At 44.1% G+C, this 72,089-nt stretch overlaps 2 protein-coding genes and 2 long non-coding RNA genes across 4 annotated transcripts; 2 read left to right on the top strand and 2 right to left on the bottom strand.

Annotated features, from left to right (window-relative positions):
• Positions 1-18,634: 18,634 nt before the first annotated feature.
• On the bottom strand, positions 18,635-22,562 carry LOC100191726 (uncharacterized). Its single transcript, NM_001137155.2, has 3 exons — positions 21,615-22,562; positions 19,339-19,794; positions 18,635-19,220 (listed from the first exon to the last, which is right to left on the bottom strand). The coding sequence occupies exons 1-3, from the start codon at positions 21,996-21,998 to the stop codon at positions 18,954-18,956; spliced, it is 1,107 nt and encodes a 368-aa protein (NP_001130627.2). The 5' UTR covers positions 21,999-22,562; the 3' UTR covers positions 18,635-18,953.
• A 15,032-nt stretch (positions 22,563-37,594) lies between these two features.
• On the top strand, positions 37,595-39,582 carry LOC103649911 (uncharacterized). The gene is made up of 4 exons (XR_563796.3): positions 37,595-37,677; positions 38,120-38,241; positions 38,316-38,368; positions 39,249-39,582. It is a non-coding gene; the product is annotated as an uncharacterized lncRNA (long non-coding RNA).
• Positions 39,583-42,850: 3,268 nt separating this feature from the next.
• On the bottom strand, positions 42,851-44,544 carry LOC100277982 (uncharacterized). Its single transcript, XR_563795.4, has 2 exons — positions 44,380-44,544; positions 42,851-43,208 (listed from the first exon to the last, which is right to left on the bottom strand). It is a non-coding gene; the product is annotated as an uncharacterized lncRNA (long non-coding RNA).
• A 22,722-nt stretch (positions 44,545-67,266) lies between these two features.
• Positions 67,267-69,153, top strand: LOC100274601 (uncharacterized). Its single transcript, NM_001320129.1, is given in 2 exon segments — positions 67,267-67,380; positions 67,850-69,153. Coding segments are annotated over 2 exon segments (1,053 nt in total). The 5' UTR covers positions 67,267-67,354; the 3' UTR covers positions 68,877-69,153.
• The last annotated feature ends 2,936 nt before the right edge of the window (positions 69,154-72,089 follow it).

The following is a 72,089-nucleotide window of genomic DNA, read 5'->3' as shown; positions in this document are numbered from 1 at the left end:
GTCTAATGCCAAAGGACCCAAAACCATTTGGGTACCTAAAGTCAAGAACTAAACTTGTTTTGTAGGTTTATGCATCCGGGGGCTCAAATTGGATACTCGACAGCGGATGCACAAACCACATGACAGGGGAGAAAAGGATGTTCTCCTCATATGAGAAAAACCAAGATCCCCAACGAGCTATCACATTCGGGGACGGAAATCAAGGTTTGGTCAAAGGTCTTGGTAAAATTGCTATATCTCCTGACCATTCCATTTCAAATGTTTTTCTTGTTGATTCATTAGATTACAATTTGCTTTCCGTATCCCAATTGTGTCAAATGGGCTACAACTGTCTATTCACTGATGTAGGTGTCACTGTCTTTAGAAGAAGTGATGATTCAATAGCATTTAAGGGAGTGTTAGAGGGTCAGCTATACTTGGTAGATTTTGATAAAGCTGAACTCGACACTTGCTTAATTGCTAAGACTAACCTGGGTTGGCTCTGGCACCGCCGACTAGCCCATGTTGGAATGAAGAATCTTCATAAGCTTCTAAAGGGAGAACACATTTTAGGATTAACAAATGTTCATTTTGAGAAAGACAGGATTTGTAGCGTATGCCAGGCAGGGAAGCAAGTTGGAGCTCATCATCCACACAAGAACATCATGACGACCGACAGGCCGCTTGAGCTACTCCACATGGATCTATTCGGCCCGATTGCTTATATAAGCATCGGCGGGAGTAAGTATTGCCTTGTAATAGTGGATGATTATTCTCGCTTCACTTGGGTGTTCTTTTTACAGGAAAAATCTCAAACCCAAGAGACCTTAAAGGGATTCTTGAGACGGGCTCAAAATGAGTTCGGCTTAAGGATCAAGAAAATAAGAAGCGACAACGGGATGGAGTTCAAGAACTCTCAAATTGAAGGCTTCCTTGAGGAGGAGGGCATCAAGCATGAGTTCTCTTCTCCCTACACCCCACAACAAAATGGTGTAGTGGAGAGGAAGAATCGAACTCTATTGGACATGGCAAGAACCATGCTTGATGAATACAAGACTTCGGATCGGTTTTGGGCCGAGGCGGTCAACACCGCTTGCTACGCCATCAACCGGTTGTATCTACACCGAATCCTCAAGAAGACATCCTATGAACTCCTAACCGGTAAAAAGCCAAATATTTCATATTTTAGAGTTTTTGGTAGCAAATGTTTTATACTTGTTAAAAGAGGTAGAAAATCAAAATTTGCTCCTAAAACTGTAGAAGGCTTTTTACTAGGATATGACTCAAACACAAGGGCATATAGAGTCTTTAACAAGTCCTCAGGACTTGTTGAAGTTTCTTGTGACGTTGTGTTTGACGAGACTAATGGCTCTCAAGTAGAGCAAGTTGATCTTGATGAGATAGGTGAAGAACAGGCTCCATGCATAGCGCTAAGGAACATGTCCATTGGGGATGTATGTCCTAAGGAATCCGAAGAGCCTCCACATGCACAAGATCAACCATCCTCCACCACGCAAGCATCTCCACCAACTCAAAATGAGGATGAAGCTCAAGTTGATGAAGTAGAAGATCAAGCAAATGAGCCACCTCAAGATGACGGCACTGATCAAGGGGGAGATGCAAATGATCAAGAAAAGGAGGATGAGGAAGAACCAAGACCGCCACACCCAAGAGTCCACCAAGCAATCCAACGAGGTCACCCCGTCGACACCATCCTCGGCGACATTCATAAGGGGGTAACTACTAGATCTCGGGTTGCTCATTTTTGTGAACATTACTCTTTTGTTTCCTCTATTGAGCCACACAGGGTAGAGGAAGCTCTCCAAGATTTGGATTGGGTGGTGGCGATGCAAGAGGAGCTCAACAACTTCACTAGAAATGAGGTATGGCATTTGGTTCCACGTCCTAACCAAAATGTTGTAGGAACCAAATGGGTCTTCCGCAACAAGCAAGATGAGCATGGTGTGGTGACAAGGAACAAAGCACGACTTGTGGCCAAGGGATACTCCCAAGTCGAAGGTTTGGATTTCGGTGAAACCTATGCACCCGTAGCTAGGCTTGAGTCAATTCGCATATTATTGGCCTATGCTACTTACCATGGCTTTAAGCTTTATCAAATGGACGTGAAAAGTGCCTTCCTCAACGGACCAATCAAGGAAGAGGTCTATGTTGAGCAACCTCCCGGCTTTGAAGACAGTGAGTATCCTAACCATGTCTATAAGCTCTCTAAGGCGCTTTATGGGCTCAAGCAAGCCCCAAGAGCATGGTATGAATGCCTTAGAGATTTCCTTATTGCTAATGGCTTCAAAGTCGGCAAAGCCGATCCTACACTCTTCACTAAAACTCTTGACAATGATTTGTTTGTATGCCAAATTTATGTTGATGATATCATATTTGGGTCTACTAACGAATCTACGTGTGAGGAATTTAGTAGGATCATGACACAGAAATTCGAGATGTCTATGATGGGGGAGTTGAAGTATTTCTTAGGATTCCAAGTAAAGCAACTCCAAGAGGGCACCTTCATTAGCCAAACGAAGTACACTCAAGACATTCTAAACAAGTTTGGGATGAAGGATGCCAAGCCCATCAAGACACCCATGGGAACCAATGGGCATCTCGACCTCGACACGGGAGGTAAGTCCGTGGATCAAAAGGTATACCGGTCGATGATTGGTTCATTACTTTATTTATGTGCATCTCGACCGGACATTATGCTTTCCGTCTGCATGTGTGCAAGATTCCAATCCGACCCTAAGGAATCACACCTTACGGCCGTAAAACGAATCTTGAGATATTTGGCTTATTCACCTAAGTTTGGGCTTTGGTACCCTCGGGGATCCACATTTGATTTGATTGGTTATTCGGATGCCGATTGGGCAGGGTGCAAAATCAACAGAAAGAGCACATCGGGGACTTGCCAGTTCTTGGGAAGATCCTTGGTGTCTTGGGCTTCAAAGAAGCAAAATTCGGTCGCTCTTTCAACCGCCGAAGCCGAGTACATTGCCGCAGGACATTGTTGCGCGCAATTACTTTGGATGAGGCAAACCCTGCGGGACTACGGTTACAAATTAACCAAAGTCCCTTTGCTATGTGATAATGAGAGTGCAATCAAAATGGCCGACAATCCTGTCGAGCATAGCCGCACTAAACACATAGCCATCCGGTATCATTTTCTTAGGGATCACCAACAAAAGGGGGATATCGAGATTTCTTACATCAACACTAAAGATCAATTAGCCGATATCTTTACCAAGCCTCTTGATGAACAAACTTTTACCAAACTTAGGCATGAGCTCAATATTCTTGATTCACGCAACTTCTTTTGCTAGATTGCACACATAGCTCATTTATATACTTTTGATCATATCTCTTTTATTTGCTATGACTAATGTGTTTTCAAGTCTATTTCAAACCAAGTCATAGGTATATTGAAAGGGAATTGGAGTCTTCGGCGAAGACAAGGCTTCCACTCCACTCTACTACTCATCCTTCGCCATCGCTCCAAGAAAAGGACCGGACTTCGTCTTTGGTATAATCTTAACTCATTTACTTATGACCAAAGGGGAAGATAGTACTTAATGGGCTCTAATGATTCCGTTTTTGGCGATTCATGCCAAAGGGGGAGAAAGTATGAGCCCAAAGCAAAAGGACCGCACCACCACCAATTTCAAAAACTTAGTGCTTTCCAAGAGTATTTATCAATTGGTATCCTATTGTGTTCAAAAGGAGGAGAAAATTAGTTTTTCAAAAATGTATATCAAAACCCTCTTGAACACTAAGAGGTGGATCTCCTTTAGGGGGAGTTTTGTTAAGTCAAAGAAAAAGCATTTGAAACAGGGGAAGAAAATTTCAAATCTCGAAAATGCTTTGCAAATCCTATTCATTTACCTTTGACCATTTGCAAAAAGAACTTTGAAAAAGATTTACAAAAGAGTTTGCAAAAACAAAACATGTGGTGCAAGCGTGGTCCAAAATGTTATATAAGAAAGAAACAATCCATGCATATCTTGTAAGTATTTATATTGGCTCAATTCCAAGCAACCTTTACTCTTACATTATGCAAACTAGTTCAATTATGCACTTCTATATTTGCTTTGGTTTGTGTTGGCATCAATCACCAAAAAGGGGGAGATTGAAAGGGAATTAGTCTTACACCTAGTTCCTAAATAATTTTGGTGGTTGAATTGCCCAACACAAATCTTTGGACTAACTAGTTTGCTCTAGTGTATAAGTTATACAGGTGTCAAAGGTTCACACTTAGCCAATAAAAAGATCAAATTTTGGATTCAACAAAGGAGCAAAGGGCCAACCGAAGGCACCTCTGGTTTGGCGCACCTGGACTGTCCGGTGTGCCACCGGACAGTGTCCGGTGCACCACCGGACATGTCCGGTGCACCAGAGGACTCCAACACAAACTCGCCACCTTCGGGAATTTCCAGAGGCACTCGCGCTATAATTCACCGGACTGTCCGGTGTACACCGGACAGTGTCCGGTGCGCCATGGAGAAGCGGCCTCAGGAACTCGCCAGCTTCGGGAAACTCCAACGGCTAGTCCGCTAAAATTCACCGGACTGTCCGGTGTGCACCGGACTGTCCGGTGCAACTCCAGTGCAACGGCTACATCCGCGCCAACGGCTCTCTGCGGTGCAATAAATGCGCGCGCAGCGCGCGCAGATGGTAGGCGTGCCCATACTGGCACACCGGACAAAGAACAGTAGATGTCCGGTGTGCACCGGACACCCAGGCGGGCCCACAAGTCAGAAGCTCCAACGGTCAGAATCCAACGGCAGTGATGACGTGGCAGGGGGCACCGGACTGTCCGGTGCGCCATCGAGCAGACAACCTCCCAACGGCCACTTTTGGTGGTTGGGGCTATAAATACCCCAACCACCCCACCATTCATTGCATCCAAGTTTTCCACTTCCCAACTACTACAAGAGCTCTAGCATTCAATTCTAGACACACCAAAGAGATCAAATCCTCTCCAAACTCCACACAACGCCATAGTGATTAGAGAGAGTGATTTGCTTGTGTTCTTTCGAGCTCTTGCGCTTGGATTGCTTTCTTCTTTCTTGATCCTTTCTTTGCAATCAAACTCACTTGTAATTGAGGCAAGAGACACCAATCTTGTGGTGGTCCTTGCGGGAACTTTGTGTTCCAAGTGATTGAGAAGAGAAAGCTCACTCGATCCGTGGATCGTTTGAGAGAGGGAAGGGTTGAAAGAGACCCGGCCTTTGTGGCCTCCTCAACGGGGAGTAGGTTTGCAAGAACCGAACCTCGGTAAAACAAATCTCCGTGTCTCACTTGCTTATTCGCTTGGGATTTGTTTTGCGCCCTCTCTCGCGGACTCGTTTATATTTCTAACGCTAACCCGGCTTGTAGTTGTGTTTATATTTGTAAATTTCAGTTTCGCCCTATTCACCCCCCCCCCCCTCTAGGCGACTATCAGTAGGGGTATTCCATGTCAACAATATCAAACACAACATGTTTAGTCCTCGTATTGTGGACAAATCCGAAGGTCACTGGCATTGTGATTTTGCCAAGTGCTACAATCTGCCTTCCTCCGAAGCCACAAAGAGGGTGTGTAGCATCATGAATCTTGTCCTCTAGCTCTTGCATCTATCTGAAGGCCTTAGCAAATATGATGTCGGCTGCGCTGCTTGTATCAACCAAAACATTATGGACGAGAAATCCCTTGATGACGCAAGATATGACCATAGCATCATTATGAGGATAATCCTTGAGCTGAAGGTCCTCCTGAGAGAAGGTAATTGGGATGTGGGACCATTTTGACTTGATGAAGGGTCCATGCACCCCAACATGCTGCACCCTTCTCTAAGCCTCCTTCTTCTGCTTCTTGTTAGCTGGTTCTGAGCATGAACCACCTGTTATTGGGAGCATCAGCTTCGTAGCCGAAGCAGCTTCAGCTTGGATATTGGACGAAGCCATCAGCTCAATAGTGGAAGTGAGTTCACCGGAGGTGGGCGCCAATGTTGAGGACTTGTTCTCAAGTGCTATGAATTAAGAACAAGGCAACACAAAATGTTAAATGTTAAAGCCCTCCGTCCTTCGAAGCATTATCTCCCTTAGGATATAATGATCTTTAGACGAAGGTTATGAAGGACATACCTTCATCATCATAACACATTTGTATAAAAGACGAAGCATATGAAACATGAGAAACAACATGAATAATTATATGATATCATAATATATATATATATATATTTCTTATTACATAATCATGAATAAATATGTATAATATTGAATTACATTTATACCTTCGGCTTGACAGAAAGTGATAATACAAGCGTGCCACGAAAGCAAATGCCAAGTCAGCATGAACAGTACAAGGGTACTGTTCATCTATTTATAGGCACAGGGCGCAACCTGTAAGATATTACAATCATGCCCTTTACAAAAGATTACAATTATGACATAGACCCTCATGGACAAAACAGTCATCTCATCTTTAAGTCGGTTTCACCCTTCGTCTTGAGACATTTGATAATGCCGAAGCTTCATAAGTGGTAGCTTCGGTGTTGCTTTTAGGGGGATCTGCCGAAGGTGTTTCTTCTTACAGGATCTTCGGCGACGAAGCATGCCCCCAACAAAAACCAATCACAAAGAAGATGGACACAAGACACAGTGATTTATCCCATGGTTTGGCCAATGCCTACTCCACATTGTGGTGACCTCCTTCGGTCAAGAATTGCACTCAATCCCTCTCAAGTGATCCAAAGATCAACTTTGAGTACCACGGTTATCTTCCTCAGTAGTCTTTTCCCGTTTACGAGGAATCTCCACAAGTTAGAGCCTCTCGCCCTTACAATGTTTGATCACAAGAGAAACACAAGAGTATGGGAGGGAAAGCAACACATGCAAGACTCAAACGCAGCACACACACGCACACAAGCCAAGACTTGAGCTCAAAACACGGCGCAGGGAGTTCATAACTCAAATGGAGCTCAAATCACTAACACAACGATCCAAATGCGTGGAGGCGGAGTTTAGGTGTCTTAGGATGTTCAGGGAATGCTTGGTGTACTGCTCCATGCACCTAGGAATCCCTTTTATAGCCTCAAGGCAGCTAGGAGCCGTTGGAGATCAAATTGGAAGGCAATTCTTGCCTTATGTCGGGTGGCGCACCGGACAGTCCGGTGCACCACAGGACATGAACAGTAGTTGGCCGGTGCCCGATTTCCTTCCTTATCGGGCGCAGTCGACCGTTGGCCGTTCGGTCCCATTAGCGCACCGGACACTGTCAGGTGCACACCAGACAGTCCGGTGTGACCAACTGACCGTTGGCGCGGGCCACGCGTTGCCCGCTGACTGCGCTGCCAACCGTTGGCCGCGAGCGCCGTTGGCTCACCGGACGGTTCGGTGCACCACCGGACGGTTCGGTGATTTTTAGCCGCGGCGCCTGCGCTTTTTCCCGAGAGCGATGAGTTCGCTGCCGGGCTAGCCTGGGCACCGGACAGTCCGGTGTGCCACAAGCTGGTGCTGCTTTGGCTGATCACAGCCAATTCTCCTTCAACTCTTTTCCTCTTTTCTTGGCAATGTCTCTAGCACTTAGATAAACATGTTAGTACCCAAAAAACAATTTACTAAGTCTAGAAACATACCTTGTTCTTTGATGTGCACTTCTCACCTAATTACCACATGTGAGTTTAAAACAATGTGTTGGGCATCTAATCACTAAAACAATTATAGAAATGGACCAAGGGCACATTTCCCTTTCAATCTCCCCCTTTTTGGTGATTTATGCCAACACATTAAAAAGCAACAAAAGAATGCAAATTGAAGACCAAATTTTCTTCACTTAGTATTTGGTATATTTGGATCAATTTTGCCACCACTTGGTTTATTCTCGCAAAACAAACTCTTTTTCCTATTTCTAAGTCAAACACACTTGTTTGGGCAAATAGAGAGCTATTCCAAGAATCCAAGAGAAGAATTTATCAAGTGCCAAAAACTCCCCTTTTTCCCATAATCAAAATTTTCCCCATAAGAGACCAAATTTTGTAATAAGAGTCATTTGGGCAAAATACAAATTCTAACTCTACTATTTTTAAAATTCACAAGTGGTTGGTTGATCCATTTGCTTTGGTCCCTTAGTTTCTCCCCCTTTGGCATTAAGCACCAAAACGGGATAAGTTTTGGCCCATTTAACCTCATTGCCTCACCAAAATGTCAAATAAGAGGAAAAGGCAATGAGAGCATTAGTATGAACTTGGAATAAAATACACGTATACCAGAGTGCAGTGGAAGTCTTTTCGTCGTCCAAGTTCATTTTCCCTTTCAATGTTCCTTCTAGACTACTTCAAGTGTACTCAAACAAACAAGTTAGTCTCAACGGAGTCAAGTTGTAGCACATCTCCCCCTAAACATGTGCATCATTTGCATAAGAACTTGTGAGGTCCGGGGATGACTTGTACAACTTGAGCACCACAAATAAACAATAAATGATGTAAATGCTAAAAGTAACATGATCAAAGGCATAGAACACATGTATGCTATAGATCAATCCAAGTTACGTGAATCTAAGACATTTAGCTCACTACGCAACCTGTAGAACCTTTTCTCATCTAAAGGCTTGGTGAAGATATCGGCTAGCTAGTTCTCGTTGCTAATATGGTAAATATTGATATCTCCCCTTTGCTGGTGGTCTCTCAGGAAGTGATGTCGAATGTCTATGTGCTTAGTGCGGCTGTGTTCAACAGGATTATCCGTCAAGCGGATTGCACTCTCATTGTCACATAGGAGTGGGACTTTGCTCAGATTGTAGCCAAAGTCCCGGAGGGTTTTGCCTCATCCAAAGCAGTTGCGCGCAACACTATCCTGTGGCAATGTACTCGACCTCAGCGGTGGATAGGGCAACGGATGTTTGTTTCTTGGAGCTCTAGGACACTAGGGACCTTCCTAGAAACTGGCACGTCCCTGATGTACTCTTCCTATCAACCTTGCACCCGGCATAGTTGGAGTCTGAGTATCCGATTAGGTCAAAGGTAGACCCCTTTAGATACCAGATCCTAAAGCAAGGTGTATAAACTAAATATCTAAGAATTCATTTAACAGCCACAAGGTGACATTCCTTGGAGTCGGATTGAAATCTAGCACACATGCATACACTAAGCATAATATCCATTCTACTAGCATAAAGATAAAGTAATGAACCTATCATTGGCTGGTATGCCTTTTGATCAACGGACTTACCTCCTTTATTGAGGTCTAGATGTCCGTCGATTCCCATTGGTGTCTTCACGGGCTTGGCATCCTTTATCCCAAACCTCTTGAGAAGATCTTGAGTGTACTTCGTTTGGGAGATGAAAGTACCTTCCTTGAGTTGCTTCACTTGAAATCCAAGGAAGTAGTTCAACTCTCCCATCATCGACATCTCAAATTTTTGTATCATTACCCTGCTAAACTCCTTATAAGACTTTTAGTTAGTAGAACCAAATATAATGTCATCGACATATATTTGGCAAATGAAAAGATCTCCATCGCAAGTCTTTGTAAAAAGAGTGGGATCAGCTTTCCAACCTTGAAAGCATTAGCAATTAGAAAATCTCTAAGGCATTCATACCATGCTCTTGGGGCTTGCTTAAGTCCATAGAGCGCCTTAGAGAGCTTATACATGTGGTCAGGATACCTGTCATCCTCAAAGCTAGGGGTTGTTCCACGTATACCTCCTCCTTGATTGGCCCATTGAGGAAAGCGCTCTTCACGTCCATTTGGAACAGCTTAGAGGAATGGTGAGCAGCATAGGCTAATAAAATCCGAATTGATTCTAACCTAGCCATAGCAGCAAAAGTCTCCTCAAAATCCAAACCTGCGACTTGGGCATAACCTTTTTCCACAAGTTGAGCCTTGTTCCTTGTCACCACTCCGTGTTCGTCTTGCTTGTTGCGGAACACCCATTTGGTTCCCACAACGTTTTGCTTTGGACGTGGCACCAGGCTTCAGACTTCATTTTTTTGAAGTTGTTGAGCTCTTCCTACATGGCCAACACCCAGTCCGGATCCTGCAAGGCCTCTTCTACCCTGAAAGGCTCAATAGAAGAGACAAAAGAGTAATGCTCACAAAAATTAGCTAATCATGAGCGAGTAGTTACTCCCTTGCTGATGTCACCCAGAATCTGATCAACGAGGTGATTTCTTTGGATCGTCGTTCGGACTTGAGTTGGAGGGGCCTGTGATGCTTCTTCCTCCATAACCTGTTCTTCCTGTGCTCCCCCTTGATCCTGCCCCTCTTCTTGAGGTACCTGTTCATCATCTTGAGTTGGGGGATGCACCATTGTAGAGGAAGATGGTTGACCTTGTTCTTGTAGTTCCTGTGGTCGCACATCACCTATCGCCATAGTTCGCATTGCGGCGGTCAGAACCTCATCTTCATCTACATCATCAAGATCAACTTGCTCTCTTGGAGAGCCATTAGTCTCATCAAATACAACATCGCTAGAGACTTCAACTAATCCTGATGATTTGTTGAAGACTCTATACGCCTTTGTATTTGAGTCATATCCTAGTAAAAGCCCTTCTACTGCCTTGGGAGCAAATTTGGAATGTCTACATTTCTTCACCAGAATGTAGCATTTGCTCCCAAATACACGGAAATAAGAAACATTGGGTTTGTTACCAGTTAGGAGTTCGTTGGAGGTCTTCTTGAGGAGACGGTGCAGATAGAGCCGGTTTATGGCATGGCAAGCTGTGTTCACAGCTTCCGACCAAAACCGCTCAGGCGTCTTGTACTCTCCAAGCATCGTTCTCGCCATGTCGATTAGCGTCCTGTTCTTCCTCTCTACCACACCATTTTGCTGCGGTGTGTAGGGAGCAAAGAACTCGTGCTTGATGCCTTCTTCCTCAAGATACTCTTCAACTTGTAGATTCTTGAACTCGGACCCATTGTCGCTTCTTATCTTCTTCACTTTTAGCTCAAACTCATTTTGAGCTCTCCTTAAGAAGCGCTTTAGGGTTCCTTGGGTTTCAGATTTGTCCTGCAAAAAGAATACCAAAGTGAAGCGGGAAAAATCATCAACTATCACAAGACCATACTTACTTCCCCCGATGCTGAGATAGGCAACGGGGCCGAAGAGATCCATGTGAAGGAGTTCCAATGGTCTTGACATTGTCATCACATTCTTGTTGTGATGAGTGCTTCCCACCTGTTTCCCTGCTTGACACGCTGCACAAGGTCTGTCTTTCTTAGAACAGACATCGGTTAGTCCTAACACATGATCTCCCTTTAAAAGTTTATGAAGGTTCTTCATCCCAACATGTGCTAGATGGCGATGCCAAAGCTAGCCCATATTAGTCCTAGCGATTATGCATGCATCTAGATCAGCATTCTCCTTTGAGAAATCAACTAAATAGAGCGTGCCATCTAATACACCCTTAAAAGCTAATGAACCATCACTTCTTCTAAAGACAGATACAACAACATTTGTAAATAAACAATTGTAGCCCATATGACATAATTGACTTACAGACAGTAAATTGTACCCGAGCGACTCTACTAAAAACACATTTGAAATTGAGTACTCATTCATGATGGCTATCTTGCCTAAACCTTTGACCTTGCCTTGGTTCCCATCTTCAAAGATAATAGTATCATGGGAATCCATGTTCTTGACATAGGAGGTGAACATTTTATTCTCCCCCGTCATGTGGTTTGTGCATCCGCTGTCGATAATCCAGCTTGAGCCCCCGGATGCATAAACCTGCAAGGAATTTAAGCTTGGGTTTTAGGTACCCAACTCTTGTTGGGTCCTACAAGGTTAGTCACAACAATTTTTGGAACCCAAATGCAAATCTTGTCTCCCTTGCATTTAGATCCCAATTTTCTAGCAACCACTTTTGCATTTTTGCATGAGAGTACAAAAGAAGCATTACATGCATGATAAACAGTAGTAGGACTATTGCATGTTTTCCTAGGCGCATGAGACACAACATGATTACGCCTAGGCCTATTTCTACCAGAAGCATAAGTAGAGCTCGATGCAAACATAGCATGTGAATCATGATAAACAGGTAAAGCAGCATGATTATAACTCCTATCATGATGAGAAACTTTCTTGACATGAGCATAAAGATAAGCATGGTTCTTTTGATCATGTGAAGAATATGAACTACTAGCCATAGGAGCCTTCCCTTTCCCCTTTTTGAGATCGAAAGTTCTTTGTCTTGTTAAGTTCTTGGTTTCCTTTCGAAAACCAAGTCCATCCTTAATTGAGGGGTGTCTACCAATGGTGTAGGCATCCCTAGCAAATTTTAGTTTCTCATAATCATCTTTGCAAGTCTTAAGTTGATCATTAAGACTTGCAACATCATTATTTAGCTTAGCAATAGTAGCAGCATGTTCATCAAAATCAACATCTTCACATCGATTGCAAATAACCACATGCTCTACACATGAACTAGTTGCATTTACTTTCTCTAGCTTAATATTTAATTCATTATTTAAATTCTTTAAGCTAGAGATAGATTCATAACAAGTAGACAACTCAGAGGATAGCATTTCATTTCTCTTAATTTCTAGAGCAAGAGATTTTTGAACACTAATAAATTTATCATGCTCCTCATACAAAATATCTTCCTGCTTTTCTAGCAATCTATCCTTTTTGTTAATAGCATCAATTAATTCATTTATTTTATCTACCTTAGTTCTATCTAATCCCTTAAACAAATCAGTATAGTCTACTTCATCATCAGATGATTCTTCATCACTAGAAAAAATATATTTGGGAGTGTCCCGAATACATACCTTCTTCTCCTTAGCCATAAGGCATGTATGGCGTTCATTAGGGAAGAGCGAAGATTTGTCAAAGGCTGAGGTAGCCAGTCCTTCATCGTTGGAGTCGGATGAGGAATAGTTGGAGTCTCATTCCTTTCCAAGGTGTGCCTCGCCCTTTGCCTTCCTATAGTTCTTCTTTTTCTCCTTCTTCCCATGCTTTTCTTATGCCTGGTCATTCTCATTATTAGGACATTGAGCTATAAAATGACCAGTCTTACTGTATTTAAAGTAGGAGCATTTTCTCCTTGACTTGTTCTTGTTGGGTACTCCTTTTGTCCTTTTAGTGCGGTCTTGAAACGCTTGATGATGAGTGCCATCTCATCCTCGTTGAGCCCGGCAGCCTCCACTTGTGCTACCTTGCTGGGTAGCGCCTCCCTGCTGCTGGTTGCTTTGAGAGCAACGGGCTACAGCTCGTAGATGGGAAGTGGACCGTTCAAGACGTCATCCACGTATCATGCCTCCTTCACCATCATGCGCCCGGTCATGAATTTTTCGAGGATTTCCTCAGGCGTCATCTTGGTGTACCAAGGGTTCTCACGAATAATATTTACAAGATGGGGTCAATAACTGCAAATGACCTGAGCATGAGTCGGACGACGTCATGATCCGTCCATCTTGTACTTCTATAGCTTCGGATTTTATTGACCAGGGTCTTGAGCCTGTTGTAGGTTTGTGTTGGCTCCTCTCCCCTTATCATCGCGAACCTCCCCAGCTCACCTTCCACCAGTTCCATCTTGGTGATCATGGTGGCGTCATTACCCTCGTGAGATATTTTGAGGGTGTCCCAAATCTGTTTGGCGTTGTCCAAGCCGCTGACCTTGTTATATTCATCCCTGTATAGAGATGCTAACAAAACAGTAGTGGCTTGGGCATTTTTATGAATTTGTTCATTGATAAACACAGGATTATCAGTATTATCAAAATGCATCCCATTCTCTACAATTTTCCAAATACTTGGATGGAGGGAAATAGATGACTACGCATTTTATGGCTCCAAAATGAGTAATCCTCTCCATCGAAGTGTGGAGGTTTTCCAAGTGAAATAGAAAGTAAATGTGCATTTGAATTATACGGGATGTGAGAATAATCAAACGAGTAATTTTGGTTAACCGTTTTCCGTTTGGACGAGGAGTCTTCATCGTCGTCATCCCTTGGCGAAGAGGAGGAGGCATCACTGTCGTAGTAGACAATCTTCTTGATGTGTCTCTTCTTCTTCCCGTCCCTCTTCTTGTGACTCGAGCCTAAGTCAGTGGGTTTGTCGTCTCTTGGCTCGTTGAAGAGGGACTCCTTTTCCTTGTCGTTGATCACCATCCCCTTGCCCTTAGGATCCATCTCTTCGAGCGGTTAGTCCCTTAGATGAAGAGTATGGCTCTGATACCAATTGAGAGCACCTAGAGGGGTGAATAGGTGATCCTGTGAAATTCAACACTAAATAGCCAACACTTGGTTATGAAATGTTAATGCAATTAAAACCAAGTTGCTAAAGTGTGAACTTTAGAAGAAAACCAATCACAAAGAAGATGGACACAAGACACAATGATTTATCCCGTGGTTCGGCCAATGTCTATTCCACATTGTGGTGACCTCCTTTGGTCAAGGATTGCACTCAATCCCTCTCAAGTGATCCAAAGATCAACTTTGAGTACCATAGTTATCTTCCTCAGTAGTCTTTTCCCGTTTGCGAGGAATCTCCACAAGTTGGAGCCTCTCGCCCTTACAATGTTTGATCATAAGAGAAGCACAAGAGTAAGGGAGGGAAAGCAACACACACAAGACTCAAACGCAGCACACACACGCACATAAGCCAAGACTTGAGCTCAAAACACGGCGCAGAGAGTTCACAACTCAAACGGAGCTCAAATCACTAACACAACGATCCAAATGTGTGGAGGCAGAGTCTAGGTGTCTTAGGATGTTTAGAGAATGCTTGGTGTACTGCTCCATGCGTATAGGGGTTCCTTTTATAGCCCCAAGGCAACTAGGTGTCGTTGGAGATCAAATTGGTAGGCAATTCTTGCCTTCTGTCGGGTGGCGCACCAGACAGTCTGGTGCACCACCGGACATGAACAGTAGTTGTTCGGTGCCCGATCTCCTTCCTTATCGGGCGCAGTCAACTGTTGGCCATTCGGTCCCGTTGACGCACCGGACAGTCCGGTGTGACCAACCGACTGTTGGCGCGGGCCACGCATCGCTTGCTGATTGCGCTGTCGACCGTTGGCCGCGAGCGCCATTGGCTCACCGGACAGTCCGGTGCACCACCGGGCAGTCCGGTGATTTTTAGCCACGGCGCCTGTGCTTTTTTCCAAGAGCGGCAAGTTCGCCACCGGGCCAGCCTGGGCATCGGACACTGTCCGGTGCACCACCGGACAGTCTGGTGTGCCACAGGCTGGTGCTGGATCGGCTGATCACAGCCAATTCTCCTCCAACTCTTTTCCTCTTTTCTTGGCAATGTCTCTAGCACTTAGATAAACATGTTAGTACCCAAAAAACAATTTACTAAGTCTAGAAACATACCTTATTCTTTGATGTGCACTTCTCACCTAATTACCACATATGAGTTTAAAACAATATGTTGGACATCTAATCATCAAAACAATTATAGAAATGGCCCAAGGGCACATTTCCCTTTCAGCGGTCCTTTGGAAAAATGGGTAACACGACTTGTGGGTAAAGATGTGCAACCTCTGCAGAGTGTAAAACAGGTATATCAGTCGTGCTCACGGTCACGAGCGGCTCGGACCCTCACATGATTAAACTATGGAACTAAACTTAATTTGTCATATGCATTGCATTGTGGGTGTTATTATTAATTTTGATCTCTTACTTAATTGGGTTGGTATCTACTTACACTTAGTAACTGCTAATAAAACTTTGACTAACTTTAAAAGCAATGCTCAGCTTTAACCATCTCCTTTGGTAAGCCTTACACTTCACATGTGACACCACCAGTGAGCTCATGCATATTATTCCCCACAACTTGTAGAGCGATGAATGTATGTGAGCTCACCCTTGTTGTACTCTTATCCCCCAAGTCAAGGACAGGTACTACAAGATGAGGAGCATGAAGGATGTCGCGATGAGTTCGTGAGAGGTCTAGGCCGTCGTCCCCCAGTCAACTTTGGTTGCTGGATCGTTGTCTTCTATGATATAATTATTTAATTATTTTGTATAGAATTATGTTATATATTAATGATGTGATATTCGTTTCTGTGTGAGACTTGATCCTAGCAGCACACATTTGGTTTTTCGCGTCCGGGTTTGGTGCCCCCTTAAACCCGGGTGTGACACCCCACCATATTCACTATCGAGCTTCTGGCCAAAACGTCGCATGCCTCATTCCCTCCAGTACACAGTGGTGGCCACACCACAAACTCAGTTGGTGTGGTCTCGTAAAACTCTCATCCCACTCAGTACAATTACAACGACTCGCGTATGAACCTAGGGTTTTGATGGGTTTTCTAACCTTACTCAATCTACTAGGAACAACCTAGAGCAAATGTAATAACGGTCTAACTTACCTAAGAACTTTTCAAAGCACCCCCCGCTAATCACCGAGTGATTCTATTAAGCACTAGTATGTAGTAATGGATATGTGTATCAACTCAATATGAAGGTTGCTCAACTCTCCACTCTTGCAAATGGTCGTTTAGGGGGTATATATAGTGCCCAACCCCAAATGTAGTTGTTGCAGGAAGTAGCTCGGTCTGTGTTGCCCTCCACATCATCTAGCCATTGATCAGCCTGACAAGATTCTCTACAGTGGTGTAGAGGTCTGGTGCGCCACCAGATTAGTCTAGAGATCGACGTGTTAGATGACCGTTGGAAACTAGTCGTTGGACCAAGTCCGGTGTGCCACCGACGGGTCTGGGTCATAAGCTGGCCGAGAGCCAAAGGAAGTTCTCTCTGCACACGTGGTCTGGTGCGCGAGCCGACCGCCCACTTCTTGATTCTTCAATCTGTTTGCTTGGGCTCTTTTGGTCTTGTGTCTTGGACTTGTGCTGAATGCTTGTAAGTCTTCGTTAGGTCTTTTAATGCTTATTTGAGGTGTTGCATGTTCAATGCCTTTGTCCAAGCCACCTTGCATCCTGTGAAATACAAAACACAAATACTTGCAAACACATTAGTCCACAGGTTATATTGATCATCAAACACCAAAATCACTTAGTAAAATGGATCAGGGTCCATTTTTCTTACAGTTCTCACATAAGTTATGTTGCCTCTATATATGGGTAGGAGTAGGACATGAGTTCGAGAGTTTTATCGATCTGCGTGAGAATGTATTATTTAAAACATAATACTTGAGGGTTGTCTTATCCTCATATATCAAGTTTTTTGGGGGAAAAAACTAAAACCAGACTTATTAGCAATGTTATTGTCTTACTTGGATTGTTCAAGGGAAATTTCTTGGATCCTATTTATCTCCTACTATAAAGCTAAAGTTATACACAAGTGGATGTTGAATCATTGTTATTAACTCCAAACACATATTCACACCTATCTAGACAACAGAACATAAATATTTTTTTATAAACAACTACCTTAAACAAGAACTACCTATATGATACAGAAACAGCAGCGATACAGGGCTCCTAACTAGTCAACGTCAAAATCCCTATGTAGGTGTGTGGTGGCTAGGGATGGCAACGGGTTTAAAACCCATTGGTAAAGAATTTACAAATCCACATCTATGGGTTTAATATCAAACCCACCCCTGTACCCGTTACCCATGATGGGTTCAATATGCTTCCCATACCCGCTACCCACGGTACCGCAAAACCGTAGGTATACCCACAGGCACATAAATATTATATATATCATCTATGTATACATATATTTATACATACATATAAATATACATATACAAATATATATCCATTGTGTATGTGTGTGTCCATTGTGGGTACGCCATACGTGAGTTTGCGAATACGGGTACAACATTTTCATATCTGCAAGAAAAAAACTCATCCGATTGAGAATCAAATTCGCACTCTAATAGCCTATAGAGTTTTTAACCGTGGACACATGAGTAAAATGTGCCGGTTGCCATGGTGTGTTCGATGGTAATTTTGTGGAGGTGGTGGGAGGTTACCTCCGGACATCATGTGCTAGTCTCCAGCAGGCCGTGTAGACAGTAATGTAAAGTGTTTTTTATATTATAGATTGCCTTGTTTGTATAATAACGTTTAAAATGAAAAGTGAGATACGCATTGTGATAGGAATGGACTGAGAGCCTGCAGGTCAGCAGGTGGGAGGCAGCGGCCAGGCCCTCCCCGCAGATCCGGAGGCAACCCTTCGGACAGGCAGCCGGCGCCAGTGAGCCCGCGGGATGCGGCGGCGAGGCCCTCCGGCCTCCCCACAGATCAGTGCGGCGTTCCGACGTGCGACAGAAAGAAGAAATAAGACGTCCAACTGAAATAACTAAACTACTCTTGATTAGCTTAATTACCATTACAGCTTGTTTGGATCCCGCAAATTGAAACTAATATCTAGAAAGTGTCCCTCATATTGTTATTACATTATTTTTCAATTCCTCTCAATTCCTGGGAACCAAACATTGCAACTTTATTTTCTCAGATGACATGGCTGAAAATAATTCGACGGAGAGAAACCCACCGTGACTCCCAAGCATGGTAACAAATATCTTATTTTAAATTCTTTAATTACCAGAATACTCAGACTATTTTGCCAAATCCTTTTGTCTTTTGGAGGGGACTTTTGTTGTTGACCAAAAGGCAGACATACTATAAAGCACAAACTGTTTTCAGTTCAAGTTTTCCATTTTAGAAACAAAACACCAACCGATTCAAACTCTACTGCCTGCCTACGCATTTGCGACGAGTATGATAACAGCCGAAAGGAAGAAGCACAAACACAATTGAATGGAGAGCTTAATTATATTACATTTACTGGGGCTCTTTCATGTTTCCCATCACCAAAAGCAAATGGCATCCATAGATAATAACCGGAAGCTGCATGCCTGCCTGTCATCTCTACATTACTCAAGGCATCAATGACGGAAATAATTAACCAACAAGGAGAAAATGAGAGCATAAACTAGCTCATATAGCATGCTAATGCCGCATAATAGAGGGCCGACGCGCGCATAGAAAACAAAGAAAGTCGAAAGGGGGTGCATATTGTACACAGCATCGATGAGCAGAGGCAACATCCCGGCCTGATCATACTTTCAGAGATGCAGACCTTCGCATGGAGCGAGGGAAGCACCGGAGAAGGCTCTGATGATGGTGGTGGTGGCCGTGGTCCGGTGGAGGTGGTATATACGACAAGAAGAACGACGGGTCCTCATCAAGGGCTTCCTTGTAGCTCTCGAGGATCGCCACGATGTCATCAAACTGAGGTCTTTTGTCAGGGTTGGTCGCCCAGCACTGCATGATCAGGTGGCTTATTGCCACAGGGCATGAAGCAGGCAGTGGCGGCCTTGCATTCTGCACAAGGTTTACCAGTTATTAGAAGAGAGGCTAATAAATAAATCCCAACGTTATGCGAAAGATCTTCTATGAACACACGGAGATAAACATCGCCGTGGTGTGTCAAGAACCCTACCTTCAGGGCAACAGCAACAGCAGCCTGCTCTGGAGTCATGTCGCTGAACGGGACCAAAGCAGTCAAGATCTCCCACATGACGATTCCAAAGCTGTACACGTCCACTTTCCTAGTATGATGTTCCTCTTTGATCATCTCCGGAGCCATCCACCTGTAGGTTCCTGTAAACCCCTTGCCACTTCCACACTGTGATTCCAAGCATGAAATCCCGAAATCTGCGACTTTGACTGACATATCTTCTCCCAGAAGTATGTTCTCTGATTTCAGGTCTCTATGGAGTATACCCTGGGAGTGTAGGTAGCTCATTCCGCGAGCGATATCTAGAGCTAATTTCAGCACTAGGTTGAGGGGAACTGAGTGAGGCTCCTGCTGATGTAGATACTTCCTAAGGGAGCCCCCTGCCATGAACTCAGTGATGATGCAGAATACTGGTGGTTTCTTGCATGCTGCAACAAACTGCAACATTGAAGACATTAAGTGGTGTTCCATATCAAGTAGAATTTAACAAAATGAGCTCACACGTTTGATTAGCCGAAGATGCAATATAAGACAGTATAAAATAGTTAATCTTTAATCATATGCAAGCTTGCCACTTGATATCATATAAGAAAATGTATTTTTATGATATGTTCACTGAGAAAAAGGTTCTTCAGAGATTTACCGGACATTGGAAAAAATGGAATTGCAACTTGCATAAATATCATTCGAATTCCCAAGCTTACTCAGTTATGTTGGTTCCGTAAAGCAACCTTTTTCCATGTGACTTGTAGGTGTCAAGTGGAAAAGGCAGGCCCTTTGTAAAGCGAAAAGTTAGACTGATGTTTACTTGTACATGAACTATCCCTCTCTGCGTCAATTCTCCGTTATTCATTGCTAGCAAGATGTGTTTTTTCTACAAGAGCAACCAACTAAGCTTGGATGTTAACGCTACCCATGGTCCACCTCCCATTTCATGAAGACGCCATCATTTTCATAACTTGCCAGCCAAGTATCTAATGCCATCACCTATGGACTATGGTGTGGTGCAGTAGACAGCATGATTGATCAAGCAAGGATAGCAATCTCAGTATAACCATTGGCCCAGAATCTCTTCGCCCAACATCTTCACAATGAAGCCATTACACATCCTTCCAGGAAAAAGGTACCTTGGACAATGATTGAACTAATCTAAACATTTAGGTTTTTTTGTAGCACTAGTGTATAAAAATACAGTTATTCCATCATCAACGCTATTGCATAGAGATAAATCCTTCTCGCCAGCTAAATTGAAGCAGCATTTACAGAGATTTCGATGCCGTTAACTATTCACATGTACCGATGTGAGATTCCACTAAATAGTATGACAGATAGTGCCCCTAGAAAAACACTCAGAAACAAATTAACATCATTTTACAAAAGTACAAAGTGCTGGTACCAACTAACCGCACTACTTATGGATAGAAAGGGGTTGGTTACAAAAGATTAAAAAAAGGGGCATAGTCAGGACGATTTGTCTTTTCCTGAACAATTCTACTGTCAAATTTTATATACTTGTCAACCATTTCACTATCGAAATATCAATTTCATACTAAAAGGTCGCCTCCCTGTTTGTCAGGTTGTTACGGTGTAGGTAAGCACAAATAGCCTCACTCCAGAATTATCTTATCTTCACCCCTGTCCCTCCAATCCAAGCAAAGCATAAAGGTTTTCACTTTAATGTGAAGATCAGTTAGCCTAACAACTCCTACAGCCTACTTCACGGATAGAAAGAACAACCAAGTAACCAACAAAGGAACAATGATGTGGGACATACAATTTCAACTGAAAAAAAATGTGTTCAAACAAATAAAAATTCGGCACTTCAAAGAAAGATCAAACCAAGAACCCGACAAGTATCTTGCAAACACATATACGCCGGACTTTTACTCCTTTTTTCCGTTTGATCAATTCAGTTTTAAAATCAAGGATTCTTATAGCAGAGATTACTAGTACCATGCAGTGGTTAGGGGGCAGATCCTCCACCGACAGCTCAAGAAATGAACATCTGAGACAGCCGGACAAGGATACATTGCAGACATAAATTTGTTTAAGCTGGACTGGACGAAATGCCTTGGGTTATCCGAGGACAGAGTTTACTACACTGGTGGCACAGGCCAAACGATATGGTCCGAAATCTAAGCTGGTCATCTCATATCAACCAAGTCCATGCCAAGAATAATTGTGCGGTAAAGTAAAATATCATTTTTAAAAAAAAATAGAGAGAGAATATGAGAAGAAACAAAGTAATGAGTTCATACCGAGATGATGTTTGGGTGGTGGAGGCGAAGTAGGAGCGCGACCTCGGAGGCGAACTGGCGCTCTAGCTCAGCGGCGAGCGCGGCGTCCTCCTCCGGCTGACTGACCATCTTGATGGCCACCTCGCGGCCGGTGTACCTGCCGGAGTAGACGCGGCTGTGCCGGCCTGACGCAAACTTGCCCCGGATCTCCAGCTTGGACAGGTCGGCGCTCCACAGCTCCTCGCCGCCGCTCCGGATCCTAGCCCCCGGCGGCGCTACGAGGTACTTGGACCACGACACTGCCTTCTTGTACTCGCCCAGCGACAGCCGCCGCTCCAGGCGCTTCCCCGGCCCGCCACCATTGCCGCCGCCGCTGCTCTGCTTGAAGCACTGCAGGCGCTTCATGTCCCCCCGAGATCGTACTAGCTTTCTGGGGTGCAGAGTTTGGATGGATCTTTGGTTGAAGCAATGCGAAGCGTCTGTGCAGACTTTATGGCAGGCTATCGGGTTCGTGGAGATCGATAACAGAAATCTCGCACGTCGTGAAAGCCTCGTAAAGTCCGGACTTTATGGCAGCAGCGGAAGAGGCGGATTTGGGCTGGAAAAAGACTGGATTTTTTGGTAGAGCACGAGCAGGGATTTGCTGGACCGATTTGTGGTGCCTACATTTCTCTCACTGACTGCAGCTGTACTTGCTCAGAGCGCCATGACATGGAGAGATTCAATTCCGAAAGACGATTACGCATGGGACTGGAATTGGAGGAAGGGGAAGATGCAAAGCAGATCGTTGCGGTCGGGGAGGGGACAGAGGACTGGTGATGGATGGGCTTGGAGTTTGTTTTGGTGGAGTTTGCAATTCAGGGAGTTTTGTTGAGAGAGAAAAAGATGGAAGAGAGACAGTGACCTTCAGCTGAGGCTGAAATTGCCGTACTGCCACTACCGGCTGGCGGCTGCAATTGCAAGAAGGTGGGTGGTGGTGGGATTGGGAGCGGGGGAGTCTGGGTCTCTGGGACGATTATCCTGTTACGGTTTCTGCCTCGGGCAGCGAAGCAAAAACGACATGAAGTACACATTTTCGTACGGACACGATCACACGAGGCGAAACAAAGGTACATCAGAGACACAAAATTGCATCTCTCACTGTTTTTTTTTTGCCGAAAGTTTCTCCTCATATTTGATTCGCTAGAGGTCTATTTGCTTTACAGTACAGTCCCCTACCCGAAAATTGAAATACACACGTTATACACCGCTTTTTAGAATAGATTTTCAGCTTCATGAAACCATAATTCTTCATCCATTTCCTTAACTCGAAGTTCTCCCCCCGATAAAAGAAAAATGCACCACCAATCAACAAATCTTTCCACGTCATTCAAATCACGGTCATCAAGCACCTAAGGCAACATGGTAGGGCCGTCCAAAATGGCCATTTGATTCTTTAATTAAACTATAGATAGTGTAATGATGGTTGCATTTGTTTAGTCTAACGTCTTAATCAAAATAGCCTATTATTCTATGGTGAATTCAGGATAAATGTTGTGGTTGGTTCAAGACAGTTCCACCATTAGTAGTGTTTGGTTGAGGAAAAGGCTGGAACGGAGCGGCTAAAAAACTATTTCTATAATATGTTGAATCTTACTGCTCTCTGAAAAACTATCGAATCTCTTCGCTCACGGAATGAAACGAAGCCATTCTATCTTCAAAACTGGGAACTTGGCCATTCAATATTTAGAAACTGGAATGGAGTCATCCTGTCCAATTATACTCTAGAACCAAACACTAAACTAACTAGAATGATGACTCCTTCAACCTTTAGATAGGCTTAAAGGGTGTTTGGATGGAACTACTAAATTTTAGTTACTATCGGATCGAATGTTTGAATGCTAGTTAAAAAATATTAAATATAGTTTAATTATAAAACTAATTACATAGATGAGGACAAAACGGTAAAACGAACCTATTAAGTCTAATTAGTCTATAATTTACCGATGTGATGTTACCTAAACATTTATTAATAGTGGATTAATTGGAGTTAATAGATTCTAGACTTCATATGTGTGATTAATTATTTTAATTAAAATATATTTAATACTTGTAAGTGGCATTCAAACATCCAAGTGACACAGATTAGACTTTCGGTTGAAAACCAAACACCCTTTTAGTCTTTTCTCAATCTATATCTAAAATCCCAAAGAAAAAAAAAAGAAAAGAAACTCCATTGGTCCGACAGCTTCACAGCGGGGTAGGGAGAGGGTTAGAGCTCTGTGGCCCACCGTTGGATTCACCGCTGGGATTAGTATTCAGTTAGAAATATGCAAGGTTCCAAGACGATTACTCTACTATATAGTGAAAAAAGATCTTGGTCTCATCGTCCCGTGGCTATCATGGAAAAGCCGTCCCATTTGTTGTGTTCTCTCTTCTCCCTATTTTTATGGCTCATTCTGAGAGGGAGAGCAACACCACAAAAAGACAATTTAGAATAATATCCTTCTTTGTAGAGTCAATGTCTAAAATCTAATCAAATACATATTATACTAAACATATTAGAAGATATGAACATAAGTTTAATAATCTAATTTAAATTTAAAAGTCAATTATTTAAAAAAATATGTGTAATTATTTTAGTATCAATCCAGTATTTTAGGATAATTCAGTTTACCTCCTCCGATCGACGGACGCTCTAGAAGCCTACTAGAGGAAGCTTTATCCACCGTTCCTTCTAGAACCCCTAACTCCAGTTGGCAACTTGGCATGCAATAGTTTCACCATTCGCGGTAGTTCCGCCCCTGACTATTTCTATGGAAACCCACTCAATCTTTTACACCGATGTTTCACTTTCGATTCTAGAAAAAGGCACACATCTACTTCTGCTACCGCAGCTAGCAATCATGCCAATACGGACTTGTTCCCTTGCAATACTAGACTTAGCTTTTGGCTCGGGCCAAACACTTTTTATCGCTGGTCGAGCTTTCTACAAAAAAAGCGATGCGAGAGCGTATTCTCTTATCTAAGCTTCCTCCCTTCGCTCCCCCCATCGTAGATGGTTCAGCCACACCCGGTGCCACGAAATGATTGAGAACTACGACGGGGTCGAAATGCATTCTCTCATTCGCGCAAGGGTGAGCGCACGTGGTTCCCTGCGGCGTTCTCCCCTTCGTGCAGATGGCGGAGGAGGTGAACAGGTCGCTGTTGCTGGCCGGCAGCAAGATCCCCTGTTGCCCCTCTCCATCCGGCTCTCCCTTTGTGATTCCTTCATTTGGGGATCTGGCCTATGGTGGCACCCCCACCAGCCAACGGGCCCCGCCCGCCTCGCGCTCATCCTTGCGCGAACAATTGTGATTTTATCTTTCTCTCACATTGCAATTATGAAAATTTCAACATTATTTTTAGGTTAATTGTGATTATACTCTTCTCTCACATTGCAGTTGTAAAATTATCCCTCATTTTTTTTATTTTTTAATCATTAATCTGATTTTCGTTAACGGTGTTAAGGGAGAGGGGCAAATGGCGGCTTTGTTTTTGAAACTGAGGGGTAAAATCACAAAGTTGAAAAATGAGGGGTAAAATCACAATTGCAATGCTGGGGAGGGTATAATCATAATTGTCCTAAATATTTATTTATGTCATTATTTAGAGAGAAGGATTTATGTAGCTTGTTGTAAAGGCTAAGGAGAAAAGTGATATTAGTAAGGAAGTTCAACCTGCAAAGGGAGCATAAACATGTATACACGCATGTTTCTATTTTTTAAAATCTTGAATTTGATGTCGTCTGCAATTTTCTATATAGTTAAAATAAATGCTTGTTTTTAAAATTTCTAACAGTAGAGATCTAGCACATATGATGTTATTTCTGTTGTTGAAGTTGAGCCTGTAGGATGTTCATTTAATCCTAAATTGGAAGCACATCAAGTACGTATCAAATTCCAATAGTTGAATGTGGCAAAAGAATGTTCTTGCAGTCAACTTTGACCCTGCAAATACTGAAGGTATGGAATTAATATTATGCTTTTTTTGCTTTTGATTCATCGAGTTGAAAAATGTCTTTAGTAGTGATTTTCATGAGAAAATCTTCAAAGAAGATAGATCATTGCCATCACTACCTGCTACCATAAAAGGTTTGTTTTCGTATTCGTTTGTCTATTTATATCAACTAAAGATCTACTGTTTGGATGACCAACCCATGCTTATATGGTGTTTTTACTGGCGTTGGTATGTTGCGTCTTCGAATTACTACATCTACATAAACATGAAATGGTTCTGGTCCTTATGGACTACACAAGGAATAGGCGGACGATGCTTGTTTCATGCAGGTTTTGCCGATGCTTCACTTGAAGGCAACGGAGAGAGAAGCTGAGAGTTGCCTCCTAATGGTTAAAGGGTACTTTTGGAAAACTTGATCCTGAAATGAATTAGCATTGGATCTTTACCCCCCCCTCAACGATGCTTTACTGATTCTGAACGAAATGGAGATATCTGCTAGTTCTAGCAAGGCGGGTTTGGTCTCAGCCATCATAGATAGTGGATGGATATATGGGTGAATTTTATTCTATAGCTAAAGCATGTCATCACCATCCTGATATGGTGTTGTTACCATAAAACACACATGTAGTGGCAGGAGCATTAGCTAGAACTACAGCCAGTCTTTCTTTGCATCCAATTGGTACTATGGAAACTATAGTTCAGGCTAACAGTTTGGACTGATTTCAGTCTACCATATTAGTGTTACGGTGATATCTTGCCAATGTTTTGCCACACGGATTTTGCATATGTTTGTTGTTCCGTATCTATGTTTCATACTAATTTTTAACTCTCGTGGCAACACATGGGCATATACCTAGTATTGATAAGGAGACAAATGACTAGGTCGTTGCCTCCCACATGGTGTTAGAAAGCGGATGAACTCCACCACAGTAAGGTGCTTGGTTTCATTTCATCCGGTCTAAAATTATGTATGTCACTGAATTTTGTCAAGTATTTTATTTGCTATCATAAATATACTAATTACTTCTATGTCAGTCGAATACAATTTCTTACCCTCTAGACATGCTAATGACGTTTTGGCCTCCGCCGCATCCTTTCAAAGTAACAGCAGACCAAGAAGAGTAATTGGTCGTTATCATCCCCCCCATGTGAAGCATGTAAGTATTTCGAGCCTTTATGAGTATCTAATGATCGCCCTCATCTTATAAAGTGACTAGCAGTCGAACTCATACAGGTGTGTTCCTTATAAGATGTTTTGTTGGACAACATCTTTGCTCTTAAATAAGTCACTTGGATCACATTAAAATTTTAATCAACCCACCATACAATAGAGGAGAAATGTGTATCTATAATGACCTTGGCCTTATTTGTAAGGAGTCTCTATTAGTCAACCACTATCTTGTTTCACCATTCTACTTTACAGGATCTCTGTTCACATAGAACATATTGCCACTATGAAATGACTTCAAGTGGGTCTCAAGCCCATCTCCCTCAATGCACCTTCTATCACACTACGCGATAGACCCATATCGTAAACCGATCTACTAGATTCTTAGATGTATAGACATAGTCCAACACATGTACTATAGATTTTCTTAGTTTTTGATAGATTTCAACTGTCTTTTCACATGTTTCATAGACTTCATATCATTTTTAGAACCGTTCAATTTGATTATTATTGTCTAATTATCACAGTTCATGGAGATAGCTAATATTGGTTTTTCAACTACCGATAAATCCACAAGTAGTTTATGAAGCCACTCAACATCAACTTGTGGTAATATCTAATGTTGTGAGTTATGCTTCTATTGTTGACTTCATTAACGTGGTCTCCTTGCAAAACTTTCATGAAACAACACCACCTCCAAGTGAGAATATATATTACTTGTGGCGTAAATCTTATCATCATCACATATCTAGTTTGCATCACACTAACCCTCTGATACACTAGGGTACCCAGTATAGTGAATGTCGTAGCTCATAGTCCCTTTTAGATAGAATAATACTCTTTTAAAGACATGTCAATGATCATCCCCGGGATTGAAAATAATCCGACTGAGTTCACTCACAACAAATGAGATGTTATGCCTCATCGCACTAGCCAAATACATAAGAGAGACAATAACTTAAGAGTGTCTCAATTGATCGTGTGCTATTCTATCATGTTTCCTTAATAACACATGTGGATCATAAGGAGTTCGAGTAAATGTACAATCACTATATCCAAAGTGACTCGACACTTTTTCCATATAATGGGATTATATAAGAGTAATCCCATCATTTTTCTCCTTCTCTCAACAAGGCTATTCTAGATTCATAGTAACATACTCATTTAAGGCATGGCATATTAGCATTTTTAATGATGTGGCAAGAGAGTTGAGAGAGAGAGAGAGAGAGAGAGAGAGAGAGAGAGAAGAAAACTATATCTTGAGGGAGATACTACTTAGACACAAGATCATATACATTAAAACTTGAACCATCCAAATGGCCCACATCTTATACTCTCATATATGTTAACATTTAGTATTCTACATAGGATAAAAAAACAACCTATATAATATCATGCATTTGGGTAGTTATACCTTATATATTTTTATATGATCTGACAGCTTTGGATATTATGTCAAATATACAATAGACTAGAAATAACCTTAACGAAGTTGTGCGGGAACCGAAATCTAGGTTAGTTAGTCGGACTGTACCACCAATGTGACTCCCCAACTGAACTGATCGAGTGCTGCCTGCCTGATTACTTGCTCCACCGGTCGCGCGCATGATTATATTGTTCCTCCCAAATAAACAGCTGAAATGGAACAAGCAATGCATGTGGCCTGCTGCATGCTAATAAAGCTTCAGTTTGAGATACTACAGTAGCATGACCTGATCGATCAGGGAATATACTACATCAACATCTTATTAATCAGACGATGCTGATAACTATGCGATATGATGATATATACTATGATGCAGCTACGTACTAGCTAGCTTGTTTAGCTAGTGATGGCCCACTGATTTCTGTGACGCGTATGTAACAGCAGAGAGGCATGCGATGCAAATAATGGTGGCAGACACTTGACCAATCATGCTGGCCAGCTGATCGAGTGGGTGGGCGAGCGAGAGGCAGGGACGTGTGGTCCGTGTACGTGCCGTGCGTGCGTACACGGGGGGGCGGCACATGACGGTGGTCCTCCTCTGTTCTTTTGTCCTGTCGGGACTCGGGACCGGGACGACGTCCGTAATTCCGTAGCATACGGATGGGACGGAACTGTTATGCACTAATTAACTCGGTATTGATTTTAATAATCATCGAACCCACTTCACTTTCTGTAGTGCAACGGGCACACATAAAATACGCGCGTGCGCGTAGTACTAACGGTGTACCGACGGTACGCAGGAATATTGTGTTTTTTGTCTAGATCCTGGAGACGAACGTCGTTACCTCTGGTCCCGATGGACACGTCCCCATGCATCCTGCCATCCATCATGTGCCGTTCTCTTCAAACCTCCAACCAATCACATGCAAGATGTGTCAGGTATCCGGTATCTCCTTCTCCCTAATATAAAACCATATCCACACCTTTAAAAGATATACTATTTCCACAGGATTTCTGTAAAGAAATCTATATCTTATTCATAACAAATTAAATTAAGTATACCACTAATAAAAGGTTCTCTCTATATATATATATTAAGATTATTAATCTGCCATGAGCTCCCTAGAATATAAAGAAATTGTATGAGTAGTAGACCCCTCAAGATAAACAAAATATCCTAGAAATTGTATAAGTATCATTTTTGCGGTAGTGTCATGCATGCTTGTGGAAATGTTGCATATGGCATGTTCTTTTCTGAGTGCGTAACTCTCATTTGAATCATGATTATACTATGTTACACAGTGTGTAGCGCTCCATGGATGTAGGGGGAACCCCATCACTTAGCTAAACATGTGCACTGGTCTTTCATGCCGATTCAAGAATTCAAATCTTGTTTCACACATTTATTGGGAGTATCCATGCATACCCATGGATCGAAAACATCGGTCTATATTTCATTCATTTGTAAGCTCAAATTGTGTTGTCATAAATTACCAAAGAGGGTGAGATTACAAGTGCAATCAAAGCTCTAATGTGGGTTTTCGTGTTGATGACCATATAATTTTAGGAGCGATGAGATTTATTGAGTTGACATGTAAGTGAATATATACTTAGTGATGATACTATATGTCTTGGTGGAGCCCCAAATTACAAAAAGGATGTGGGTGTTAGACTCAATGGAGGGTTAAATTTATTTTATATTTTAAATTTGAGTTTACGAGCCGTTGTACTATAAAGGGGATGCAAAATGCAAGCTTCAATATGCATCCAAGTGCTCAATCGTAACCCACCATATATAGTTCCTCACACCTTAGCCAGTCCAGCTAAGTTTCAATGTTATTTTTGTTGTTGGCTTGTACGAAAGTGTCGTGTGAATATGTTGCACTACAACACTATCATGATTTCATGGTACTACCATGACTTAATGATCAATTTTGATGCTAGGGGTATTTATACCTTTTTCTCCTCCTCCCAGCGTCCAACTCGACCATTTGCTCTTAACAACCAGCGGACAAGCTTCTATGTAGCCATTGAAGGCTCCCAACCTCTCCACATCAATCTCTAGTGATTCTTTGAGAGATTGACCTTTAAAATTCTCAAGGGAACTTGTCATCTTGAGCTTCAACTTCTAAAGCATTTGGCATGCATTTAAACCAAACTCTTGCATTTGTTACACTTGGACCAATGCTCCTAAATTGCTAGGCATCGTTAGTCAAAACATCGCAACCATTTGTGTATGATCTACGTAGTTTATACACACACCGACGTTCTAGCAATAACCCTCAAGGTTCATACTTTATCTCTTGCCTTTGAAAAGGGGATAGGGTTCTAGAAACCCAAGGTTTGGTGGCTTCCTCAACAACATGGAGCATACAAGCCTTGCTAGTGAGCTTAACCACAAGATAAACACCTTGTGCTTGTGTTCTTGCCATTGTTGTGGTGCTCCACTTTTGTGTTGGTTGTGTACTTAGGTTTGGCTACCGAACTACACATATATGAGCTCTCAACCTCGAAGAAGTGGTGAAATAGGACCTATACACTACGGTGACTCTAGTAATTTACTCGATATATTTCAACCATCATTTTTTGAACTGTGATTTTGAGCTGTTCTGATACGCGGTACTAGTGCTGCATCTGTGCCTGCAATAACTACCAGGCGTGGCAATTCCACGTGGTGCCATGGTAGTTAACAATCTTGTATCAATTTTAATTTTAAACAGACGTATTTAGCTCTTATTAGGTTTGTATGATCTTTCTTATTATCTTTTTTATGGAAAAAAATAGAAAGATTTGATTCGTTTACTAGCGCTTGGAAATTTTTTTTTTGTCTCCAAATAACAATTCTAGTCATCTTCTTTGTTTATATATAGTGCATAGTAGCGAAGACAACTTTGATACCCAAAAAATATAAATAGCATGTTACCTGCACCTTTCCTGTGCATGGTATGAGTGTGTGCTACACACCACACCAGTGCATATATGTGTGGAATGTATATATATATATTAGAATATGTAATTCTATTAGATGCCAATGCTGTCTGAAGTGGGAGTGTGACATGTGGCCCCTCCACCCGCGTCTGCAGCATCGTCTCCACCAACGCGGGCGCGGTCGTATAGAACTGAGCCACGTGGAAAGGTGCTCTGAGAAACGAACGAACGCGCGCGGAGTCTGTGATTGATCGGGTAGTCGAGCGCGTGGGGGCCTTCTTTCTTTTCCACACAGAAGAAGAGCACGACGACTCATCGATGACAGACAGGGACAGGGTCGTCACGGTCGCACAGATCATATGCATATGGGGGTATCGCTTTCGGAAGCGCCGCAGCTAAAAGAAAATACTCCTACAAAAGGGTCACCGGAAAGTGCAGCAGGGCGAAGGCGCGGCACCGCAAGCGCAACGCACCGCGGTTCGCGGCCCGCCTGATCTTTCATCAAGTCGTCATCATCGTCAATACTGCTACTACTAGTCCAGATTAAGTAGTTAATGCTTGCGACGCGTAATGGTACGTACGTACGTGTTGCCATGTCGAGAGCTGGCGGTGGTGCATGGCGTAGTTGTTATAGCTGTTCGGACTACCACAGATATAATCTATAAAGATAAAATACTGTATAAGTAGTAGTCATAGCGAGATTAAAGCCGTAGCCAGCCATAGCGAATAAGGATCACTGGGATGGCTACTCCAACAACGACATGGATACGAAAGTTTTTAGCTAGCTGTACAGAGAGAGCCCGTGGTCACGAGAAGACCGGCAGCGGCGGCGCTACTTTGAACAGATCGGAGTGAGGAGGGATGGCGACGGAACGGATGGATGCGCTGCTCTGCTGCTCGCTTGCTCAAACAGTTGAAGCGGCCGCACCGGGCCTAAAGTACGTACCACGAGATGGTCGATGGTATTTGCGGGCCAAGTTGGCAGAGATGGGGCCGGGGTACAGTCGCACGCACAACCCAGAGCCACCCGGTACTTTTTTTCTTCTTTTTTTTTTATAAGAAGAAAAACAAAGAGAAAAAAAAGAAGTTAGCCAGCGGTAGTATAGTACGCTTGATTAACAGGCATTGCATGGCTGGCACCCGGTTTTCCCGGCCGCTGCTCGTTTCCGCCCTGTTTTACAGAGACAAAACCACGTACTACGTGCACGGGACTACTACTGTCTCGACGCACACGGATGACTTGCTGCCCGCGCCACTCGGTCATCTCCTCTCCTGTAGGCTGTAGTTGAGCATGCATGCATGTGAACCGCTTCTGCGACACGGTAGTAGCTCCTACCTACACAGCTGGTAATTAACCTGCTGAATGCCAGGTTCAAAGCACACAGTTTACTGTCGCAGAATACTATGCCGGTAGTGTACAACCCTATTCCTTCCTATATATTAAGCGAAGGAGCATAGCTCACAGCTTAGAATGCCACGTCATCTTCTTTTTTCCTGGTCGTCCGATCCAATTCCGACGGTGAAAACCGTTTCATGTTTTCCTTCATGCAACTGCCCTCGCCGGACGAGCGCCTTGGTGTTGTCGCATACTCGATGATAGTCGATTATTCTAGAACCAAAGCGACCTATCCTCTCTAGAACCAAAGCGAGTCTCCGAGAAAGAGGGCGATCCCAGCGACGTAGTCCCTCAGCAAGCGAGCGCGACCCAACCTAGCCCGCCGGCCTCCGCTGATCGGCTGATTCTGAGCGTGGGTCGGCACCAACGCTAGCTGGTACAGTCCTAGATCCCTAGCTTCGCCACGGACTACTACGAGACGAGCCAGCAGGCGGCCGGGGGCCATGGAGTGCAAGCTGCCACCATCATCGGTGCCCATGACGGGCGGAAGAGCGCCATGAAGAGCCAAGTGGCTGGTGGTGCAGGCCACTGCCGCGGGGGAGCCCCACACGACGGAGCTAGCGAAACACGACTCTGGAGAAGGAAGCTTACCCAGCCTTAGAAAAGTTAGCAGGCTGATGTTGGAGCGCGTCAGGAATATGAAGAATCGATTGGTTGCGGTGTCAGGCCGTGCAGAAGATTGCAACTTGGAAGCATGTGTCCTGTTCTCAGTTCAAAACTTTGAAGTGACGTGCTGTTACATCTAATCAATTGCATTGTGTGGCTCTTTGGTAGGTGCGGGACGAAATCGACAATATGGATACGTCTAGAGTGTCGTTTGGTTCATGAAATATAAAATAAATGGTAATGTTAACGATTCACACTCGAATACCGGTGGTAACAAATTTGAATAAGACGGTATCCATTTGTAGTGTGGTATCAATTATGGTTGGACTTAAACAAACATGATTTAACGTTATCGGTTACCTATTACGTTAACAATATGTGAACCAAACGGCACCTAGAATGTACCTGACAAGAAAACTTACATTCCCAGGATCCCCGTGACATTGGACACAATCAATTCAAATAATTAAGGTCGCATTCACGGATCGCATTGAGATGTGTGTAATCCCGTCTATAGATGCTAGGATGAGAGCAGGAAGAAAACTCCTAATCTTATTTTTTCTAAAAGATATGTTAATGAGCATAAGCATAAGCATGCGTACTCCACACACATGACGTTCCTTTTATTTTACCTATATGATTGTATCCACTCAGCGCTGCGCGCGCCTTGCGCGCGTCAACCACTAGTTACTATTAATTGATGGGTTTCTTCAGGAGTATCCAGTGAGTTCAGTGTAAAAAAACTAAGGGCATATACAACCCTTAGACACCAGTTCGATGTTCTAAGTATAAAAAATAGGCTCTTTGTAAGTCTTCCGTTTCTTTACGACATTCTATACATAATGTCTCTTAACTATATTAATATTCTAGAGGCTCAGTGTTGAATGTTTTAATTTCTTAGCCGTCACTTCTACTTCGAAAAACCGAGCGAGGTTGTACATTTCCTAAGGCTATTCTCTCAATAGATACTGCGTAACACTCTTTCCAATGCTACCAAATCACCAAGAGTACCGTAAAACTAAGAATGAAACAATCTCAAAATTTTCAATTCACTATTTTATAGACTAATATACTAATTGAGTGATGCAACTATATGACCAATAGAAATTAGTTCAATATGTGAAGATGAAGCAAATCTCTTAATGGAGGTTTCACGCGGTTTCCAAGACAATGTAAACAGATTGATATGGTTTCGCCGTGATCAAACTAGTTTCATTACATACTAAATACTGAGATGGACCCCATAAATTTTGAGACAGTTTTGACGTCAGGTGAGCAAGAAGCAGACTAAATATTGAGATGGAGTGAGGGAGCAGAATCAGCTTAGATACAAGAATCAAGCTTTGTGAAAGAGACAAACTAAGAGGTGGCATGTAAAAATCGCTAGAGACTGCGGTAAGCTATATTATTAACCGAGCTCAAGGATGATGCAGCGACATATTGACATGTGCACGGTGCACTTTTGTATGTATATATCTATCTACTACCTCTATTTTTAAATATTTATCGTCGGATAATTAAGTTTTAAACTAAAATGTAATAAATAAAAAAATAGGGAGTATTTCCTTAATATGAAAGCAGCAAGGATTGCCGCTCTCACGTTAGTCCACGTCGGCAAGAAATTATAGACCGTTCGATCGTTTTCTTTAGCCGTTCGATGGTTCTCATACCTGCGCCGTGTGTGGATGATTCTAAAGGTTTCTTCTCTCACCGGCTGTTGCCTCACTCCTCCAATCTCGCCAGCTCTCTCTCCAATCTCGCCTCCCTGCGTCTCCGGCTGCGTTTGCTCCATCGACGCTCCACTCACCTCCCCCGCGTCTCCGGCTGCGTTTGCTCGACGGCGCTCCAAGGTTCCAGGCAAGCACGCTTCCTCCCCAGCTCTCCTTCGCCCACACTTTCGGTTCCCATTGCTATGGTTCGTCGTGCTAGGGTTTAGGGCTTGCGACCGCTTGCTCAATAAGTCCAGAATCGACTGCGATCCCCGCCCTCGCCGGCGACGTCACTACCTCTCACAAGCACGGCTACAGTAGGCTCCCCAGAGTGCCCTGCGAAACGGTGCGGTTTGATGACGCTGCTCTCAGTTGCCATATCTTTTTTTACTGTACTTCTGCTTATTCCTCCGCCGCCCTCCTCGACCCCATTCTGGTTCCCATTTATTGTTTCATTGAAGGCAAGAGGAGATTTCAGTGGCAAACCAATCAAATCACTGCCAGATATCTCACATAAGCCGGATGGTTTTCCAGGGACGCTGGATAGGTATTAGTATGCGAGATTAAAAGCAGACCTTGCTGTAAGAATAAAGACATCAGTGTCCTCGCTTTTCGATGCCATCGACGCGCAACTCCGTTCGAGGTTTGTGTTCCGTTCGTGCTTTCGATCGCCGCAAGTATCATCACTCTTCATTTTCGATAGATTAGATTGAAATAGTTTTGATTTGCGTGTCGATTTTACATTGGGGTGAGGCATGTCTCAGGCTTTTAGAAGCCGCAATCCCCTTTTGATTGAATGCTACTTTTGGATAAGAAGACGTCCTTTGTTTGTGCATTTGTTTTCTTCGCAAGCATTTACTGCTGCAATTGCTCACTGTTTGATGCGCCGACCCATGGAAAGTCGCAAGGATAAACCTGACAACGATAGATCTATTGTACGCAGTCTGGCGATTGGTCAATCGCAGACTTCCTCATCTGCCACTTAACAAAAGCATCATAGTATGGATTCATCTGCCACTCAACTGAATTCATATCTGAAATGTAAAAAAATAGCTAACAGATGCATGAAACATACTTAGCATTAGTACTGAATGAAATATAAAAATCCCAATTTGATATTAACTCAACTGAATCCACATCAGTAACTCAAAAAAGGGAAGAGCTAACAGTGGCATGAAACATACAGAAACAAACATTTGTTTATAACCAGGTATACCATCGCAGTTTGATTGTAGTTAAACTGAATCCATGTTTTTACTTTTAAGTGCAAACAACACATGTATGAAACATACATATGCAGACATTTTTTTATTACTTCACGCCAATCATCCAGTTCATACTCCAGCCCAAGAAATTCGGTGAGCTCCTCGGTTTCTTGTTTGCATTGCATTGAACACTATTCTAGAACGGCTGACAAAACAAAATGCCATCTTAAACAGAACATACGTGGAAAGAACTACAGCCGATCACATGTCTTGTTTATTTCTACTCTGTTAACCACCATTCATTCAGTCATCGCATCCTGGGACCCCCTTTCACCCATAACTCTTTTAGCAACATTCTGATCAATCAAATACAGAAGCATGGGACTGCATTGCTGAAACATCTGTGTCAGAAGGAGAAACTTCCTTCCATGCTATGCATTGGTTTTCTCCCGGACATCATCAAGAGATGGGTACAAATTCTTCCATCACAATTTGATTGTAGTTAAACTGAATCCATGTTTTTACTTTTAAGTGTAAACAACATATGTATGAAACATATAGATGTAGGCATTTATTTTTAAAGGAAATAAACCATTATAGTTTAATGGTAAATGAACTGAACTGGTATCTGGAGTTTAAAGAAATGGAGAACAATAATGCACATTTACTACTGATCAAAGTATAAGTCAGAGCCCCAAAGAGTTTAGTACCATCAACAATCTTTATTATGAAGAATGATCAACTGGTGACCTTGGAAATGTAGATCAAGGAGCTGCGCTTCGTGACACTACTACCTTGAGTAATTTCTAGCTAAATTTTATGAGCACACGTATGTTGTCAGCCTCTACAAAATAATCAGCTGGAAAAGGAACATGCAGTTAAAGGGTGTGATCAATATAATAGAATAGTGTTTGTGACTCACCTACATAGGGGCAAAACAGTCACAGTAGAAATTACCAAATGAACAGGCATAACTCCGTGGAAATCATCGACATAAATAGAAATAAAGAATATGTTCTTTCAATGCCGCTTTTCTTTTAGTGATAGACGTGCGTATGTCACTGTCAAAAACTATGTTTTGGGGAGAGAATTACTGTATTAGGTAGAAATATTTCTGGAATATGTTATCTGAAAATATTGTTGTTGGGTTTGTTGTGCGAAGCAATTTGATATGGACAATGCTATGTTACTTCTCAAGTCTCAAGTAATCAAGCAGAGATGGATAGGTTACTTCTGCTTAATCTTTTCGTCTGTGTTGGACAGGTTGCGCTAACGCAGTTGTGTCTCTCGACGATGCACATGCCCTTGTTGCTGCTCACCGTTGATTATTTGGGGACACCATGCGCCGGACGTTCTTCCTTTTATGCACCATCTAAATGAATTATGTACATTTAATTACTCTTTGTATTGTAGGATATCAGTGAGGCGAATGGGATAAACTGTGCAAAAAATGTTCAGACTACTGCAAAGTGAAAGGTATGTGTTCTCATAGGAAAAATATTTACTGAAAATTTGTAAATTCCAATTAAGATTTAAAATTATATTTTTTTCCATGATAACAATGAGTATGTGGTCCCGTCTCCAGGTTCAGCTGCGCAAGGATGCCCTTCCCGGTGATGGCCTCTCCGAGCAGCGATGCCTGCCAGCCGTGCATGCCCAATACCACCAGTACGTACGTGTTCATAATTAAATTCTCGAATTAAGTGAGTGGATGCATGTTTTTATTTGGACTGCTGCCAATTTCCTTTATTACAAAGCCGGTTCAGACTACTGCAAAGTGGAAGGTATGTGTTCTCATAGGAAAAATATTTACTGAAAATTTGTAAATTCTAGTTCAGATTTAAAATTATATTCTTTTCCATGATAACAACGAGTATGTGGTGAACTTCAAAATGAAGATTAAATAATGCTTGAAGAAACAAATTATGGAGTGATATGGATGCATTAGTCCTAACTCTTGCTGACATATGAACCGTTTTTAAAATAGTATGATAATATTGTAGCCTAAATCCAGCATTGCCAGATTAGGTGCATAACTATTTTGCGGAGATTCAATGCTTTTGCAACAGCGCTTTTACTTCTGCTTAATCTTTTCGTCTGTGTTGGACAGGTTGCGCTAAAGAGGACTAATGTCCTTGGGATGAGGCAGCCTCCACCACGCTGGTATAATCCCTACCATGGCTACCCTTATAGATCATATGGAGCACCGTACTTCCCCCCATATGGTTATGAGTAAGTATTGTGGTGTATTACTACAATGTTGATTTCTAACTTTATTTCTAACATGATTGATTATGCTTTTCCAGGAGGGCTCCTAGATTCCGTCGTCTTATGCGCTACATAGCTTATCATGTACAAGGTAATAATGTTCAATGCAAAACCAGTCATTGTTCAAAGTCTCGGGAATAATTAAACCTGCTGCTATATCGTTAGCACTGTTCCATAGTTGAAATTATTGTGGCCCAATGCTCCTTTGTCCTTTATTGACTGCCTTTTTTACCTCTGTTTTTCCACATAAACGACATGTCATATTGGCTTGTAATACATCACGTAGTAGTATATCCATGGGCTTCCCACTTCCTAGGCTTACTATTGTTTACATTTTCTGTCATTCTTGATTCTGACAACCCTATACAACATTTACTGAATGAGATGCAGTGATAGTATCAACTGTCAAGTTCTCTATCACTCTATCAGTCGGTTAGGACATCAGAGTGGATCGTTCCTTGCTCATTTGTGGTAGATTAGTTATATGAAGAGAAAGCATCACATACACTGTGTTGTCTGCAGATTGCTACTGTCTCATGCCTCCTTTGGTAGGACTCTCTATTATGATTCTGTGAAGTTATTCTTTATTATGGTTTTGAAAATTTATAATAAAGATAATTACTTTCATCCATAATCATTTCTAAAAGAGAATCAACTTTTATAGAGAATTATAATCAGCTCTACCAGTTACGCTTTTACATCAGTAACAGCATCGTCCACAATCCTCGACGTCTCTGCTAAGCATCCGAGTTCCTCGGGAGAAAAGCTATCTTCGTCCACAATCCTCCATATTCTAGCACATTTTATTTTCACAATTTGTTTGGGGCTGGGCCACATGGATCAAGAGCAACATACTGATTTTTGACTTAAATTATTCCTGCACATGATTACAATTGACCCTTTGTCTTTACCTGAGAATTTTAGAAGATCGATTCTTAATATTGATCAACTGTTGTAATGTCTTGGTGCAGGTTAATGGACGGTATTTCTCACCGTGACCACTCGGTTAGCCGGTAAGAACTGAGCCACTGATAAGGACTGAAACTGCTCGCATGCTCTATTGTAAGCAGAGTGCTCATGATTCAAGGAAGATAATTTTCCATTTTTTTCTGTTGGTTCAACGAAACACACAGAATGAGAACATTGGTACACTGCATGTTGTTATTTGCGGTTAGTACCAAAACTTTTCTCTTTTCTGCTTTGTATCCTCTTGTTTTCTTTGACACGTCCTATAATCGTTCTTCTCTCTTCTTGCTTATTATGTAAATGCCCATTCCAATATTAGTCAAAAGCTATTGCAGTTCATCAAAGTTTCCTTAAATCTGCTCTTGTGTGATTGTGTCCATGTAGTTATATGCTCCATAACAAATATCCTTCGTATAACATTTTCACACTACAATTTCTATCAACTTAAATATCGTCACACACGTTTCAAAATACGGGTCAACATGCGCGCATGGCGCGCACAATACACTAGTTTTATCTAACGCACATGCACATGCAGACTAGCTGGATTCAGCGGCAGTCGTCAACGGGCACTCTGGCTGCGCTGCGCTCTGATGCACCGCGATAAAAGGACACGACACGACACGGTAAAAAAAAGTAGCAGTGAAAGAGAAGACGTGGGAGCAGGCTTGATCACGGGCTACCTCCTAGCTTTGCAGTGCGCATGACGCCTGTCCGTCCGGCTATGCTAGCATGCATGTTCCGTGTCGCTTTCATGGGCCCCGGGTCATGTGGCGCGTGTCGTCCGTCCCAGTGCCCAGCCATCGTATCCTACTCGTACGTAGATGCTAATGCCATTTTGTTTCGTTTACATGGTCTTTTTCGTTGGCAAACCTTCGCCTGCGGTGCTAAATGCTCTCAAAGCAGCCCAATGCAATCGGGCTGCGTTGGGCCTCCAGTGGCTCATTCATCTTCTGATGTTAGGGTCACCCGTTACCACTTTGTAGTTTTATGTCTCTCTCTCTCTCTCTCTCTCTCTCTCTCTCTCTCTATATATATATATATATATATATATATATATATATATATATATATATATATATATATATATATATATATATATATATATATATACTATGTGAGTGCACGTACGTTGCAACGGGAATATATATTACCACAATAACTTATGTATAAATATGTTACATTGTTACGAGGAAATGTTTCATAATCCATTTATGATCTTAGTTATACATAAACTTTGTTATTTTAATCTAGCTATTTTACCACTACACTGCAACCATAAGTACGAGGGGAATTTGCTATTTTGTCACTCTCAGTTGTGGACTTCTCTATTTTACCATCAGGCCTACAAATCATAGACACAAATGGTCCCACAAGTCATAGACAGAAGGTCATATAATACCAGAGAGCCCACGTTAGAAGGACTAAAATAGCAATTTTTTCTAAGTACGAAGGGGCTCATGTACATGTCCATGCGCTGCTCCCACGATTGCGTTTGGGACGTTGTCCTGCTCATCAAAATTGCTTAATTGGGTGAGGGCTGCAAGGATGAGATATAACAAAGTTCTTAGCATTCTCACATTTGGTGAAAAAAATGTTGTTGGAGTAATCCGGTTGACACCGTTAGTGGAGGAGCGGCAAAGCACGAGCATCGTACGACGGACGCGTCGCCTGCTAGAATGCGCATGGACGATACCTGTGAGACAAAAGGCTACACGTATATTTGCTATAGCAGAGCTTTCTAGTACTTGGTATAGGACGGGTTCAGATGAATCGCCTGAAGCAACCACAACTCGAGGCTCTAGATCGTCTCCACCAGCTGGTTCTGCTGACAAACAGTTGCAGCTGATATACCTTTCCAGCATATGCATTTGGACGTACACCTCGACATGCCTCAATTCTACACAACCAAACGGGAAATAGAAAAGGCATTAAGACTACAACCAAACAGCTGACTGAAAACCGAATAGCTTCCATTCGAAGGCTCTCCGATCCAGAGGCGTAGCTTCCATCCGGTGGCACGACGACTGCAGTTCCTCGATCCAGAGGCGTAGCGACAGCGGCTCTCCGATCTAGAGGCGTGGCGTCGATAGTTTCCTAGAGGCGTCCATGTGATGTCGGCTCCCTCGGAGGCACGCGCTCCGGAGTGGCGCACGCTGGCGTCTCACCTCCCACAACAGCGCCGGCCTTCTCCGGGCGAGAGCGACGACGACGAAATTCTCTAGGCGCGAGTGGTGATGGATCGGCGGCCCTGTTTTTATGATATTTTGTATACATATTTATACCAAAGTCAATATATTTTTTATGATACATTGTCAGTCATGGCTCTTCTTCCATCTTTTGTATGTTTATGATATTTTTATTCACATTTTATGTAAACCTTTGTTGATTTTTACGTAGTGTACCGCAATGCATAAATACCTTCGACGCGTAGCATAATTAATATCAGTATATATTATAAACTGGTTCTAACGAGTCTAGCTGCATGACTGTCGGTTTTCTTCAGCGGCAGGCTTGAGCCAGCCGAAAAATCATAGCAGAAGGGAGCGATTGGATCGCCACGGACCCTTCTCGTCTTGCTCTAACCCTCTTCAACAATGGCTACCTGGTCGCAAGATTAAATATCATCAAAGTAGTCTAAGACCATGTTTGGATCCTCATAGCTAATTAATTAGCCAGCAAGGCGACAAATAATTATATGGCAAATAATTATTAAAGTTATGTTTGGAGTCTTAGCTAATATATGTCTAAACATAGTAAATATTTTGTTTATCCTTGCATGTCAAACAATGAACCAAGAGATAAATGAAAGAAACCGACTAGGATAGGGATCATCCTTTTCTCTTTTTATGATCTATTAGCACCTATTAGCATGATCAAATGGTGAGCAAATAATTTGCCAGCTCTCTGGCTAACAATTAGCCAATTTATTAGCTAACCTATTTGGAGTGTACGGTGCTACCCGACAAACTGTTTGCCAGATGATCCAAACATACCCTCTTAAACTCTGTCCATACGTCCATTCCGTGCTTGTCTAAGTGTTGCGTGTCTGGTTTGTACTGCCTATGTCCCATGTGTCTGAACTCCGAAGCCGATTTTGCGTTGTAAGGGTATGTATAACCTAGATACTATGTTGTGGTTCTCTAAGTATTAGATACTTCTAAGAAACTCGTTCATACAACCCGATGTATTTTAAGCATTGTATCTTATTCATTAGACCCCTCAAGACATGGCTCATTTAGGCCTTTTTCGACATACTAGTATTTAATACACACTTGAATCCAATACACATTGGGATGGAGTGAATCCCATCCCATGTCACTTACACCATGTGTATTTCAGTTACAGCTAGGAGCTAGGATTTAATACTACATGACTCATTTTTCAATGTTCGCTTACACCATGTGTATTCATATGTTGCATGCATATAAAAAGATCAATGCACCACATATTATGAAATGTGGCACTGCATGCATATAAAACGATGAATGCCGCTGTTTATAAAACCTGCTATAACTGAAACATTTCACAAAATAAAGAATCTATGTCCTACTTGTAGTTACAAACCAACCAGATCTTCAGAGTAAGCAATACACACACAACAGAATTAGGAAGCAACAATACCACAACAAATGTACCACTAATTAGGAAGCAACATATATGACATAAACAGCAACATGACATAATTAGGAGGCATAGTGGTTACAGGGAACCATATCTTCAAAGTAAGCTCATCTGTAACATGTTTTTCATTAGGAAGCAACAATAAACAAAGACAGTTTCTACGAACAAATAGCTCAACAAATGTACCACTAATTTTTATGTTGTTGGTAATCATTCCACGTTTCTTGTGCTATTGCATCTCTAAGATTATTGCCTTGTACATTTTCTTGATCGTTGTCTTGATCGCCATCTGGTAGATCAACAAAGTTTTGTGGTAGATCGTTGCCTTGATTGTTGACTTGCTGTGCAAAAATACATAAAAATAGGGTGATCAAAGTTCACACATGTACCAACAATACAGCTCTTGCAGAAGCAACAACCATACAAAGACACAACAAGATATGGAACTAGGAGAAACAACACCCGGAGAGAACCAGGTTCGTGGAGAGTTGCTGCTCCTCATGGAGAGCTGGTATCCAATTCAGAGGTTCTAATACACTGCTATACAAAGATACAGCAAGATGTGGTCTTCAGAGTTTCTAATATACTGCTATCCAATGACCAATTCCTGGAGAGGTGCTGCTCCTCATGGCCACCCGATACACAGACATGAGAACCGGGTTATAAAATAGTTTGCTTGTACAATACAACTATCTATGTCCCTCCAACTGAAGAGCTTTGTTTAAATTCTGATAGTTTTTTCAGCTATCTGATGGCGAGATGTACCTTTAATTTGTGACGTTACATGTAGGTGCCACGCTACCTCTTCACTAAGCTCCTAAACCCAACATATAGTACATGTCTGTTTCCTAGTCCGTTGTTGGAAACCATGTAAATAATCCCCGCACGGCAGCTGCTGCACTCTTACGCAATAGCAGTCAGGGCAGGGGAGAGGATATTCTTTACATCCATTTTACTATACTATTCCTTCTTCGTTACTATGACCTGCATGGATACCTTTTTAATTTGTATCGACCTGGGTAATCTGGCCAACTTGGTGCCTTGCCTCTAGTATTCTTCCATTTTCTTCCTAATAAATGCATCGCACTCCTTGTCTACAAACAAGATGTTGTGGTTTTGTAGTACTCCCTCCATCCTAAAGACAGTTGTTCAATTCAGAGAGATGCCATCTTTAATTAAAGATCTCAAAAAAGATACTGCAAAGCTAAATCATTCAGGTGCTCTGAACTCTCTGAACCATCTCTGAATCGTTTTGGGTCTGGGAGGATTTGGGGTTTCGAAAGGTGAGTGGCCAGCCGCGCCTTCACCACTCACTACGCCCAGCCGCAAAACCACGTGCGCGCGCCGCGGCTAAGCAACTCTGAGTGCTGCAGGTGAGCGCCGCGACCTCGCCAGCGTTCACCTCTGCCCGGCTGAACGCCATCCGGCACGCCTCGGCAGGACACTACAGCAAGAAATCGAAACCGTAGGACATGGGAGAGGAGAGGAGAAAGAAGTAAAGGACAAACTCACAGGAGAAAAGATCACCGACGAAGATGGCGGCCCGCGGCGGAGTCACTTCCTCCGACCGTGGCCGGGATGGATTCCACGGCTATTGAGTCGTAGACTAATTCCAGGTCGGCATTCAGTTTTTTTTTTATTGGGCTAAGTTTGCAAACACATGTGGACTAAACTGTGGCAACGATTACTATGCAAGCTATCCTTCTTTATAAACATGCAGGCAAACCATCTGATCAATTAGATTACGATCTAACCACAGATATAACCATGGTTTGTGTGGACTTATATTTGATCTGGTCCAGAATGACATCCATGGATTAAACCATCATGTAGGCTAAATCCAGCTCAGCTAAACAAGATCTTATGTAGATTGTATGGGTGGAACTATATCTTATACTTTATAGAACAGGGTTAGATATGTTCCTTCACCAAAATACATATCTTGTGATTTTGTATTTATCCTTTAGATATCCCTTGCGATACGAATTATTTATGTAATTTAGGCTGTACGTGCCTTAAATGATTTAAACTTCTCTCTTAATGAAACACATGCGAATTGATACATTCTTAAAAGAAGATTTGAAAAAAATAGAAACGGCCAAGTCCTAAATTATGTAGTACTAGTAGAAAAATAACAAAAAAAAAGAGATAATATAAAAGAAAAGAAGATCAGTCTCGAGACTCTAGGAACTTTGCAGTTAATAATCAAATCAAAACTAATAATAATTGGAGCATTAACATGGTAATATGGTACGCCAAACCACCCCACGCGAGGCCCTATGGCTATGGCTATGGCTATGGATAGTGCTCGGAATTAGGTTGGGTCGAGTCGGATCGATCTAAGTATATCGTGCTTTGGGTTAAACGAGTTTGATCAAAAAAGCGTAATTTTTTAGGTAATGTCGTGCCAGCTCAAAGAGTAGAAAAGTGGTCTAGTTCGGCCTTACAACATGTCGTGCCTTCGTTGGGCTGTGGCGGCTCAAGTCCGGCCCATATATTTGAACTACATAAAATCCAAATATTACAACCACATTGTTGGGGTCTTCGTCTTCCGAAGGTCCTCAAAAACATGATTAACAATATTTTTCAAGCATAATATATGTACAGGAACCTTCGGACTCAGGATGAAGTTGTGCACAATATGGAAAGCACGATCGAAACGAAGGTTGAGCTAATGCCGAAGCTGCGCGCAGGGAAGCTTCGGCTCAATAGCAGAAAGAGGAACCGACTTAAGGAGGAAAATGCCATTTAGTCCTCGAAAGATTGTCACTAAGTCAATAGTGAATATGGAGGGCATAAATGTAATTTTACGCAGGCTGCATCCTGTGCCTATAAATAGATGAACAATACTCCCGTTGAAAGGGAAATGTGCCCTTGGGCCTATTTCTAAAGTGTTTTGGTGATTAAGTGCACAACACATTTTCTCTGAGTGCTAATTTGTGCCAAAGAGTGAAGAAGTGCAAATCATATTACAAAGTACGTTTCTAGACTTAGTACATTGATTTGAGTACTAATGTATTGTGTCTAAGTGTTAGAAACAGGAGAAAATGGATTAGAAAGGAGTTGGCCGTGTACAGCCAACTGCTGCTCGGTCTGGGTGCACCGGACAGTGTCCAGTGCGCCAGGACCAGTCTCGGTGAACAGTCCGCTCTCGGGACTCGACGGTGGCGTACGGCTATAAATCACCGGACTGCCCGGTGGTGCACCGGACTGTCCGATGAGTCGTCTGCGGCGAAGTCGTCGCTCTCGGGAAACGTTCAACGGCGTACGGCTAAAATTCACCGGACTGTCCGGTGAGCCAACGGTCGACTGCGCCAACGGTCGGCCGCGCAATCCGCGCGCGACGCCTGGGCGAGCCAACGGTCGACAGGGGGCACCGGACTGTCCGGTGTGCACCGGACAGTGTCCGGTGTGCCAACTGCCGCATATCTGCAATGGTCGGATGCGCTAGAAAAGGAAAGAGATCGCGCACCGGACAGCTACAGGGACTGTCCGGTGGCGCACCGGACTGTCCGGTGCGCCACCCGACAGAAGGCAAGATTTGCCTTCCAAAGTTGCCTCCAACGGCTCCTAGCTGCCTTGGGGCTATAAAAGGGACCCCTAGGCACATGGAGGAGTCACCTAAGCATACTTTGAGCATTCTAAGTCTTCCACACTCCGTCTCCGGGCACTTGATTGACTTTGTTAGTGATTTGAGCTCCGTTCTAGTGGTGAACTTGTTGCGATTCATTTGAGCTAAAGTCTTGGCTGTGTGTGTGCGTATTGCTACGGATTTGTGTGTGTTGCTTCCACCCTTACTCTAGTGCTTTCACTTTGATCTTTGTTATAAGGGCGAGGGACTCCAACTTGTGGAGATTCCTCGCAAACGGGAAAAGAGATAAGCAAGAAGAACACCGTGGTATTCAAGTTGATCATTGGATCACTTGAAAGGGGTTGAGTGCAACCCTCGTCCATTGGGACGCCACAACGTGGAGGTAGGCAAGTGTTATACTTGCCAAACCATGGGATAAACTCGTGTGTCTTGTGTGATTGTTTTTCTGTAATACTTGTATGTTCGCAAGAGCTCGCTACTTAGCCATTCTAATACTTAACCAAGTTTTGTGGCTATTAGTTGTTGAATTTTACAGGATCACCTATTCACCCCCTCTAGGTGTTCTCAATTGGTATTAGAGTCGTTCTCTTCACGAAAGGGACTAATCGCTCGAAGAGATGGATCCTAAGGGAAAGAGGATGGTGGTCAATGATAAGGAGAAAGAGTCCATCTTCAACGAGCCGAGGGACGACAAGCCCACCGATTCCGGCTCGAGTCATAAGAAGAAGGACGGGAAGAAGAAGAGGCGCATCAAGAAGATCGTCTACTACGACAGCGACGAGTCTTCTTCTTCCCCAAGAGACGACGACTACGACGAGAAAAAGAAACCGGTTAACTCAAACTTTTCTTTTGATTATTCTCGTATTCCGTATAATTTCAATGCCCATTTGCTTTCTATTCCTCTTGCTAAACCTCCACACTTTGATGGAGAGGACTACGCTTTTTGGAGTCACAAAATGCGTAGTCACCTTTTCTCTCTCCATCCTAGTATTTGGGAGATAGTTGAGAATGGAATGCAATTTGATAATACGGACAACCCTATTGTTATTAACGGACAAATTCACAAAAATGCACAAGCTACCACTGTTTTGTTAGCATTGTTGTGCAGGGATGAATACAACAAGGTGAGCGGCTTGGACAACGCCAAGCAAATATGGGACACCCTCAAGATCTCGCATGAGGGGAACGACGCCACCATGATCACCAAAATGGAGTTGGTGGAAGGCGAGCTAGGAAGGTTTGCCATGATCAGGGGAGAGGAGCCAACACAAACGTACAACAGGCTCAAGACCCTGGTCAACAAGATCAGGAGCTATGGAAGCACGAGATGGACGGACCACGATGTCGTCCGACTTATGCTTAGGTCTTTTACTGTCATTGACCCTCATCTTGTGAACTTAATCCGTGAGAATCCTAGATACACAAAGATGACGCCCAAGGAGATACTCGGAAAGTTTGTGAGCAGGCGTATGATGGTCAAGGAAGCAAGATACGTTGATGATGCATTGAATGGCCCAATGCCCATCTATGAGCCCTAACCCGTTGCACTCAAGGCAACAAGCAACAACAGGGAGGCGCTACCTAGCAAGGTGGCACAAGTTGAAGCTGCCGGGCTAAATGAAGATGAAATGGCCCTCATCATCAAGCGCTTCAAGACGGCGCTAAAAGGACGCAAGGAGCATCTCAACAAGAGCAAAGCAAAGGGAAAGCGCTCCTGTTTTAAATGTGGTAAAACTGGTCATTTCATAGCAAATTGTCCCAATAATGCTAATGACCAGGAACAAGAAAAGAGCGAGAAGAGGGAGAAGAAGAAGGCCTACAAGAAGGCGAAGGGCGAGGCGCACCTTGGCAAAGAATGGGATTCGGATTGCTCTTCTTCCGTCTCCGACGATGAAGGACTCGCCGCCTCAGCCTTCGACAAGTCATCTCTCTTCCCCAACGAGCGCCATACTTGCCTCATGGCAAAGGAGAAGAAGGTAAGTGCTCGAGATACCCCCTAAGTATAGTACTTCAAGTGATGATGACTCTAGTGATGATGAAGTAGATTACACAAGTTTATTCAAAGGTTTAGATAGAACTAAAGTTGATAAAATCAATGAATTGATTGATGCTTTAAATGAAAAGAATAGACTCTTAGAGAAGCAAGAGGATATATTGTATGAAGAGCATAATAAGTTTGTTAGTGTACAAAAATCTCTTGCTTTAGAGGTCAAAAGAAATGAAATGTTTTCTTCTGAATTATCCGCTTGTCATGAAACTGTGTCTAGCATGAAGAGTATTAATGATGATTTAAACGCTAAGCTAGAAGTAGTTAATAAATCTAGTTCTTGTGTAGAGTATGTTGTGATTTGTAATAGGTGTAAGGATTTTGATGTTGATGCATGTGTTGACCACCTTACTTCCATTACAAAATTAAATGGTGAAGTGGCAAGTCTTAATGCCCAACTTAAAACTTGCAAAAATGACTTTGATAAATTAAAATTTGCTAGGGATGCCTACACCGTTGGTAGACATCCCTCAATTAAGGATGGACTTGGCTTTCGAAAGGAAGCCAAGAACTTAACAAGCCAAAGGGCCCTCATTCCCAACAAGGAGAAAGGGAAGGCCCCTATGGCTAGTAGTAATCAAAAGAATCATGCTTTCATGTATAATGATAGAAAATTTTCTAGAAACTCTCATTATAATAGGAGTTATAACGCTTTAATTCTCATGCTATGATTGCTTCAAGTTCTAACTTTAATGGTAGGCCTAGGAGAAACTTTGTGTCTCATGCTCCTAGGAAAGTGTGTAATAAACCTACCACTGTTTTTCATGCTTGCAACACTACATATGTACTTTCATGTAAAAATGAAAAAGTGGTTGCTAGAAAGATGGGGTCCAAATGCAAGGGAGACAAGACTTGCATTTGGGTCCCAAAGGCTATTGTAACTAACCTCGTAGGACCCAACAAGAGTTGGGTACCTAAAACCCAAGCCTAATTTGCCTTGCAGGTTTATGCATCCGGGGGCTCAAGCTGGATTATCGACAGCGGATGCACAAACCACATGACGGGGGAGAAGAAGATGTTCACCTCCTACGTCAAGAACAAAGATTCCCAAGATTCGATCATCTTTGGAGATGGGAATCAAGGCAAGGTAAACAGGTGGGAAGCGCTCATCACAGCAAGAATGTGATGACCACATCAAGACCTCTGGAGCTACTTCATATGGACCTCTTCGGACCCATCGCCTACCTCAGCATCGGGGGAAGTAAGTATGGTCTTGTTATCGTTGATGATTTTCCCGCTTCACTTGGGTATTCTTTTTGCAGGATAAATCAGAAACCAAGGGACCCTAAAGCGCTTTCTAAGGAGAGCTCAAAATGAATTTGAGCTCAAGGTGAAGAAGATAAGAAGCGACAACGGGTCCGAGTTCAAGAACTTACAAGTGGAGGAGTACCTTGATGAGGAAGGAATCAAGCACGAGTTCTCCGCTCCCTACACACCACAGCAAAATGGTGTGGTAGATAGGAAGAACAGGACGCTCATAGACATGACGAGGATGATGCTTGGAGAATTCAAGACGCCCGAGCGGTTTTGGTCGGAAGCTGTGAACACAGTTTGCCACACCATAAATCGGGTCTACCTTTATCGCCTCCTCAAGAAGACCTCGTATGAACTAATAACCAGTAACAAACCCAACGTTTCATACTTTCGTGTATTTGGGAGTAAATGCTATATTCTAATAAAGAAAGGTAGAAGTTCCAAATTTACTCCCAAAGCTGTAGAAGGGTTTTTGTTAAGTTATGACTCAAATACAAAGGCGTATAGAGTCTTCAACAAATCATCGGGTTTGGTTGAAGTCTCTAGCGACGTTGTATTTGATGAAACTAATGGCTCTCCAAGAGAGCAAGTTGATCTTGATGATGTAGACGAAGATGACGTTCCATCAACTGCAATTCGCAACATGGCGATTGGAGATGTGCGACCACAGGAACACCAAGAGCAAGATCAACCCTCTTCCTCAACGATGGTGCATTCCCCAACTCAAGATGATGAACAGGTTCCTCAAGAGGAGGCGTGTGATCAAGGGGGAACACAAAAAGACCAAGTTGTGGAGGAAGAAGCACCACAGGTCCCTCCAACTCAAGTTCGAGCGACGATTCAAAGGAATCATCCCGTCGACCAGATTTTGGGTGATATAAGCAAGTGAGTAACTACTCGCTCAAGATTAGCTAACTTCTGTGAGCATTACTCGTTTGTCTCTTCAATTGAGCCTTTCAGGGTAGAAGAGGCCTTGCTAGATCCGGACTGGGTGTTGGCCATGCAGGAAGAGCTCAACAACTTGAAGCAAAATGAAGTTTGGACCCTGGTACCACGTCCCAAGCAAAACGTTGTGGGAACCAAGTGGGTGTTCTGCAACAAGCAAGACGAGCACGGGGTGGTGACATAAAACAAGGCTCGACTTGTGGCAAAAGGTTAGGCCCAAGTCGCAGGTTTGGATTTTGAGGAGACTTTTGCTCCTGTGGCTAGGCTAGAGTTTATTCGCATTCTATTAGCCTATGCGGCTCACCACTCTTTCAGGTTGTTCCAAATAGATGTGAAGAGCGCTTTCCTCAATGGGCCAATCAAGGAGGAGGTGTACGTGGAGCAACCCCCTAGCTTTGAGGATGAACGGTACCCCGACCATGTGTGTAAGCTCTCTAAGGCGCTCTATAGACTTAAGCAAGCCCCAAGAGCATGGTATGAATGCCTTAGAGATTTTCTAATTACTAATGCTTTCAAGGTTGGGAAAGCCGATCTAACTCTTTTCACTAAGACTTGTGATGGTGACCTATTTGTGTGCCAAATTTATGTCGATGACATAATATTTGGTTCGACTAACCAAAAGTCTTGTGGGGAGTTTAGCAGGGTGATGACACAGAAATTTGAGATGTCAATGATGGGCGAGTTGAACTACTTCCTTGGGTTCCAAGTGAAGCAACTCAAGGATGGCACCTTCATCTCCCAAACGAAGTACACGCAAGACTTGCTCAAGCGGTTTGGGATGAAGGACGCCAAACCCGCAAAGACTCCAATGGGAACCGACGGACATGTCGACCTCAACAAAGGAGGTAAGTCCATTGATCAAAAGGCATACCGGTCTATGATAGGTTCCTTGCTTTACTTATGTGCTAGTAGACCGGATATTATGCTTAGCGTTTGCATGTGTACTAGATATCAATCCAACCCAAGGGAATGTCACCTTGTGGCCGTTAAGCGGATTCTTCGATATTTAGTTGCTACGCCTTGCTTCGGGATCTGGTATCCAAAGGGGTCTACCTTTGAGAGCACCTAGAGGGGGGGGGGTGAATAGGTGATCCTGTGAAACTTGAAACTTAAGCCACAACTTGGTTAATCGTTAGCACAATAATTGCCAAGTGGCTAGAGAGGAGTCAAAACACAATAACCACAAGAGATCAATCACAGAGATGGCACAGTGGTTATCCCGTGGTTCGACCAAGACCAACGCTTGCCTACTCCACGTTGTGGTGTCCCAACGGACGAGGGTTGCAATCAACCCCTCTCAACTGGTCCAAAGACCCACTTGAATACCACAGTGTTTTGCTTGCTTTTCTTAATCCCGTTTGCGAGGAATCTCCACAACTTGGAGCCTCTCGCCCTTACACTTGAAATTCACAAAGAAGCACAGAGCAAGGGAGGATTAGTAACGCACACAAGACACAAGAATCAAAGTGTCAACACGCACACAAGTCGCAACAAGAGCTCGCAACACAACCCAATGAGTTCACAACTCCACTAGAGCTCTATATGCTATCACAATGAAACAAATGCGCGGAATCGAGGTCTTGGTGCTTAGGAATGTTGTAGGAATGCTTGGTGTCATCCTCCATGCGCCTAGGGGTCCCTTTTATAGCCCCAAGGCAGCTAGGAGCCGTTGAGAACAATCCTGGAAGGCAGATCTTGCCTTCTGTCGACTGGCGCACCGGACAGTCCGGTGCACACCGGACATTGTCCGGTGCCCGATTTCCTTCCAAAAATGGCGCAGTCGACCGTTGGCAGCCTGAGAGCCGTTGGCGCACCGGACAGTCCGGTGCCCCCTTCTAGCCGTTGGCTCGGCCACGTGTCCCACGCAGATCGCGCGGCCGACCGTTGGCTCACCGGACAGTCCGGTGAATTATAGCCGTACGCCGTTGATGGTTTCCCGAGAGCGACGAGTTCGCCTGTGAACGGCCCACCGGACAGTCCGGTGCACCACCGGACAGTCCGGTTAATTATAGCCGTACACCGCCGTCGAAGTCCCGAGAGCAGCCTGTTCGCCAGAGCCAGCCTGGCGCACCGGACACTGTCCGGTGCACCATCGGACAGTCCGGTGCTCCCAGACTGAGCAGAGTCTTGGCTGCTCGAGCCAAGGCATTTTCAATTGGATTTTTCCTGTTTCCAGCACTAGGACACAATACATTAGTCCATAAAACAATGTACTAAGTCTGAGAAACATACCTTTATCCTTGATTTGTACTTTGTTCACCTTTTTACACTTAGGCACTTGTGTTGGACACTAAATCACCAAAATACTTAGAAATGGCCCAAGGGCACATTTCCCTTTCAATCTCCCCCTTTTTGGTGATTTATGCCAACACAACATAAAGCAAGTAGAACAAGTACAAAATCAATTCAAATAAGAACTCAAAATTGTTTTGATTCAATTTTGACATATATGGATCATCCTTTGCCACCACTTGATTTGTTTTTGCAAATCAAACACAAATTTCTATCTCTAAGTCAAACATACTTGTTAAAACATAAAAGAGAGTCATTACAAGAGAAATTGATTCAAGATTTAAAAAACTCCCCCTTTTTCCCATAATCAACATTTCTCCCCATAAGAAGCCAACTTTTGACAAGAGAGACAATAAAAGAGTTTTGACAAACCAAAAGCTCTATTTTACTATTTTCAAAATCTCTCTCAAGTGGTAGCTGATCCATTTATCGCTTTGGCCTTTATTTTCTCCCCCTTTGGCATCAAGCACCAAAACGGGATCAATCTTGGCCCTTTAACCCTATTGCCTCACCAAAATCTTCAACTAAGAGCAAATGAGCAATAAGAGGATAAAGATGAACTTGGAAAAGTTACTCTTTTCATCGGAGTGCAGTGGAAGTCTTGCATGGTCCAAGTCCACCTTTTCCCTTTCAATCCTCCTTTGAGACTAAAACAACCAAACTCAAGTACATGGTTAGTCTCAAAGGGTCAAGTTGTAGCACAACTCCCCCTAAATATGTGCATCACTTGCAAAAAGGACTTGTGAGGTCCAGGGAGTGTTTGTACAACTTGAGCACCACAATAAGCAACAAAATGCAGAATGAACATGATCAAAGGCATAAACACATGTATGCTACAATTCAATCCAAGTTCCGCGAATCTAAGACATTTAGCTCACTACGCAGCCTGCAAAAGGTCTTCTCATCTAGAGGCTTGGTAAAGATATCGGCTAGCTGGTTCTCGGTGCTAACATGAAACACTTCGATATCTCCCTTTTGCTGGTGGTCTCTCAAAAAGTGATGCCAGATGTCAATGTGCTTTGTGCGGCTGTGCTCAACAGGATTTTCCGCTATTCGGATAGCACTCTCATTATCACATAGGAGTGGGACTTTGCTCAGATTGTAGCCAAAGTCCCTGAGGGTTTGCCTCATCCAAAGTAGTTGCGCGCAACACTGTCCTGCGGCAACATACTCGGCCTCAGCGGTGGATAGGGCAACGGAAGTTTGTTTCTTAGAATTCCATGACACCAGGGACCTTCCTAAGAATTGGCACGTCCCCGATGTACTCTTCCTATCGACCTTACATCCAGCATAGTCGGAATCTGAGTATCCAATCAAGTCAAAGTTAGACCCCTTTGGATACCAGATCCCGAAGCAAGGCGTAGCGACTAAATATCGAAGAATTCGCTTCACAGCCACTAAGTGACACTCCTTAGGACCGGATTGAAATCTAGCACACATGCATACGCTAAGCATAATATCCGGTCTACTAGCACACAAATAAAGTAAAGACCCTATCATAGATCGGTATGCTTTTTGATCAACGAACTTACCTCCTTTGTTGAGGTCGGTGTGTCCGTCAGTTCCCATCGGCGTCTTTGCGGGCTTGGCGTCCTTCATCCCAAACCGCTTTAGTAAGTCTTGCGTATACTTCGTTTGGGAGATGAAGGTGTCGTCCTTGAGTTGCTTCACTTGGAACCCAAGGAAGTAGTTCAACTCGCCCATCATCGACATCTCGAATTTCTGCGTCATCACCCTGCTAAACTCTTCACAAGACTTTTGGTTAGTAGAACCAAATATTATGTCATCGACATAAATTTGGCACACAAAAAGATCACCATCGCAAGTCTTAGTGAAAAGAGTTGGATCGGCTTTCCCAACCTTGAAAGCATTAGCAATTAAAAAGTCTCTAAGGCATTCATACCATGCTCTTGGGGCTTGCTTAAGTCCATAGAGCGCCTTAGAGAGCTTACACACGTGGTCGGGGTACCGTTCATCCTCGAAGCCAGGGGGTTGCTCCACGTACACCTCCTCCTTGATCGGCCCGTTGAGGAAAGCGCTCTTCACATCCATTTGGTACAACCTGAAAGAATGGTGAGTGGCATATGCTAGCAATATACGAATTGATTCTAGCCTAGCCACAGGAGCGAACGTCTCCTCAAAGTCCAAACCTGCGACTTGGGCATAACCTTTTGCCACAAGTCGAGCCTTGTTCCTCGTCACCACCCCCTGCTCGTCCTGTTTGTTGCGAAACACCCATTTGGTTCCCACAACATTTTGCTTGGGACGAGGCACCAGTGTCCAAACTTCATTGCACTTGAAATTGTTGAGTTCCTCATGCATGGCCAACACCCAGTCCGGATCTAGCAAGGCCTCTTCTACCCTGAAAGGCTCAATAGAAGAGACAAAGGAGTAATGCTCACAGAAATTAACTAATCTTGAACGAGTAGTTACTCCCTTGCTAATATCACCCAATATTTGGTCGACGGGATGATCCCTTTGGATCGTCGCTCGAACTTGGGTTGGAGGAGCCTCTTCCTCTTCAACTTGATCATCCTATGCTCCCCCTTGATCATGCGCCTCCACTTGAGGTACCTGTTCGTCATCTTGGGTTGGGGGTTGCACCATAGTTGAGGAAGACGGTTGATCTTGCTCCAATTGTTCCTGAGGCCGCACATCTCCAATCGCCATGGTGCGTATCGCGGCCGTTGGAACATCTTCTTCATCTATATCATCAAGATCAACAACTTGCTCTCTTGGAGAGCCATTAGTCTCATCAAATACAACGTCGCTAGAGACTTCAACCAAACCCGATGATTTGTTGAAGACCCTATACGCCTTTGTATTTGAGTCATAACCTAATAAAAACCCTTCTATAGCTTTGGGAGCAAATTTAGAAGTTCTACCTCTCTTCACAAGAATATAACACTTGCTCCCAAATACACGAAAATAAGACACATTGGGTTTGTTACCAGTTAGCAGCTCATATGAAGTCTTTTTGAGGAGGCGGTGAAGGTAGACCCTGTTGATGGTGTGGCAAGTCGTGTTCACGGCTTCCGACCAAAAACGCTCGGGGGTCTTGAACTCTCCAAGCATCGTCCTCGCCATATCGATTAGTGTCCTGTTCTTCCTCTCTACCACACCATTTTGTTGTGGTGTGTAGAGAGCGGAGAACTCGTGCTTGATCCCCTCCTCCTCAAGGAACTCCTCCACTTGAAGGTTCTTGAACTCGGACCCATTGTCGCTTCTTATCTTCTTCACCTTGAGCTCAAACTCATTTTGAGCTCTCCTTAGGAAGCGTTTGAGGGTCCCTTGGGTTTCAGACTTATCCTGCAAAAAGAACACCCAAGTGAAGCGGGAAAAGTCATCAACAATAACTAGACCATACTTACTTCCTCCTATGCTCAGATAGGCGACGGGTCCGAAGAGGTCCATATGCAGTAGCTCCAGAGGTCTTGAAGTGGTCATCACATTCTTGCTGTGATGTGCTCCTCCCACTTATTTACCTGCTTGACAAGCTGCACAAGGTCTATCTTTTTCGAATTGCACGTTAGTCAAACCTATCACGTGTTCTCCCTTTAGAAGCTTGTGAAGGTTCTTCATCCCCACATGTGCTAAGCGGCGATGCCACAGCCAGCCCATGCTAGTCTTAGCAATTAAGCATGCATCTAGACCGTCTTCCTCTTTTGCAAAATCAACTAAATAAAGTTTGTCGTCTAATACACCCTTAAAAGCTAATGAACCATCACTTCTTCTAAAGACAGACACATCTATATTTGTAAATAGACAATTATATCCGATATTACATAATTGACTAACAGATAGTAAATTATATCCAAGAGACTCAAGTAAAAACACATTAGAGATAGAGTGTTCATTTGATATTGCAATCTTGCCTAAGCCTTTCACCTTGCCTTGGTTCCCATCACCGAATATGATTGAATCTTGGGAATCCTTATTCTTGACGTAGGAGGTGAACATCTTCTTCTCCCCCGTCATATGGTTTGTGCATCCGCTGTCGATAATCCAGCTTGAACCCCCGGATGCATAAACCTCCAAGGCAAATTTAGGCTTGGGTCTTAGGTACCCAACTCTTGTTGGGTCCTACAAGGTTAGTCACAATTTCCTTAGGGACCCAAATGCAAGTTTTATCACCCTTGCATTTTGCCCCTAATTTCCTAGCAACTATCTTCCTATCCTTTCTACAAATAGCAAAGGAAGCATTTAAAGCATGATAAATTGTAGAGGGACCATTCATAACTTTTCTAGGAACATGAACAATATTCTTTCTAGGCACATGATGAATATTTTTCCTAGGCATATCTCTACCATGCATATAGGAAGAACTGGAAGCAAACATAGCATAAGAATCATAGGCATGTGAATCAAAAGCATTACAACTCCTATGAGACTGTCTTCTATCATTGTACATAAAAGCATGGTTCTTTTTAGTACTACTTGCCATAGGGGCCTTCCCTTTCTCCTTGGCGGAGATGGGAGCCTTATGGCTTGTTAAGTTCTTGGCTTCCCTCTTGAAGCCAAGCCCATCCTTAATTGAGGGGTGTCTACCAACCGTGTAGGCATCCCTAGCAAATTTTAGTTTATCAAAATCACTTTTGCTAGCCTTAAGTTGGGCATTAAGACTAGCCATTTCATCATTTAACTTTGCAATAGAAGCTATGTGTTCACTACAAGCATCAATATCAAAATCTTTACATCTATTGCAAATAACAACATTTTCTACACAAGTTGTTAATTTACTAGCTATTTCTAACTTAGCATTCAAATCATCATTAATGTTCTTTAAGCTAGAAATTGTCTCATGGCAAGAAGATAATTCACAAGAGAGCATTTCATTTCTCTTAACTTCTAGGGCATGAGATTTTTGTGCTTCTACAAATTTGTCATGTTCTTCATACAACAAGTCCTCTTGTTTTTCTAAAAGCCTATTCTTATCATTCAAGGCATCAATCAATTCATTAATTTTGTCTACCTTGGTTCTATCTAGGCCCTTAAATAAACATGAATAATCTATTTCATCCTCATCACTAGATTCGTCCTCACTTGAAGAAGCATAAGTAGAGTTTCGAGTACATACCTTCTTCTCCCTTGCCATAAGGCATGTGTGACGCTCGTTGGGGAAGAGGGATGACTTGTTGAAGGCGGTGGCGGCAAGTCCTTCATTGTCGGAGTCGGACGAGGAGCAATCCGAATCCCACTCCTTTCCAAGATGTGCCTCGCCCTTGGCCTTCTTGTAATTTTTCTTCTTTTCCCTCTTGCTCCCGTGTTCCTGGTCACTTTCATTATCGGGACAGTTAGCAATAAAATGACCAATCTTACCGCATTTGAAGCATGAGCGCTTCCCCTTGGCTTTGGTCTTGCTTGGCTGTCCCTTGCGACCCTTAAGCGTCGTCCTGAAGCGCTTGATGATGAGGGCCATTTCTTCATCATTTAGCCCTGCCGCCTCAACTTGCGCTACCTTGCTAGGTAACGCCTCCTTGCCCCTTATTGCCTTGAGAGCAATGGGTTGAGGCTCATGGATTGGACCGTTCAACGCGTCGTCCACGTACCTTGCCTCCTTGATCATCATTCGCCCACTTACGAATTTTCCAAGGACTTCTTCGGGCGACATTTTGGTGTACCTGGGAGTCTCACGAATATTATTCACCAAATGAGGATCAAGAACGGTAAAGGACCTTAGCATCAGTCGGACGACGTCGTGGTCCGTCCATCGCGTGCTTCTGTAGCTCCTTATTTTGTTGATAAGGGTCTTGAGCCAGTTGTATGTTTGGGTTGGCTCCTCGCCCCTTATCATCGCGAATCGTCCAAGCTCACCCTCCACCAACTCCATCTTGGTGAGCAAGGTGACGTCGTTCCCCTCATGAGAAATCTTGAGGGTGTCCCAGATCTGCTTGGCATTGTCCAAGCCGCTCACTTTATGGTACTCGTCCCTGCACAAGGAGGCTAACAACACAGTAGTGGCTTGTGCATTTCTATGAATTTGTTCATTAATGAAAATAGGACTATCCGAGCTATCGAACTTCATTCCACTTTCCACAATCTCCCATATGCTCGGATGGAGAGAGAATAGGTGACTACGCATTTTGTGGCTCCAAAATCCGTAGTCCTCTCCATCAAAGTGAGGAGGTTTGCCAAGTGGAATGGAGAGCAAATGAGTATTTGTACTTTGCGGAATACGAGAGTAGTCAAAAGAAAAGTTCGAATTAACCGGTTTCCTTCTCTCGTAGTCATTGTGGTCGTCGTCCTTTTGGGAAGAAGATGACTCGTCGCTGTCGTCGTAGTAGACAATCTCCTTGATGCGCCTTGTCTTCTTCTTCTTCCCATCTTTCCGTCTATGGCCCGAGCCCGAGTCGGTAGGCTTGTCATTCTTCGGCTCGTTGACGAAAGATTCCTTCTCTTTATCGTTGATCACGATACCCTTCCCCTTAGGATCCATCTCTTCGGGCGGTTAGTCCCTTTGTGAAGAGAACGACTCCGATACAAATTGAGAGCACCTAGAGGAGGGGGTGAATAGGTGATCCTGTGAAACTTGAAACTTAAGCCACAACTTGGTTAATCGTTAGCACAATAATTGCCAAGTGGCTAGAGAGGAGTCAAAACACAATAACCACAAGAGATCAATCACAGAGATGGCACGGTGGTTATCCCGTGGTTCGGCCAAGACCAACGCTTGCCTACTCCACGTTGTGGCGTCCCAACGGACGAGGGTTGCAATCAACCCCTCTCAAGTGGTCCAAAGACCCACTTGAATACCACGGTGTTTTGCTTGCTTTTCTTAATCCCGTTTGCGAGGAATCTCCACAACTTGGAGCCTCTCGCCCTTACACTTGAAATTCACAAAGAAGCACAGAGCAAGGGAGGATTAGTAACGCACACAAGACACAAGAATCAAAGTGTCAACACGCACACAAGTCGCAACAAGAGCTCGCAACACAACCCAATGAGTTCACAACTCCACTAGAGCTCTATATGCTATCACAATGAAACAAATGCGCGGAATCGAGGTCTTGGTGCTTAGGAATGTTGTAGGAATGCTTGGTGTCATCCTCCATGCGCCTAGGGGTCCCTTTTATAGCCCCAAGGCAGCTAGGAGCCGTTGAGAACAATCCTGGAAGGCAGATCTTGCCTTCTGTCGACTGGCGCACCGGACAGTCCGGTGCACACCGGACATTGTCCGGTGCCCGATTTCCTTCCAAAAATGGCGCAGTCGACCGTTGGCAGCCTGAGAGCCGTTGGCGCACCGGACATGTCCGGTGCACACTGGACAGTCCGGTGCCCCCTTCTAGCCGTTGGCTCGGCCACATGTCCCGCGCAGATCGCGCGGCCGACCGTTGGCCCGGCCGACCGTTGGCTCACCGGACAGTCCGTTGTACACCGGACAGTCCGGTGAATTATAGCCGTACGCCGTTGATGGTTTCCCGAGAGCGACGAGTTCGCCTGTGAACGGCCCACCGGACAGTCCGGTGCACCACCGGACAGTCCGGTTAATTATAGCCGTACACCGCCGTCGAAGTCCCGAGAGCAACCTGTTCGCCAGAGCCAGCCTGGCGCACCGGACACTGTCCGGTGCACCACCGGACAGTCCGGTGCTCCCAGACTGAGCAGAGTCTTGGATGCTCGAGCCAAGGCATTTTCAATTGGATTTTTCCTGTTTCCAGCACTAGGACACAATACATTAGTCCATAAAACAATGTACTAAGTCTGAGAAACATACCTTTATCCTTGATTTGTACTTTGTTCACCTTTTTACACTTAGGCACTTGTGTTGGACACTAAATCACCAAAATACTTAGAAATGGCCCAAGGGCACATTTCCCTTTCAACCTTTGATTTGATTGGATATTCAGACTCCGATTATGCCGGGTGCAAGGTTGATAGGAAGAGTACATCAGGGACGTGCCAATTCCTAGGAAGGTCCCTGATGTTTTGGATTCAAAGAAACAAACTTCCATTGCCCTATCCACCGCTGAGGCCGAGTATGTTGCCGCAGGACAGTGTTGCACGCAACTACTTTGGATGAGACAAACCCTCCGGGACTTTGGCTACAATCTGAGCAAAGTCCCACTCCTATGTGACAATGAGAGTGCAATCCGCATGGCGGATAATCCTGTTGAACACAGCCACACTAAGCACATAGACATCCAGCCTCACTTCCTGAGAGACCACCAGCAAAAGGGGGATATCGAGGTGTACCATATTAACACCGAAAACCAACTAGCCGATATCTTCACCAAGCCTTTAGATGAGAAAAGGTTTTGCAGGTTGCGTAGTGAGCTAAATGTCTTAGATTCGTGTAACTTGGATTGATCTATAGCATACATGTGTTTTATGCCCTTGATCATGTAATTTATGCATTTCAATCTATTTTGTTCAATTGTGGTGCTCAAGTTGTAAACATGATCCCCGGACCTCACAAGTCCATTTGCAAGTAATGCACTTATTTAGGGGGAGGCATGCTACAACTTGACCCTTTGAGACTAACCTTTGTGTTTGAGTTCTTGATCTAGTCTCAAAGGTGAATTGAAAGGGAAAGGCGAACTTGGACCATACAAATACTTGCACTGCACTCCGGTAATAACTCCAAGTTCATATCTATGCTCTTAATTGACAATTTTGGTGAGGCAATGGGGTTAGAAGGCCAAGTATGATCCTATTTTGGTGCTTAATGCCAAAGAGGGAGAAATTAAGGCCAAAGCAAATGGATCAGCTACCACTTGTGAAATTTCAAAAAAGAGTAGAGTTAGAACTTTTGATCTGTCAAAATACTCTTATTGTCTCTTATTGTCAAAAGTTAGTCTGTTGTAGGGAGAATGGTTGATTATAAGAAAAAGGGGGAGTTTTTGGATCTATGATCAATTTCTCTTGGAATATCTCTCTTTATGCCTCAACAAGTGTGTTTGACTTAGAGATAGGAAATTGAATTTGATTTGCAAAAACAAACCAAGTGGTGGCAAAGAATGATCCAAATATGTCAAAATTGAATCAAAAACAATTCTTGTTCTCCATTGCATGGAAGTTGCACTTCTTTTAGTTGCTTTTTGATGTGTTGGTATAAATCACCAAAAAGGGGGAGATTGAAAGGGAAATGTGCCCTTGGGCCATTTCTAAAGTGTTTTGGTGATTAAGTGCACAACACATTTTCTCTAAGTGCTAATTTGTGCCAAAGAGTGAAGAAGTGCAAATCATATTACAAGGTATGTTTCTAGACTTAGTACATTGATTTGAGTACTAATATATTGTGTCTAAGTGTTAGAAACAGGAGAAAATGGATTAGAAAGGAGTTGGCTGTGTACAGCCAACTGCTGCTCGGTCTGGGTGTACCGGACCATCCGGTGGTGCACCGGACAGTGTCCGGTGGTGCACCAGACAGTGTCTGGTGCGCCAGGACCAGTCTCGGTGAACAGTCCGCTCTCGGGACTCGACGACGACGTACGACTATAAATCACCGAACTGTCCGGTGGTGCACCAGACTGTCCGATGAGTCATCTGCGGCGAAGTCGTCGCTCTCGGAAAACGTTCAACGACGTACAGCTAAAATTCATCGGACTGTCCGGTGAGCCAACGGTCGATTGCGCCAACGGTCGGCCGCGCAATCCGCGCGCGACGCGTGGGCGCGCCAACAGTCGGCAGGGGGCACCAGACAGTGTCCGGTGTGCCAACTGCCGCAAATCTGCAACGGTCGGATGCGCCAGAAAAGGAAGAAGATCGCGCACCGGACAGCTACAGGGACTGTCCGGTGGCGCACCGGACTGTCCGGTGCGCCACCCGACAGAAGGCAAGATTTGCCTTCCAAAGTTGCCTCCAACGGCTCCTAGCTGCCTTGGGGCTATAAAAGGGACCCCTAGGCGCATGGATAGAGATGGCAATGGGTAAAAACCCGCTGGGTATTACTTGCCCAAACCCGTACCCACGAATAAAAAATATGCCCGCTAAAAAACCCATACCCATGACGGGTATAAAATTTTGCCCAAACCCATACCCATGCGGGTTTCGGGTACCCAACGGGTTTCCCATACCCACTAACATCAACATAAAAAATAATTCATCATGTAAATGACAATCAATACATTAATAAGCTAGCATAAAAGGAACAAGTGATGACTAATTTTAGCCTAAAAATTTTTAGATGAAGTTTATTTCAATTAAACATATTCAATTAATAATATTATGAGACATATTTATAAGAAATGTTGATTTTAAGGCGGGTTTTAAAAATCCATGGGTTTACGGGTATGGGTAGTGGAAGAACAAACCCATGCCCACGTACCCGTTGGGTTTCCATTTGAACCCATTAACAAACCCATGGGTAGAGAAATTGACCCAAACCCATACCCTAATAGAGCAAAAACCCACCGGGTTTCGGGTAGCGGGTACCCATTGCCATCTCTACGCATGGAGGAGTCACCTAAGCATACTTTGAGCATTCTAAGTCTTCTACACTCCGTCTCCACGTACTTGATTGACTTTGTTAGTGATTTGAGCTCCGTTCTAGTGGTGAACTTGTTGCGATTCATTTGAGCTAAAGTCTTGGCTGTGTGTGTATTGCTGCGGATTTGTGTGTGTTGCTTCCCACCCTTACTCTAGTGCTTTCACTTTGATCTTTGTTGTAAGGGCGAGAGACTCCAACTTGTGGATATTCCTCGTAAACGGGAAAAGAGATAAGCAAGAAGAACGCCGTGGTATTCAAGTTGATCATTGGATCACTTGAAAGGGGTTGAGTGCAACCCTCGTCCATTGGGACGCCACAACGCGGAGGTAGGCAAGTGTTATACTTGCCGAACTACGGGATAAACTCGCGTGTCTTGTGTGATTGTTTTTCTGTAATACTTGTGTGTTCGCAAGAGCTCGCTACTTAGCCATTCTAACACTTAACCAAGTTTTGTGGCTATTAGTTGTTGAATTTTACAGGATAACCTATTCACCCCCTCTATGTGTTCTCACCCGTACTGATGGCGCTGACTTATATTCGCTCGTGCGTCATGCTTGGATTTTTGCCTTCTGTCAAGCCGAAGGTACAAATGTAATTCAATGTTATTTCTATTTATCCATGATAATAAAAAATAGATATTAATAATATCATATGATTATTCATGTCGTTTCTCATATTTCTCATATTTCATATACTTTGTCATCACAGCATTAAAGATCATTATATCCTTATAGAAATAATGCTTCGAAGGACGGAGGATATTAACCTTTAAGCTATCTTGGTGTTGCCTTGTTCTTAATTCATAGCATTTGAGAACAAGTCCCCAACACACATAAAGTCTATAACTTACTAAATTAAAGATATTAGACAATGTTAACATCATTTGACCACATAAAATCTAAAATATTACAACAATATAAAGTCTATCGCTTACTAACTTAAAGAAATTAAACAATATGGTTTACATTGGGCCGTATCAGTTCAAGCTCAGCCCATGTGTGCGGGCCATGTCGGGGGCCCAACGGGCCAGAATTTGAGGTTTGGCCCAAACCTATCTCTGTCTTTGGGCCTTCCCAGTTTAGCCCATATTATTTTATGCTGGATTATGTTTTAGTCAACTATTTTTAGGCTATTTTTTAGGTGTCCTTGTGCTGGACAAAAAGACTCGCCCGTATTCTCAGCAGATATGGATATGGCTTTCATCGACATGGAGTCTCGTTGCCATGGGATTGGGGAAAAAAACATCTCCGCTACCTGCAACAGCTTTTTGTGAATCTATTCCGCGCGCACGGCACGATCGAGCAAAGCGGCCGGCGAGAGCATCGGCGATGAGCTCACCACGCGCGCGCACGGCACGCAGACGTAGCAACCAGCCAAAGATAATATGCCGTGTTCCCATCCCCATCCATGCCAGGGCAGGACAGGAGCGCGGTAGGTATGTTCACAGCATATCCCCCCGCGTGCGTGCGGATCGACCACCTCGACCTGCGCCAAAAGATCCGCCCCAATGATTTCTTCTTCTGCTCGCAGCGGCGGGGCATCCTTCGCCTTTGCCTGCTCTTCTTTCGTTCGTTCAGGCCGAAAAAGATGTTGTTTTCGATAGGAATCGCATCTGAATCTGCGTCCGATCGGTCCCTGTTCCTTCTTTTTCCAGGACCTTCTTTTTTGACCGGGGAATCTGAATCTCTCTCTCTCTCTTGTTCCTCCTAAAGCCACCCCATCTGTGCATGTGCTCCAGTCCCTGCATTTCCAGCCCGGGCTAGGACACTCCAGCTGCTGTGTTCAAACACTCCGGGTACGTTTGGTTGCCTGCATATCGTCTGGCCAGACTCAGGAGATACAACTTTCTTATGTTTGGTTGTTTGATTAGTCTCTTCAGTCTGGCTCGTGGGATACAAAGATTCTCCTTGGACTTAGCTCCCGAGTTACGTAGAAATTAACCGTTTCTCTAGACCCAGGTTCTACCGGTACAACCATTAGTCTTTCCTAATAACATATTAGCATTAGCATGTAATTAGTGTCTATTAAATAAATTTAATTTATTTAAAAGTGGATTAAGGCTTGGTATAGCATATTATAGACTATTGCAACATCATCACATAAAAATATAATAAACTTTATAGCTTTTAAGCTCATGTGCCAAGCATTCATGCAAGTAACCAAACATCATCTCGAATGGGCCAAGCTAAGCTCATACAGACAACTAAATGTAGAGATATTGCATGCTCTCAGCCAGGTTACCAAGAGCCAGGTTCTCTAGATACGAGTCAGACCCACTCATGCAGACAACCAAACAGACCCTTCTCTACTAATAACTTCCAAATGTTATTAGCAAATTCGCAGTTCTATATGTTCAGTTACGCTGACAAGCGCCACAGCTGGGCATTTATTCACACAAAATGCCCTACGCCAACAATATAATTAAGGCTGCTAGTATGTACTATGAACTAAGCCTTCGAACCAGCGCAATGGAACCCCCCTCCTATGGCCCAAAGCATCATTCATCTAATCATCTTTGCAAGTAGGTGAGGCATCATCCAGACAGCGCCACAGCTTTTTTGTAGAAAGCGGACAGGATAAAAGTGCGGACCAGCGATGTCTGATAACTCACAAAATGCTGTTCGAGCTTTCTTTACGATAGTTCAGTTGAGACCAAGAATCAGAGGAGGGAGAAAAAAAAAGGAGTTTACATTCTTTATGTGCACCTGCAAATCTAGAGAATCGGTTACACTAGGCAACAAACAAACAGACCAATGTACGCTAGCTACGTACACTTTCTAGCGAATGAATTGGGTGTGTTTTCTCGATCAATTACGAATTATTGGGTGCATTGTGCGATCGATGGTGCTGGAGAAGATTGCAATACAATATATGTGGATTGCTACACTATAGAAACAGTAGAAAGCCAAACGAACAGCTGGGTAAACAACACTCATGTTTCGACGGTATTCCACTGTGCCACTAGGGCCAGAAAAAAAGCTCGGGCTCAGCGAGCCGGCTCGAGCTCGTTGTGGCTCGGGTAGGCTCGAGCCGGCTCGTGAGCTGCGGGCGAGCGAGCCAAGCCGAGCTAGTTTCACAAGCTCGAAAAATTTCCGAGCCAAGCCAGCTCGCACAAGCTTGCGAGCCAAGCCCAACGCGTGTACGTGTATCAGCGGCCCAATACGAATAGGCCCACAAGGCCATAACCGTCCAAAACCCGGCGCGTGTCAGCTGGTGTGATCTCAGGCAGGACAGGCTCGCGAGCCGGACCCAAGCCGAGCCAGGCTCGAGCCGTTTCACCTTCAAGCCGCACCGAGCTGAGCCTGGCTCGGCTCGTTTCTAGCACTATATGGCACCGCACAACATGCATGGTGGCAAATGAAGATCTTGTGTACAAGCCGGCGGCAAAAGCCAACAAAATTTGGCAACTTAACGGGCAGCATCATGGTATTTCTGCTTCGGCGCCGGAGTGAAACACATTAGACTAGAGTTTGTTTGGTTGAAAGAGCAATGGAGGGGATTGATAGGACCAAGAGATTTTGGTCCTATCAATCCCCTTCATTATCCTTCTCCCAAACAAGCTCTCTTTAGTGTTAGGAGAACCATCAGACCAGATCATCTCCAAGGTATAAACAGCCGTCCTAATTAGGCATGGGAGCAGGCCATCAGCAGTGATTTCGAGCCTTCTGATGATACGACAATCTAGGAAATCGGTTATACTAGCTAGGCTACATGGCTAATGTGCCAACAGTGATGGAACATGCGTGTTGTTACGGTGACAGCACACTGGCGACATAGGATCCAGTTCCATCCGGCCGCCGCCCTAGTATAAATAGGCACCCGTGTGCTGACAGATCATCCATCGGTCGACCAGATCAACCGAGCAGTTGGGGTGAACGAACCGTGGATCGACGTCGTACTCGTACGTACGTACGTACTGTACGTGACGATGGATAGCTCCTCGGACGCTCACGGGTGAGCTTTCTTTCACAAACTATATGCATGCTTTGAGGTAAACTCTACCGTGCTTCGGACACCTGGGTTTTGTTTTGTGGACCATTTCGATCACTAAAATCTAGCTCCATGCATCTGTGTCTGTTCGAAGTCGTTTTTTCTTGTTTCAATGGCAATGCCTACTATGATTTTACTAGAACCATTGTGGACATTATTATCTTCACTCCTAACAGCGCCCTGCCAAGGACATATGCTACTGCTACTCTACCAGTCAAAGGCACTTTTTTCTATGGCCGGCCTGGCTGTGAAATCTATGGCCGGTCATTTTTTCTTCTTCGTGTTAGAACAAAATCCAAATAGACTTGTATTTAAAGACCAGCACTTTGAACTTGTGTTAGGAATCTTGTATAAAAAAAAGAAAAGTAAAAATACGAGCGGCTCCCCGTCTACTCGTAACGTACAGTGTAACGAGGAATGACTTGTTTGGCAGGCGTCACAGGTGCGCGGCGTGCTTCCGGCAGTTCAACAAGATGGAGCACCTGGTGGAGCACATGCGGGCGGCGCGGCACTCGGGGCACGAGCCCCGCTGCGACATCTGCCGCAAGCACTGCCGCTCCTTCGAGGCGCTCAGGGACCACCTCGGCGTCGGCGGCTCCACGCTGCCCAAGGCCGCCAGCTGCGCCGACGCCTTCGCCGCGCGGGGCTGCGCCATCTGCCTCCGCGTCCTCGCCGGCGCCGGCGCCGCGTCGCTCGGAGCCCACCGCGCGGCGTGCCGGCTCTCGCGCACCCCGCCGCCGAGGGCGCTGCAGCAGCATCACCGGACGCAGCCGCAAGGAGGCGCGCTCGCGCTGGGCTGCAAGATGGTCGGCGCCGGCAGCGACGGATCCCTGGACGTGTGCGCGCGGGTGTGCGTCATCGACGAGCAGGAGAACGTCCTGTTCGAGGCCTTCGTGAGGCCGCTCCTTCCCGTGACGCACTACCGGTACGAGACGACGGGGATCCGGCCGGAGCACCTCCGCGACGGCGCGAGCGTGACGGTGAAGAGCGCGCAGCGCCGGGTGGAGGAGCTGCTGCTCGACGGCGAGCAGCCGTGGAGGGCGCGCACCAGCCGGGGCAGGGCGCGCCTGCTGGTCGGCCACGGCCTCGACCACGACCTCCACGCGCTGCACATGGACTACCCGGCCTACCTCAAGCGCGACACGGCCACGTACCCGCCGCTCATGAAGACCAGCAAGCTCAGCAACTCGCTCCGCTTCCTCACGCTCAACTACCTCGGCTACGAGATCCAGACGGGGCACCAGCACCCCTTCGAGGACTGCGTCGCCGCCATGCGCCTCTACCGCAGGATGCGCGGGCAGCAGCACCACCCCAGGGCCGACGCACACGCACCGGCGCCGGCCGCGGACGACCAGCAGCCGTTCCCGTCGTGGAGGCAGCGGGAGCTGGAGCGCATGACGCCCGAGGACCTCCTCCGGCTCTCCACGCCGGACTACCACTGCTGGTGCCTCGATGCGTAGCGTGTGGCTTGAGCATCTATCTCCGTCAGAGGCTCAGAGCCAGCCCGAGCGCATCCTGATCGCGTTCCCGCCCCATGACCAATGACGTGGTCGTGTATAAGATTCTGCACCGTTCAGCCGTTCGTCAGCTCCTCCGGCTCACACGAACTTCTGTACCAAGTATCTAATCTATCCATAGCTACTCCAAAAGTACAATCCGATCCACCCGTATGATTGAGGGAGAGGGACAGAGAATGTACCTGTGGATCCGTTCGATATAAAACGCCTGTTAGAGTATATATGATATGATACGCCACCATTGCATCATCTAGGAGCAGAATGAAGAGCTTCTCATCATGTTTGATCGCATATCATTGCCAGAGCGGTCGAAGTGAAAAGTAACAAATTCAGCTGACTCTGTTTGCAGTAGCCAAACCAGAATTAGCTAAAACTTTAGATCGATTTATGACAAAAGTACATACAAGACATAGTTTAAATTAGATGACAACATAACATACCGATAGATAATATAAAAAGATGTCATTAAAGGGCATGTATAACCTGAGCCCTTAGGCCAGTTTTTAAAATATAATAAACAACTGCATGATACAACTATAATTCCAAGATCATAAACAACTATAATTCCAAGATCATAAATGTGGTTAGAAGACAATATATTGAGAGAGACGTGTAGAGACAAGTTCGAATAGACGGTCTCTCGTACTTTTTTCACTTAAGCCATATAGGTTTCTTAAGAGACTCTATATTAAATGATGCGGATGGCGCCAAATGCTTAGTCCCTTATTCTATTGTCTGTAGTCAGCATCACACAGGTGGACCAAGGGTCAAAAATATTGTGACTCAGAACACATGCCTACTCCTGAAGATGCTCCATAGACTCTACACTTCGACGACATCATCATGGGCAATTTGGGTACGTGACTACACTTGCATGGCAACCCCCTCTCCGCAGTGATCACTGGAATAGTTTCAAGAAGGTGCTCCTCCTCTACTGGGCTATCATGACCTGCGTTGTGGGTGACGATCGCAACACAACCTTCTAGCTTGATGCATGGTACGCGAGCGATGATTTTGCCACTCTATACCCCACCATCTTTGAGCATGTCATTGACAACTCTCTCACGGTAGCTGATATCCTTGAGAGGGGGATGGCTGCCTCCTTGTGTGATCAACTACCCTCCCATGTAGCTCCGGCGTTAACCTCCCTCCAAAATGTGCTCGATGCAGTTCAGCTCAATGCCTCCCCGGATGAATGCCACTGCTTCGCTGCTGACCCCTCCGGACGCCTTCATACCAAGGATCTCTACTCCTGGCTGTCACATGGACCTCATGAGGTGTCGGTGTTTCGGGTCCGACCGCGCACCCAGGGTTACCCCCAAGGTGCTTTTTAGGAGTAGGACGGTGTTATCGACTGTAGCTCGATGGTTCGTGCTGGACGCACGAGAAATAGTAGACAACGATGTACAGGTTCGGACCGCCTTGAGATGCGTAACACCCTACGTCCTGGCTGGAATGCTTTATGCGATGGGTTACAAGGGAGCTCTCTAGTGCTGGAAAACGTAGAGAGCGGGGTGGATGGCTAAGTGATGAATGATGTCTCTCTCGATCGATCATCTTGAAGGGGTGCCCCCTAGGCCTTATATCCTTGACCGTGGGGCATTACATGTGGATATGATAACAACGTGAGCCAGAATAATAGTGAACTAACTGAGTTTGTCTCCCTATAATTCAGTTGACTCATCCTCGCCCAGTTCCGATGTACGGGGCTCCCGTGCGGGAAGGTCGGGTCACTGTTGTGATTATTGCTCGGATGTTGTTGGGCCGTCTGGGCTTGCACCGACCCGACCTTGTGCTGATCTGTCTCACTGGTCGTTCCTCCCAGGCCCACGAGGGGGATGACCTTACGAATTATGGGGCCTTTGGGCCTTTCGTGAGGTCTTTTATCCTTCTAGTGGACCCGGGGGATATCTGTCCCCCACAAGCCCCCGATCTTTGGGCTGATTCTGAAATAGACGGCCCAAAGATCCTAGGTCCAGCTTGCGGTATTTGATTTTACCAGGGAATGCTTTGGAAATAAGTCTGCCGGGCCACTGCTTCATAATTCTGAGCGATCCGGTTAACACGTCTTCTTTTTATTGTCTTCTCCTGCTATTATTCCTCAAAATTTGGTGTTCTGTCTCGGGTTTGTGCTTCGAAGGTCAGCATTTTGCACTGTCGAACTGTGAAGTCCATTGGGTGCACCCCCGAGCTTCGAGTAGATTTTTGCAGACAATCCACTCAAAGGTCTTCACTTCAGGTATTATCAGAAATCACTTTCATCTTCCATTCGTGCTTTTTCAGAGGTCAGCCTTGCCTTAGCTTTGCCTTGTGCTTTAGAGGTCAGCATTTTGCTTCTTCGGGGATGATGATTCATTGGGTGCACCCAATGGGTGTAGCCCCGAGCTTCGAGTGGATTTTTGAAAATAATCCACTCGAAGGTCTTCATTTCGTGCTTTTTTCTGAGAATCATCCTTTTCTTTTGTCGAATGCCTTAGAGGTCAGCATTATGTCATCAACGTTATGCTTTAGAGGTCAGCATACATTTTTGTTTTTGAAGCCGAGTACACGATCTGCCCATTTCTTGCTAGGTCTGGCAATTTATTTGATCTGCGACTGATTGGACGTTCGATAGATGGCTCTTGACTAGTCTTCATGTCACTTCGTGCTTTGATGCTTCTGTCGATTAGACTTGTACCTTATCGGCTATATTTGGCTTTCCTTTAATCCTTGCTGGTATCTCTTTTCTGTCTTGGAGTATTCATTGCATATACTGCACGGACGTGATAGTTTTGGAAAATATACTGATAATTTCTGGGCGTCCCCCCCAATGGGTGTAGGCAAGGGACGGCTTGGTACGCTGAGCATTTAGCAAACTGCTTCTGAGTAGTAACTTGACGTGACCGCGGGTGTAATCATATCGCCCACGCAGTTGACTGGAGTCCCAATGAGTGTCGTGTTACGTGAAATGGCGTCAGCCGCCTAACGTGTCTTCAGACGGTTTGAATTGCATATTGAATTTTTGTGACTGTTCGGTGGCCGTGGTAGGAGGTGAGCGGTTGCCTTCTTCTTCTATAAATAGTGCTCTTGCTTCTCCAACGTTTTCACGCTTCTTGCTACTGCTTGCTGTTTCATCTCCTCTCCTTCCTTCCACTTCCGCCATGGGCAAGAGCAAGA

This window comes from Zea mays, chromosome 3 (genome assembly GCF_902167145.1).
Source record: "Zea mays cultivar B73 chromosome 3, Zm-B73-REFERENCE-NAM-5.0, whole genome shotgun sequence".
Lineage (NCBI taxonomy): Eukaryota > Viridiplantae > Streptophyta > Magnoliopsida > Poales > Poaceae > Zea > Zea mays.
This window is presented reverse-complemented; position numbering and strand designations above follow the sequence as displayed.

What these genes read in the sequence shown, in the direction of transcription:
- LOC100191726 (NM_001137155.2), bottom strand. Translation starts at nt 21,998, where the DNA reads ATGAAGCGCCTGCAGTGCTTCAAGCAGAGCAGCGGCGGCGGCAATGGT. An exon ending in ACCACCCAAACATCATCTCG is followed by an intron (nt 19,795 to 21,614) that starts GTATGAACTCAT and finishes TCAATGTTGCAG; the next exon opens with TTTGTTGCAGCATGCAAGAA. An exon ending in CTGTTGCTGTTGCCCTGAAG is followed by an intron (nt 19,221 to 19,338) that starts GTAGGGTTCTTG and finishes AACCTTGTGCAG; the next exon opens with AATGCAAGGCCGCCACTGCC.